Source organism: Arachis duranensis, chromosome 9 (assembly GCF_000817695.3).
Source record: "Arachis duranensis cultivar V14167 chromosome 9, aradu.V14167.gnm2.J7QH, whole genome shotgun sequence".
NCBI lineage: Eukaryota > Viridiplantae > Streptophyta > Magnoliopsida > Fabales > Fabaceae > Arachis > Arachis duranensis.
This window is the reverse complement of record NC_029780.3, coordinates 86,814,481-86,877,969: the sequence shown is the minus strand read 5'-3', so window position 1 is coordinate 86,877,969 and position 63,489 is coordinate 86,814,481. Positions and strand designations below refer to the sequence as shown.

At 36.7% G+C, this 63,489-nt stretch overlaps 5 protein-coding genes and 1 non-coding gene across 6 annotated transcripts; 3 read left to right on the top strand and 3 right to left on the bottom strand.

Annotated features, from left to right (window-relative positions):
* Positions 1-17,063: 17,063 nt before the first annotated feature.
* Positions 17,064-17,171, bottom strand: LOC127742099 (small nucleolar RNA R71). Its single transcript, XR_008003286.1, has one exon. It is a non-coding gene; the product is annotated as a small nucleolar RNA R71 (small nucleolar RNA).
* An 11,433-nt stretch (positions 17,172-28,604) lies between these two features.
* LOC107466119 (uncharacterized) lies at positions 28,605-30,587 on the top strand. The gene is made up of 3 exons (XM_016085096.3): positions 28,605-28,639; positions 28,817-29,054; positions 29,985-30,587. The coding sequence occupies exons 2-3, from the start codon at positions 28,863-28,865 to the stop codon at positions 30,342-30,344; spliced, it is 552 nt and encodes a 183-aa protein (XP_015940582.1). The 5' UTR covers positions 28,605-28,639; positions 28,817-28,862; the 3' UTR covers positions 30,345-30,587.
* On the top strand, positions 28,609-36,001 carry LOC107466115 (uncharacterized). Its single transcript, XM_016085089.3, has 3 exons — positions 28,609-28,639; positions 33,139-33,349; positions 35,623-36,001. Exons 2-3 carry the CDS (start codon positions 33,158-33,160, stop codon positions 35,980-35,982), a joined length of 552 nt encoding a protein of 183 aa, XP_015940575.1. The 5' UTR covers positions 28,609-28,639; positions 33,139-33,157; the 3' UTR covers positions 35,983-36,001.
* Positions 32,057-32,554, bottom strand: LOC107466106 (B3 domain-containing protein At2g33720-like). Its single transcript, XM_016085080.3, has one exon. The coding sequence runs from the start codon at positions 32,552-32,554 to the stop codon at positions 32,057-32,059; it is 498 nt and encodes a 165-aa protein (XP_015940566.1).
* Positions 36,002-36,200: 199 nt separating the features above from the next.
* LOC107466117 (guanine nucleotide-binding protein subunit gamma 2) lies at positions 36,201-40,219 on the bottom strand. The gene is made up of 5 exons (XM_021130420.2): positions 39,720-40,219; positions 39,493-39,636; positions 36,803-36,855; positions 36,667-36,711; positions 36,201-36,573 (listed from the first exon to the last, which is right to left on the bottom strand). Exons 2-5 carry the CDS (start codon positions 39,625-39,627, stop codon positions 36,489-36,491), a joined length of 318 nt encoding a protein of 105 aa, XP_020986079.1. The 5' UTR covers positions 39,628-39,636; positions 39,720-40,219; the 3' UTR covers positions 36,201-36,488.
* Positions 40,220-55,560: 15,341 nt separating this feature from the next.
* On the top strand, positions 55,561-57,112 carry LOC107466107 (uncharacterized). Its single transcript, XM_016085081.1, has 2 exons — positions 55,561-56,187; positions 56,246-57,112. The coding sequence occupies exons 1-2, from the start codon at positions 55,561-55,563 to the stop codon at positions 57,110-57,112; spliced, it is 1,494 nt and encodes a 497-aa protein (XP_015940567.1).
* The last annotated feature ends 6,377 nt before the right edge of the window (positions 57,113-63,489 follow it).

The following is a 63,489-nucleotide window of genomic DNA, read 5'->3' as shown; positions in this document are numbered from 1 at the left end:
GACTTTACTATGAGTTTGTGTGTTTTTCTGTGATTTCAGGTATTTTCTGGCTGAAATTGAGGGTCCTGAGCAAAAATCTGATTCAGAGGCTGAAAATGACTGCAGATGCTGTTGGATTCTGACCTCCCTGCACTCGAAGTGAATTTTCTGCAGCTACAGAAACTCAATTGGCGCGCTCTCAATTGCTTTGGAAAGTAGACATCCTGGGCTTTCCAGAAATATATAATAGTCCATACTTTGCAAGAGATTTGATGGGCCAAACCGGCATTCCAAATCAACTCAAGACTGCCCGACGTTTAACGCCGGAACTGGCACAGAAATGGGAGTTAAACGCCCAAACTGGCACAAAAGCTGGCGTTTAACTCCAAGAGATGTCTCTACACATGAAAGCTTCAATGCTCAGCCCAAGCACACACCAAGTGGGCCCGGAAGTGGATTTTTACGTCATTTACTCATTTTTGTAAACCCTAAGCTACTAGTTCTCTATAAATAGGACCTTTTGCTATTGTATTTTCATCGGGGTAGCTATCTTTGAGTAGTCTTATGCTATCTTAGATCATGGGGCTGGCCTCATGGCCATGCCTAGACCTTGTTTTTATGTATTTTCAACGGTGGAGTTTCTACATACCATAGATTAAGGTGTGGAGCTCTGTTGTACCTCGAGTATTAATGCAATTACTATTGTTCTTCTATTCAATTAAGCTTATTCTTATTCTAAGATATCACTTGTTCCTCAACTTGATGAATGTGATGATCTGTGACACTCATCATCATTCTCACCTATGAACGTGTGCCTGACAACCACCTCCGTTCTACCTTAGATTGAGTGGATATCTCTTGGATTCCTTAATCAGAATCTTCGTGGTATAAGCTAGAATCCATTGGCGGCCATTCTTCAGAGTCCGGAAGGTCTAAACCTTGTCTGTGGTATTTTGAGTAGGATTCAAGGATTGAATGACTGTGACGAGCTTCAAACTCGCAATTGTGGGGCGTTAGTGACAGATGCAAAAGAATCACTGGATTCTATTCCGACAAGATCGAGAACCGACAGATGAATAGTCGTGCTGTGACAGAGCGCGTTGAACATTTTCACTGAGAGGACGGGACTGTAGTCATTGACAATGGTGATTCCTAACATACAACTTGCCATGGAAAGGAGTAAGAAGGATTGGATGAAGACAGTAGGAAAGCAGAGAAACGGAAGGGACAAAGCATCTCCATACGCTTATCTGAAATTCTTACCAATGAATTACATAAGTATCTCTATCTTTACTTTATGTTTTATTTATCTTTTAGTTATCAATCCTCCATAACCATTTGAATCCGCCTGACTGAGATTTACAAGATGACCATAGCTTGCTTCATACCAACAATCTCTGTGGGATCGACCCTTACTCGCGTAAGGTTTATTACTTGGACGACCCAGTGCACTTGCTGGTTAGTTGTGCGAAGTTGTGATAAAGAGTTGAGATTGCAATTGAGTGTACCATGTTGATGGCGCCATTGATGATCACAATTTCGTGCACCAATAAGAATGAGGCAAAAAGGCTAATACCAGAGGCACAATACTACACCATAGTGGGCAACATCTTATATAGGAGAGGGATCTCAATACTCCTCCTAAAATGTGTGTCAACCTCCAATACAAGGAAAGTCTTGGAAGAAGTACACAGTGGTATGTGTGGCAACCACTTAGGGGCACGAGCTCTTTCTAAAAAGGTACTCCGAGCCGATTTCTTCTGGCTGACCTTAGGAAAAGAAGCAACAGAGTTCGTCAAAACATGCTCACCATGTCAGAATCATGCTAACTTCCATATCGCTCCACCAGAAGAGCTCATCAGTATAACATTGCCCTGGCCATTCGCAAAGTAGGGGCTCGACCTCCTCGGACCCTTTCCCCAGGGGTCGGGACAAGTCATGTTTCTCATTGTAGGGGTAGACTATTTCACAAAGTGGATTGAGGCAGAGCCCTTGGCTATTGCCACCTCCCAAAGAAGTCGGAAGTTTCTATATAGAAATATTATCACAAGGTTTGGGGTTCCTTACTCCATCTCCACTGATACAGGTTTCAAGAATTTGGTAGCTGACTTGAAAATAAAGTACCAATTTACATCCATAGAACACCCGCAAGCCAACGGACAGGCAGAAGCTTCCAATAAAGTCATAATGGCTGGGTTAAAAAGAAGACTACAGAACACGAAGGGAGCTTGGGCTGAAGAGCTCCCAGAAGTCCTATGAGCATATTGGACAACTCCACACTCCACAACAGGAGAATCACCCTTCCGACTCACTTACGGAGTGGAGGCAATGATCCCGGTAGAGATAGAAGAAGGATTCCCAAGAAGGATCCTCTACAATGAAGAGGCCAACTCCCAAATGTAAAGGGAAGAGCTCGACCTACTTCCAGAGGTCCGAGAAAGAGCTCGGATTAGAGAGGAAGCGTTAAAGCGTCGAATGGCTTCAAGGTATCATTAGAAGGTAGTCCAGCGAAGCTTTGCCAACAACGATCTCATCCTAATCCGAAATGACATCGGAGCAGGTCGATCAGGAGAAGGGAAGCTAGCAGCAAACTGGAAAGGACCTTACCAAGTTGTAGAGATACTGGGAAAAGGCTACTACAAGGTGTCCGACCTCGAGGGTCGAGAGCTACCAAGGTCATGGCATACCTGGAACCTAAGAAGGTACTATAGTTAGAAAGTAATAAAGATCTTAGGTCAAGGTGCACTCTTTTTCCCGAAAGGGTTTTTTAATGAGGCGCCAGGTCAAGATCTATAAAATTGCCCGACCTAGAAGGGTAAGCACTCATATGTATATATTCTTGTCTATATTTCTATTTTCTATTTGAATAAAGTTTTTCATATTCCCTAAAAAGTATCCCTACCAAGACGCATTAATCTAAATGCAAAATTCATCGCCCGATTACAAAGAGGTCGGCAAGGTGAAAACCAAATTCGTCGCCCGATTATAAAGAGGTCGGCAAGGTGAAAACCAAATGCATTGTCCGATTACCAAAAGGTCGGCAAGGTGAAAGCGATAAAATGGATTAATGCAAGAAGTTATAAAAAGTAACCCATAAAAAGCAGCATGATGAGGTCTGATTAAAAATGGGCTACTAAAAATAACTTAAGAAGGACTGACAATAGAAGTCAAACCTTCTTAAAGGGTCACTAAAAAGGGAAAAAGACATCTCACAACTACCAGAGAAAGGCCAGAAGTGCTTTGCTACGAAGTCTTGAAAAAGGACACTACTCAAAAAGCAAACGTACAGAGCCAAAGGAAAAGCTAAAAAAGTCGTCCAAACTAAACTATAAAGGAAAGGTTCCCCTGGGAACACTACCTAAAAAATTGTTGGAACATGACTAAAAAGCTTAGACAAAGAGGTCGTGCAATCAAAAAGCCCACGGACAACCTCAAAGAAAGGAGAATGCCAAAGAAGATAGAAAAATAGCCTAAGGACCCAAAAAAAGTGCGCTAAAAGGGACACAACTTTGCCCAAAAAGCCATGACTACACGACAAGGCTATCAAAATTGTTCGGAATAACTAAAAAGGTTCTACGAGAACACTAAAAAGTTGTCGGACAAGTTAGCCCAAGAATCACCCCGTCCAAACAAAAAATAGAAACAATCAAAAAGAGGTCGGACAGAAGAGTACCAACTCTCTATAAAGATTTGCAAAAGCTGCAAAGGCATGATCAACATATCAGAGAAACACAGCTATCGTAATAAAAACATAAAGGACTCAAAAGGCCTCCTGAAGCTTAGCCTCAAGAGTTCAAAGTGTTTTCTTTTTTTCCAAAATAAATTTGCTAAGAAAAGCAATGAGTGTCAGAGAGAAAGTTACATAAAACAAGTTCAAAGTCCACAAACCGGACTATACAAATACACAAAAATCATAAAGGATTCAAGTCCCCTTCAACAGAAGCATTCTTTGCTGGAGTAGGTGGAATGGACGAGATTGGGACAGCATCAACAGTTCCATCCACCCGGTTCAAGATCTGCACATCAGGCTCGGGCTCTTGATGGACGACTTCAGAAGGGATGGCAGAAGCTGAAGCTGCTGAGGCCTTTCCCGGAGACACACGAGGAAGATCATCATCTTCATTGTCTGGGGCACTATCTTGCCGTTTTCCACAATATTGTCCAGGCTAAAGAGAGTCAGGTCGAGCTCAAAGGCAAGAACCTAGAGTTGAGCCTTTAAGTTCTCGTAAGCATCGGTCACACTACCCACCAGATGACCCTGAAGCTCAGCATAATCAGCATGGGCAGACTCAAGCCTCTCCCTGGTCTCCAATAACTCGGCATAAATACGGGTGTAGCTCTCTTTCGACTTCTTGGTCATCTCCTCGGTCAGGTTCGCAGCAGCCTCCGCAGTAGTAGCACGGGATTTCTCCCTCTCCACATCCAATTCCAACTTGGTCACCTTAGCGTCAAGCTCATCCTTCAAACCCTTGATTTTATTGAATTCGGACTTGGCATTCTTCATAAAGGCTTTCGTCGCATGGACCGGAGAATCTTGGACCATGCAGAACAAAGCCGCACCCATATGGGCCATCCAAATACTATTGCTGGTAATGAAATCCAAGTGATGAAGGATGGACACATCATCCATTGAAAGTTGGCCATAAGGAGCAATCTGATTATCAACAAACTCCACGGCATCAAAATCAGAGGCATCCAAGTTATAGGGACCAACAGTCTTCTGCTTTTTTTGAGGAGGACCAGCAGTAGGAGAAGAGGTAGCGCCAGAGGTTGGCTGGAGAGGGTCAGAGGGAACCACGCGAATCTGAGGAGTTGGAATGACCTTCCTCAGACCAGAAGTGTCTGAGGTCGGCATCTTCGGAGGAACTTGAGAAGATCCCTCTCCGGAACCTTTCGCTAAGATGTTCTGAGCAGTAGTTGCCTTCTTAGCCCGACGATAGGCCTTCATGGAATCCATAGTCTTCACCATCTCTAAAAAAGGAAAATAGCAAAATTAAGTTATGAATAAGAAAGGGATAGATCGGCAAAACAAACAAACAAGCAAAGCTAAGCTAAAAGAAAACCGGCCACTACCCAGTTCAGCGCAAAGAAGGGAAGGATCTCCTAGGAACCTCTTCGTGTCGAGATGAGTCTCCTCTAACACATTCACAAAAGCCTACTCGACCTCATCCAGGCTTTCCCAAGAGTACCTAGGAACTACTACATTCTTTTGCCAGCATAAGGGGAAGGTATGCTCATTATTCTCATCCAAGAAAAAAGTGTGAACACCCTCAATAGCTCGGACCTTGAAATAATAGTTTTTAAAGTCCTTAAAGGACTCGTCATACATAGAGAAAACTTTTTTTCCTTGGGTAGCTCGGAAAGAAATCCATGAAGCTTTTTTCTTAGCTACCCCAGGTTTCGTCAACACAAAAAGATAGAGAAAGAGAGTCTGGGTAGGTCGGATATCCAATTCCTGGCACAACAATTGGAAGATTTTTATGAAACCCCATGAGTTCAGATGGAGCTGGGAAGGGGCTACATTACAGGACCACAACAGATCGGTGTTAAAAGGGGTGAAAGGAATGGTGATATTCAGCTGACAAAAAAAGTAGTCATATGCATAGAAAAAGGGTCGTTCCCCTTGAGTCAAGGGGGAAAACTAACCCTCTCCTTAGGGTCATAATTCTTTTCTTCATCCCTATTACTATAAATTCTATGAAACCTCCTAAGCCACACACAGTACTCAGGATCAGCCACGGTAACGCACATCAACACTATGGAATCTAGCCAGTTAGACATCCCTTCGGGAACCTTAGTAGACATCTCAACAATGTTTTTACAGGAAGACATAGGCCAACTATTCCTACAATAAGAAGAAGAAAAAAGAAAAAATAGGTTACTGCTAAACAACTCGGGCAAGTATGGATACAACTCAGACAAAGAAAGTACACAGTAAGTATCAGATACGACAGTAAAAGGGAAACCCCAGGATTCACACTAAAGTCCAGGGGCACCATTTGGAGGCAGTAACAAGGCAAGAACCCAGAAAGAAGAAAATCGACATTCTATGCCCTAACATCTCTCAACAAGAAAACAGACAATTCTTCTCTGACAAATAGCAAGAAAGTCATCATCACCAACAAAAATCATCAAAGCTACAACCTCAATCTACCAACAATTTCGCAAAGGCCAAAACTTTTCACAAGGGCATGCAATCACGAAAAGAGACAGAAAAAGTGACAAGCAAAAAGTTGTGCAAAGAGCAGAAGGCACACATTCTCCCCAAACAAGATAAAATGTGCAATTATCAAAATATAAGGAAGGAAGACCAACCTGCAGAAAGAGAGGGAAATAACTGCTCGAAAACCGAAACAACGATGAATCCACGCCAACAACCATTTTTGGGGCAAGGAAAATGGGAAGCACGAAGACGCAAAAACGGAGGGGGTAGAGGAGCGAAGCAAAGTAACAAACGAAAACAAAGAGAAGGGAAAAATGGAAACGGAAAAGCCGATTCTTTGAAATTCAAAATACAAAAGAGGGAAAAGCAAGAAACGGCGAAGAGAATTAATGGGCATTAAACCCTCGCATGTTTTCAAGAAAACAAAAACGTGCGCTACGGATAAAAATAAAGAAAAGAAACGCTTTGTATTCAAAGGAGAACAAAAGATCGACCAAAGGCAAAAGCTCGAGCACGAACTCCTCAAAAGGGGTCGAAGCCTGAAGACACGACCTCAAGAGAGAGATCAAACTCGAGCAGGGGCACTGTTCATACCCTGGGTCGAGCTATGTGTCTCGGGCTGACCAAAGACACGAATGACCAACCTCTTCAGGTTAGGTCACCACTGACCTCTTCTCAAAGAGTTTGGTCAAATCTCCATCGGAGCCCAAAGCAGGCCCAAATGAAGAAACACAGCCCAATCTAAAGGCCGCAAAAGCCTAGAAAGATAGGGCGGTTTTCTGAAGATAAGATGACTTCACTCAAAGGATAAGATAAGATAACTATCTTATCTCAAAGAAAGGTCACTCTACACTACTATAAATACACTGGAGCACCCAGGTATAACTCACTCACTGATTCTACACAAAATCCTACCTAAAGCACGTGCTAACTTAAGCATCAGAGTCTCTTGCAGGTACCACCATCCTCCGGTGACAAAGGATCAGCAGCACCGCCAAGTCCAACAAGTTGGACACAACAGCTCCGGCCACAACAGCAGATCTCATCCGAGATCGACCTTCGGTTTTAGGTAACCCCCGGAACAGGTAGTGTAGCCAGGCTTCAGCATAATTTTTCTCTGAGATCTTTTGAATATCCTTTGCAATGATCTCATGGACCTTTATCTCTCTTCCTACCACAATGCAGTGCAACATGACGGCCCTTTTCTTGGTGACCTATGAGGTATTTACAGTGCCCAAAATTAATCTCCTTATAAGTTCATACCACCCTTTTGCTTCAAGAGAGAGATCTGCCCCTTTTCAAATGTTTATGCCTTCTATGATTGTCCCTCTCCTAGTCGGCATTAATCACATAGATATCAGCAGCAATTTCATCATAATCTGGATCACCATTTATTCTCTCTTGATAACCTGGTTCATCAAAGTGTGCAGCCCTCAGTCCTAAGACCTTCATGATGGTCTTTGGACTAAAATCCACCTCCACACCCTTTACATAACTCTTGTAAGTTGGGGCAATGGTTGTATTTAGCCTTGCCGTGTTGGCATAAAACTCCCATATGATGCTTGCATTGATCCTGTGATTGGTGAGGTAAGAGCCTCCCATTTCTTCTTTCGGATTTTGCCTTTTATTTCGAGGCATTCATCATCAGGTAGCTGGAAAGGGATCTCTGGAAGTATCCCTTTTGCTGTCATCCACTCAAGTTGCATTTGGTGGAACCTTGATTTGAACTTCCATTGATCATAATTGTCTTCACTTTCCTCAACAACAGGTTCCTTTCCTCTCCTTCTTTTGAAGCTTGAGGAAGATGCCATGGCTGCCTTAAGTGTTGGCCGAATAGAGGGATGAGGAATGGTGAGGAAGGGTGACTGATGTGGCTTGTAGAGTGAGAGTTTGGCTTAAAGGTGAAGCAAGGATATAAAATCAAAGACAACAAGTATGGTTTGGAGCAAACAAAACACGGTTACTAGCTTATGCTCTCAAGGAATGTAAGAACTAAACTCTTTGATGCAAAAAGAAGTATGGGTGGAAGGATGCAACACGGTTGTAGTGTGGGGGCTTATTTATAGCAAAAATTGTTGAAGAATGGATGGTGAAGATGCTCTTGAGAGTATGGGAATGAATGGTGTGCATGTAAAGATGAATGAAGACAAGGACCACCTCTTTATTGGGCATATGGTTCGGTCTCTTAGGTGCTAAACCTTGCAGATTTGTGCTTCCCAAAAAGCAATTTCCAAACACATGTGACTCATTTTCCTCTTTATGACAACTGTACACTGTATGGTTTTTTCCTTTCCTCAATCTTCTTTATACCTATCCATTTTAACAAAGCAACAATAAGAAACAAAATCTGATTTTAGAAAGGTGGCGGTCAGCAAGTGAAAAGTAAGAAAAAAAAATTTTTTGCTACATGTTCCTTACTTATGAATAACCAACTATGCCCCCCTTTGAATTTAAATACAATTTTGGTGAATACCAAACTTATTTTATATCAAATGGTTCATATGAAACCCAATTAATTTCTGTCATGGTTAGTATATTCCTCATAGAAGACATCTCTATTTTCTACTTTAAAAACATAAATTGAAAGTAATGTAAAACATGGTTCCTCTTTTTATGAATTTTGGCTTTAAAACAAATTTGACCTTCTTTGAACTCATAGCATATGTGGGACACCAAACTTAATGTTTGGCTACATACCTCAAGAAACTGAATGAGTATATATCCTAAGATGGTAATATGAGCATTACGCTTGAAAGGTCATTTGTAAAGTGCCCTTAGGCACACCAAATATAGAAGTCAGACATATGCTTTTGAATGTTATATGCAGATAGAAAATTTATTCATGAAGGCCTGAATTCATACTAGAAAAACCATTAGTTATTGATATAAAAGAAGTAAAAGCAAGAAAGCTAAATCATGGGCTGCCTCCCATGGAGCGCTCTTTTATTGTCACTAGCTTGACATTAGTTCTTTATTAAGGTGGCTGATGATTATAGTGCCTCAGCTTGTCCCCTCTCACTATGAGCCTTTTTTCTGTGCTTTGATAAACTATCTCTATATGTTCCAATGATAGTATAAAGCTAAAGAGAGGTCAAGAACTTGCAAGTGCTGATAATAACCCCCTTAAGCAGGCTGCTCCAACCACTTCTGTAGGAAATAAACCTACAGCAACTAAGGTTGAAGAGTATAAAGCCAAGATACCTTATCCTCAAAAAATCCGACAAGCAGAACAGGATAAAAAATTTGCTCGCTTTGCAGACTATCTCAGGACTCTTGAAATAAAGATTCCGTTTGCAGAGGCACTTGAGCAAATACCCTCTTATGCTAAGTTCATGAAAGAGATCTTAAGTCATAAGAAGGATTGGAGAGAAACTAAAAAAGTTTTTCTCACTAAAGAATGAAGTGCAGTCATTCTGAAAAGCTTACCAGAGAAGCTTAAGGATCCTAGAAGCTTTACGATACCATGCACATTAGAGGGTTCTTGTACCAAGATAGCTCTATGTGATCTTAGGGCAAGTATCAACCTAATCCCTGCATCCACTATCAGAAAGCTTGGCTTGACTGAAGAGGTCAAACCAACCTGGATCTGTATTAAACTTGCTGATGGCTCCATTAAATATCCATCAGGCGTAATTGAGGACATGATTGTCAAGGTTGGGCCATTTGCCTTTTCCACTGACTTTGTAGTGCTGGAAATGGAGGAGCACAAGAGTGCAACTCTCATTCTAGGAAGACCTTTCCTAGCAACTAGACGAACCCTCATTGACGTCCAAAAAGGGGAATTAACCCTGAGAGTCAATGAGGATGAGTTTAAGTTGAATGTTATCAAAGCTATGCAGCATCCAGACACATCAAAAGACTGCATGAGCGTTGATATTATTGACTCCCTAGTAGAGGAGATCAACATGGCTGAGAGTCTCGAATCAGAGCTAGAGGACATCTTTAAAGATGTTCAGCCTGATCTGGAGGAACCAGAGGAAATAAAAGAACCTCTGATAACTCCTCAGGAAGAAGAGAAACCTCCTAAAATTGAGCTCAAACCACTACCACCATCCCTGAAATATGTATTTTTGGGAGAAGGTGACACTTTTCCTGTAATCATAAGCTCTGTTTTAGAGCCACAGGAAGAGAAAGCACTAATTCAGGTGCTAAGGACACACAAGGCAGCTCTTGGGTAGTCTATAAGTGATCTTAAGGGTGTTAGCCCAGCTAGATGCATGCACAAGATCCTATTGGAGGATAATGCTAAGCCAGTGGTTCAACCACAGAGGCGGCTGAATCCAGCCATGAAGGAGGCGGTGCAGAAAGAGGTCACTAAATTACTAAAGGCTGGGATTATTTATCCTATTTCTGATAGCCTCAGGGTGAGCCCTGTCCAAGTTGTACCCAAAAGGGAGGCATGACAGTGATTCATAATGAAAAGAATGAACTGGTTCCTATAAGAATAGTTACAGGGTGGTGTATGTGTATTGACTATAGAAGGCTCAATACAACCACCAGAAAGGATCATTTTTCTTTACCATTCATAGACCAGATGCTAGAAAGACTAGCCAGTCATGACTATTACTACTTTTTGGATGGCTATTCAGGCTATAACCAAATTGCAGTAGATCCTCAGGATCAAGAGAAAACAGCATTCACATGTCCATCTGGAGTATTTGCCTACAGAAGGATGCCTTTTGGTCTGTGCAATGCACCAGCAACCTTTCAGAGATGCATGCTCTCTATTTTCTCTGATATGGTGAAAAAATTTCTGGAAGTCTTCATGGATGACTTCTCAGTATTTGGAGACTCATTCAGCTCCTGTCTTGATCATCTAGCACTTGTTCTGAAAAGGTGCCAAGAGACTAACCTGGTTTTAAACTGGGAAAAATGTTACTTTATGGTGACTGAAGGAATTGTCCTTAGGCATAAAATTTCGAACAAAGGAATAGAGGTGGATCAAGCTAAGGTAGAGGTAATTGAAAATTTACCACCAACCACCAATGTTAAGGCAATCAGAAGTTTTCTGGGGCATGCAGAATTCTACAGGAGGTTCATAAAAATTTTTTCAAAAATTGCAAAACCTCTGAGTAATCTGCTAGCTGCTGACGCACCATTTGTCTTTGACACAAAGTGTTTGCAGGCCTTTGAGATTCTGAAAGCTAAGTTGGTCATAGCACCTATCATTTCTGCACCAGACTGGATATATCCATTCGAATTAATGTGTGATGTCAGTGACCATGCTATTGGTGCAGTAGTGGGACAGAGGCATGACAAGCTTCTGCACGTTATTTACTATGCTAGTCGTGTTTTAAATGATGAGCAGAAAAATTACACAACCACAGAAAAGGAATTGCTTGCAGTGGTTTATGCCATTGACAAGTTCAGATCTTACTTAGTAGGATCAAAAGTGATTGTGTACATTGACTATGTTGCTCTAAAATATCTCCTCACAAAGCAGGATTCAAAACCCAAACTCATAAGATGGGTGTTGCTTCTGCAAGAGTTTGATATAGAAATAAGAGACAGAAAAGGGACAGAGAATTAAGTAGCTGATCACCTGTCCTGGATAGAACCAGTAGCAGGAGTGTCCCTCCCTCCTACTGAGATCTCTGAAACCTTTTCGGATGAGCAATTGTTTGCTATTCAGGAAGCTCTGTAGTTTGCAGACATTGCAAACTATAAGTCTCAGTAATGTCAAGCAATTGACAGTAAAGAAGCACTTATTGGGAGGCAACCCAATCTTAATTATCTATGTTAATTACTTTTTCATTTCATTTTCCATTGTTATTTTATGTTTTCTTTAGGTTGATGATCATGTGGAGTTATAAAAATAGCTGCAGAATTAAAGCAGAATCAAAACCAGCATCAAAAATAGCACACCCTCGAGGACAGACTTACTGGCATTTAAATGACAGTAAGAGTAGCAGAATGGGCGTTAAACACCCAGTCTGGCACCATTCCAGGCGTTTAACGCCAGAAAGAAGCAACAAGCTGGCGTTTAACGCCAGAACAGAGAACCAAGTTGGTGTTAAACGCTAGAAAGGGAAGAAGAGTTGGTGTTAAATGCCAGAAATAGGCTGCAACCTGGCATTTAATGCCAAAATTGCACTCTAAGGGCATTTTGCACACCTAAATGGAGCAGGGATGAAAAGTCTTTGACCCCTCAGGATCTGTGGACCTCACAGGATCCCCACCAACCTCAACTCATTCTCTCTCTCCCTCACACCTTTTCATAACACTCTTCCCCAAATACCCTTCACCAATCACCTTATTCTCTCTTCCCTAGGATCCCCACCTACCTCACCATTCAAATTCAAACCATTCCCCTCCTAAACCCACCCATTCACAAACCTCCATTTCCTCCACTTCTCCTTCTACTCCCTTCTTTCTTCTTTTGCTCGAGGACGAGCAAACCTTTTAAGTTTGGTATGGAAAAAAGCATTGCTTTCTGTTTTTCCATAACCATTTATGGCACCTAAGGCCGAAGAAACCTCTGGAAAGAGGAAAAAGAAAGCAGTTGCTTCCACCCCCCGAGTCATGAGAGATGGAGAGGTTCATCTCAAGGGTCCATAGTTCAGTGGTAAAGCATTTAACTGTAGATCAAAGAGCCATGAGGGAGGAGCAACAAAGGCAAGGAATAGACATAGAGAAGCTCAAGAGCACCATTGATTCTTCAAGAAGAAGAAGATGCCACCCTCACTAAGGTGGACCCATTCCTTAATCTCCTTGTCTATTTGTTTTTCTGTTTTCGGTTTTGAGCTTTATGTTTGACAATGTTTTGTGTCTTTACTACATGATCATTAGTGTCTAGTATCTATACCTTAAAGTTATAAATGTCCCATAAATCATTCACCTTTCTTAAATGAAAAATGTTCCTAATTACAAAAGAACAAAAAGTACATAAATTTCAATTTTTATCTTGAAATTAGTTTAATTATATTGATGTGGTGGCAATACTTTTTGTTTTCTGAATGAATGCTTGAATAGTGCATATTTTTTATAGTGGAGTTTATGAATGTTAAATTTGTTGGCTCTTGAAAGAGTGATGAAAAAGAGAAATATTATTGATAATCTGAAAAATCATAAAATTGATTCTTGAAGCAAGAAAAAGCAGTGAATAACAAAGCTTGTGAAAAAAAGGGAGTGGCGAAAATTAAAAGAAAAATAAAGAAAAAGAAAAAGTGATGAGCGGATAATTTATACGCTTTTTGGCATTGTTTTTAGGTAGTTTTTAGTAGGATCTAGCTACTTTTAGGGATATTTTTATTAGTTTTTATGCAAAATTCACATTTCTGGACTTTACTATGAGTTTGTGTGTTTTTCTATGATTTCAGGTATTTTCTAGCTGAAATTGAGGGACTTGAGGAAAAATTTGATTCAGGCTGAAAAAGGACTACTGATGCTGTTGGATTCTGACCTCCCTGCACTCGAAATGGATTTTCTGGAGTTACAGAACTTCAAATGGCGCGCTCTTAATTGCGTTGAAAAGTAGACATCTAGGGCTTTGCAGCAATATATAATAGTCAATACTTTATTCCAGTTTAGATAACGCAAACTGGCATTCAACGCCAGTTCCATGCTGCATTCTGGAGTAAAACGCTAGAAACACGTCACAAACCAGAGTTAAACGCCAAAAACATGTTACAACTTGGCGCTTAACCCCAAGAGAAGCCTCTGCATGTGTAAAGCTCAAGCTCATCCTAAGCACACCAAAGTGGGCCCCGGAAGTGGATTTCTGCACTTAGACTTATTTCTGTAAACCCTAGTAGCTAGTTTAGTATAAATAGAACTTTTTACTATTGTACTAGGTCTGTCTTTTTTGAACGGGTCTCTTAGACCATTGGTCTTTGGATGGATCTTTAATCAGTGTATGCAATTTTAGACCTTCATGGGGCCTGGCCATTTGGCCATGCCTGGACCATCACTTATGTATTTTCAACGGTAGCATTTCTACACACCATAGATTAAGATGTGGAGCTCTGTTGTTCCTTGAGTATTAATGCAATTACTATTATTCTTCTCTTCAATTCAAGCTTATTCTTGTTCTAAGATATCACTCGTACTTCAACCTGATGGATGTGATGATCTGTGACACTCATCATCATCCGTCCTTATGAACGCGTGCCTGACAACCACTTCCGTTCTACAAGCGAGAGCTAGAGTGTGTATCTCTTGGATTCCTTAACCAGAATCTTCGTGGTATAAGCTAAAATTATTGGCGGCCATTCCTAAGATCCAGAAAGTCTAAACCTTGTCTGTGGTATTCCGAGTAGGATCTGAGATGGGATGACTGTGATGAGCTTCAAACTCGCGAGTGTTGGGCGTAGTGACAGACGCAAAAGGATCAATGGATCCTATTCCAACATGATCGAGAACCGACAGATCATTAGCCGTGCGGTGACAGCGCTTTTGGACCATTTTCACTGAGAGGATGAAAGGTAGCCATTGACACCGGTGAAACCCGAACATACAGCTTGCCATGGAAAGGAGTAAGAATGATTGGATAAAAGCAGTAGGAAAGCAGAGATTCAGAAGGAACACATTATCTTCATGCGCTTATCTGAAATTCCCACCAATGAATTACATAAGTATCTCTATCTCTATTTTATGCTTTATTTATCTTTATATTCGAAAACCATTATAACTATTAGAATCCGCCTGACTAAGATTTACAAGATGACCATAGCTTGCTTCATACCAACAATCTCTGTGGGATCGACCCTTACTCACGTAAGGTTTATTACTTGGATGACCCAGTGCACTTGCTGGTTAGTTGTGCGAAGTTGTGACAAAGTGTGATTCACGTTTGAGAGCTCCAAGTCTTTGGCGCCATTGTTGATGATCACAATTTCGTGCACCAAGTTTATGGCGCCGTTGCTGGGGATTGTTTGAGTTTGGACAACTGACGGTTCATCTTGTTGCTTAGATTAGGTAATTTTCTTCTTATTTTATTTTCAAAAAAGTTTTCAAAAATCTTTCAAAATTTTCTTCTTTTTTCGTTTTTCTAAAAAGAAATTTTCGAAAAACCCAAAAAAATTTAATAAAATCATAAAAACCAAAAATATATTGTGTTTCTTGTTTGAGTCTAGTGCCAATTTTTAAGTTTGGTGTCAATTGCATGTTTTTAAAATTTGTGCATTTTTCGAAAAACTCATGCATGGTGTTCTTCATGATCTTCAAGTTGTTCTTGATAAGTCTTCTTGCTTGATCTTCATATTTTCTTGTTTTGTGTCTTTTGTTGTTTTTCATATGCATTTTTGCATTCATAGTGTCTAAGCATTAAAAATTTCTAAGTCTGATGTCTTGCATGTTTTTTCTTTTCTTGAAAATTTTCAAAATAAGTTTTGATGTTCTTCTTGATCTTCAAAGTGTTCTTGGTGTTCATCTTGACATTCATAGTGTTCTTGCATGCATCATGTGTTTTAATTCATAATTTTCATGTTGAGTCATTTTTGTGTTTTTCTCTCTCATCATTAAAATTTTCAAAAATAAAAAATATATATTTCCCTTATTTCTCTCATAAATTTTGAAATCTTTGGGTTGACTTAGTCAAAAATTTTTAAAATAAGATATTTCTTGTTAGTCAAGTCAAGATTTCAATTTTTAAAAATCTTATCTTTTCAAAACTTTTTCAAGAATCAAATCTTTTTCATTTTTTTATTATTTTCGAAAATTTTAAAAATTGATTTTCAAAATCTTTTTCTTACTTTCATTTCAAAATTTCGAAAACTTTACTAACAATTAATGTGATTGATTCAAAAATTTGAAGTTTGTTACTTTCTTGTTAAGAAAGGTTCAATCTTTAAATTCTAGAATCATATCTTTTAGTTTCTTGTTAGTCAAGTAATCAAATTTTAATTTTAAAAATCAAATCTTTTCCAAAATATCTTTTTCAATCATATCTTTTCAAAATATCTTTTTTAAATCATATCTTTTTTCAAAATCAATTTCAAAATCTTTTCTAACTTCTTATTTTTTCAAAATTGATTTTCAAATCTTTTTCAACTAACTAATTGACTTTTTGTTTGTTTCTTATCTTTTTCAAAACTACCTAACTACTTTTCTCTCTCTAATTTTTGAAAATTCCTTCCTCTTTTTCAAAATTCTTTTAGTTAACTAATTGTTTCAAATTTTAATTTTAATTGTATTTCTTCTCTCAATTGAAAATCACTAACTATTTTCAAAAATAATTTTCGAAATTCTCTCCCTCTCATATTCCTCTATTTATTTATTCATTTACTAACACTTCTCTTCATCTTAAAATTCGAACCCTCTCTTCTCTTCTGCGTTCGAATTTTTCTCCTCTTTCTTCTATTCTTTTCTTCTTCTACTCACATAAAGGAATCTCTATACTGTGATATAGAGGATTCCACTTTCTTTTCTGTTTTCTTCTTTTTCATATGAGCAGGAGCAAGGACAAGGACATTCTTGTTGAAGCAGATCCTGAACCTGAAGGGACTCTGGAGAAGAAGCTAAGAGAAGCTAAAGCACAACAATCCAGAGAAAACCTTACAGAGAATCTCGAAAAAGAAGACATGACCGAACCCAATAACAATGGTGGAGGCTCAAGGAGGATGCTTGGTGATTATACTATACCTACTTCCAATTTTTATGGAAGAAGCATCTCAATCCCTGCCATTGGAGCAACAATTTTGAGCTGAAGTCTCAATTAGTTTCTCTAATACAACAGAACTACAAGTTTCATGGACTTCCATCAGAAGATCTCTATCAGTTTTTAACTGAGTTCTTGTAGATCTGTGATACAGTTAAGACTAATGGAGTAGATCCTAAAGTCTACAGGCTCATACTTTTCCCTTTTGCTGTAAGAGACAGAGCTAAAACATGGTTGGACTCACAACCTAAAGATAGCCTGGACTCTTGGGATAAGCTGGTCATGGCCTTCTTGGCCAAGTTCTTTCCTCCTCAAAAGCTGAGCAAGCTTAGAGTGGATGTTCAGACCTTCAAACAAAAAGATGGTGAATCCCTCTATGAAGCTTGGAAAAGATACAAGCAGTTGACCAAAAAGTGTCCTTCTGACATGCTTTCAGAGTGGACCATTTTGGATATATTCTATGATGGTTTATCTGAGTTCTCCAAGATGTCACTGAACCATTATGCAGGTGGATCCATTCACCTAAAGAAAATGCCTGCAGAAACTCAAGAACTCATTGACATAATTGCAAATAACCAATTCATGTACACCTCTGAGAGGAATCCTGTGAGTAATGGGATGCCTCAGAAGAAGGGAGTTCTTGAAATTGATACTCTAAATGCCATATTGGCTCAGAACAAAATGTTGACTCAGCAAGTCAACATGATTTCTCAGAGTCTGAATGGATGGCAAAATGCATCAACAGCACTAAAGAGGCATCTTCTGAAGAAGAAGCTTATGATCCTGAGAACCCTGCAATGGCAGAGGTGAATTACATGGGTGAACCCTATGGAAACACCTATAATTCCTCATGAAGAAATCATCCAAATTTCTCATGGAAGGATCAACAAAAGCCTCAACAAGGCTTTAATAATGGTGGAAAAAACAGGTTTAGCAATAGCAAGCCTTTTCCATCATCTTCTCAGCAACAAACAGAGAATTCTGAGCAGAGCCCCTCTAGCTTAGCAAACATAGTCTCTAATCTATTTAAGGACACTTTAAGTTTCATGAGTGAAACAAGGTCCTCCATTAGAAATTTGGAGGCACAAGTGGGTCAGATGAGTAAGAAAATCACTGAAACACCTCCTAGTACTCTCCCAAACAATACAGAAGAGAATCCAAAAAGAGAGTGCAAGGCCATTGATATTATCAATATGGCCAAATCCAAAGAGGAAGGGGAGGACGTGAATCCCAATGAGGAAGACCTCATGGGACGTCCTCCAGACAGAAGGGAGTTCCCTATTAGGGACCTAAAGGAATATGAGGCTCATATAGAGACCATAGAGATTCCATTAAACTTCCTTCTGCCATTCATGAGCTCTGAGAACTATTCTTCCTCTGAAGAGCAAGTTGCTCAATATCTAGGGGCCATCATGAAGCTGAATGCCAAGTTGTTTGGTAATGAGACTTGGAAAGGTGAACCTCCCTTGCTCATTAGTGAACTAGATACATGGGTTCAGCAAACTCTACCTCAAAAGAAACAAGATCCTGGTAAATTCTTAATATCCTGTACCATAGGTACCATGACCTCTGAGAAGGCTCTATGTGACCTGGGATCAGGTATAAATCTTATGCCACTCTCTGTAATGGAAAAACTGGGGATCCTTGAGGTACAAGCTGCAAGAATCTCATTAAAGATGGCAGACAAGTCAATAAAATAAGTTTATGGATTGGTAGAAGACGTGTTGGTAAAGGTTAAAGGCCTTTACATCCCTGCTAATTTCATAATCTTAGACACTGGGAAGGATGAGAATGAATCCATCATTCTTGGAAGACCCTTCCTAGCCATAGCAAAAGCTGTGATTGATGTTGACAGAGGTGAACTAGTCCTTCAATTGAATGGGGACTACCTTGTGTTTAAAGCTCAAGGTTATCCTTCTGTAAACATGGAAAAGAGGCACGATAAGCTTCTCTCAATACAGAGTCAAACAAAGCCCCTACAATCAAACTCTAAGTTTGGTGTTGGGAGGTTCCATCAATGCTCTAAACATCTGTGAAGCTCTATGAGAGCTCACTGTCAAGCTATTGACATTAAAGAAGCGCTTATTGGGAGGCAACCCAATTTTTATTTATCTATATTTCTATTGTTCTTCTATGTTTTATTAGGTTTATGATCATGTGGAGTCACAAAACAATTGCAAAAATTAAAAATAGAATCAAAAATAGCAGAAGAAAAAGCACACCCTGGAGGAAGAGCTGTCTGGCATTTAAACGCCAGAAACAAGCATCTGTCTAGCGTTTAACGCCAGAAACAAGCACCAAGGTGGCGTTTAACGCCAGAAACAAGCATCAGGCTGGCGTTAAATGCCAGAAACAAGCTACATTTGGGTGTTTAACGCCAGAAACAAGCATCAGTTTGGCGTTAAACGTCAGGATTGCATACAGAGGGCATTTTACACACCTAAAGGGTGCAGGGATGAGAAATCCTTGACACCTCAGGATCTGTGGACCCCACAGGATCCCCACTTACCTTCTCCCTCTCTCTCACACCTTTTTCATAACACTCTTCCCCAAACATCATTCACCAATCACCTCAATCACTCTTCCCCATCACCTCTTCACCATTCACATCTATCCACTCTTCCCCATAAACCCCACCTACCTTCAAATTTAAAATCTCTTTCCCACCCAAACCCACCCTAAATGACCGAACCCTAACCTTTCTCCTTCCACTATATAAACCCCTCCATCCTTCTTTATTTTCACACATCACTACCCTCTCTTTTCCCTCTTGGCCGAAACCCACACCTCTCTCTCTCTTCCATATCTTCTTCTTCTTCTTCTATTATTTCTTCTTTTGCTCGAGGACAAGCAACATTCTAAGTTTGGTGTGGTAAAATCATAGCTTTTTTGTTTTTCCATAACCATTTATGGTACCTAAGGCCGGAGAAACCTCTAGAAAGAAGAAAGGGAAGACAAAAGCTTCCAACTCCGAGTCATGGGAGATGGAGATATTCATCTCAAAGGTCCATCAAGACCACTTTTATGAAGTTATGGCCAAGAAGAAGGTGATCCCCGAGGTCCCTTTCATGCTCAAGAAAAATGAGTATCCGGAGATCCGACATGAGATCCAAAGAAGAGGTTGGGAAGTTCTTACCAACCCCATTTAACAAGTCGGAATCTTAATGGTTCAAGAGTTCTATGCAAATGCATGGATCACTAGGAACCATGATCAAAGCATGAACCCAAACCCAAAGAATTGGCTTACAATGGTTCGGAGGAAATACTTAGATTTCAGTCCGAAGAACGTAAGGTTGGCGTTCAACTTGCCTATGATGCAAGAAGACGCACGCCCCTACACTAGAAGGGTCAACTTTGATCAAAGGTTGGACCAAGTCCTCATGGACATATGTGTGGAAGGAGCTCAATGGAAAAAAGACTCAAAAGGCAAGCCGGTTCAATTGAGAAGACTGGACCTTAAGCCTGTGGCTAGAGGATGGTTAGAGTTCATCTAACGCTCCATCATCCCTACTAGCAACCGATCTAAAGTGACTGTGGATCGGGCAGTCATGATCCATAGCATCATGATTGGAGAAGAAGTAGAAGTTCATGAAGTCATCCCTCTAGAACTCTACAAAGTAGCCAAAAAGCCCTCCACCTTGGCAAGGCTAGCTTTTCCTCATCTCATTTGCCATCTATGCAACTTAGCTAGAGTTGTTATAGAAGGAGACATCCTCATTGAAGAGGACAAGCCCATCACTAAGAAGGGGATGGAACAAACAAGAGAGTCCATTCATGGATCTCAAGAGACACATGAGGAAGCTCATCATCAAGAAATCCCTGAGATGCCTCAAGGGATGCATTTTCCTCTAAACAACTATTGGGAACAACTCAACACTTCTCTAGAAGGATTGAGTTATGACATGAAATAATTAAGGGTGGAACACCAAGAGCACTCCATCATTCTCAATGAGATTAGAGAAGATCAAAGAGCTATGAGGGAGGAGCAACAAAGGCAAGAAAGAGACATAGAGGAGCTCAAGAACACCATTGGTCCTTCAAGAAGAAGGTGCCACCATCACTAAGGTGGACTCATTCCTTAACTTCCTTGTTCTTGTCTCTCTGTTTTTCGGTTTTTGAGCTTCATGTTTGCCTATGTTTGTGTCTTTACTACATGATCATTAGTGTCTAGTGTCTATGTCTTAAGGCTATGAATAATTCCATGAATCCTTCACCTTTCTTAAATGAAAAATGTTTTTAATACAAAAAAACAAGAAATACATGAGTTTCGAATTCATCCTTGAAATTAGTTTAATTATATTGATGTGGTGACAATACCTTTTGTTTTCTGAATGAATGCTTAAACAGTGCATATTTTTGATCTTGTTGTTTTTGAATGTTAAAATTGTTGGCTCTTGAAAGAATGATGAAAAAGAGAAATGTTATTGATGATCTGAAAAATCATAAAATTGATTCTTGAAGCAAGAAAAAGCAGTGAATAACAAAAGCTTGCAAAAAAAATGGCAAAAAAAATATAAAAAAAAGAAAAGGCAAGTAGAAAAAGCCAATAGCCCTTAAAACCAAAAGGCAAGGGGAAAAAGGATCCAAAGCTTTGAGCATCAATGGATAGGAGGGCCCAAGGAAATAAAATCCAGGCCTAAGCGGCTAAATCAAGCTGTCCCTAACCATGTGCTTGTAGCATAAAGGTCCAAGTAAAAAGCTTGAGACTGAGTGGTTAAAGTCGTGATCCAAAACAAAAAGAGTGTGCTTAAGAGCTTTGGACACCTTTAACTGTGGACTTTAGCAAAGTTGAGTCACAATCTGAAAAGGTTCACCCAGTCATGTCTTTGTGGCATTTATGTATCCGGTGGTAATACTGGAAAATAAAGTGCTTAGGGCCACGGCAAAGACTCATAAAAGTAGCTGTGTTCAAGAATCAACTTACTTAACTAGGAGAATCAATAACACTATCTGAACTCTAAGTTCCTATAGATGCCAATCATTCTAAACTTCAAAGGATGAAGTGAGATGTCAAAACTGTTCAGAAGCAAAAAGTTACAAGTCCCGCTCATCTAATTAGAACTAATATTCATTGATATTTTGAGATTTATAGTATATTCTCTTCTTTTTATCCTATTGGATTTTTAGTTTCTTGGGGACAAGCAACAATTAAAGTTTGGTGTTGTGATGAGCGGATAATTTATACGCTTTTTGGCATTGTTTTTAGGTAGTTTTTAGTAGGATCTAGCTACTTTTAGGGATGTTTTTATTAGTTTTTATGCAAAATTCACATTTATGGAATTTACTATGATTTTGTGTATTTTTCTGTGATTTCAGGTATTTTCTGGCTGAAATTGAGGGACCTGAGCGAAAATCTTATTCAAGCTGAAAAAGGACTGCTGATGCTGTTGGATTCTGACCTCCCTACACTCGAAATAGATTTTCTAGAGCTAAAGAACTCCAAATGTTGTGCTCTCAATTGCGTTGGAAAGAAGACATCCAGGGCTTTCCAGAAATATATAATAGTTCATACTTTGTTTGAGTTTAAATGACGCAAACTGGCGTTCAACGCCAGTTTCATGCTGCATTCTGGAGTAAAATGTCAAAAACACGTCACAAACCAGAGTTAAACGCCAAAAATACGTTACAACTTGGCACTTAACCCCAAGAGAAGCCTCTGCACGTGTAAAGCTCAAGCTCAGCCCAAGCACACACCAAAGTGGGCCCCAGAAGTGGATTTCTGCACTTAGACTTATTTCTGTAAACCCTAGTAGCTAGTTTAGTATAAATAGAACTTTTTACTATTGTACTAGGTCTGTCTTTTTTGACCGGGTCTCTTAGACCATTGGTCTTTGGATGGATCTTTAATCAGTGTATGCAATTTTAGACCTTCATGGGGGCTGGCCATTCGGCCATGCCTGGACCATTACTTATGTATTTTCAACGGTAGAGTTTCTACACACCATAGATTAAGGTGTGGAGCTCTGCTGTTCCTCGAGTATTAATGCAATTACTATTATTCTTCTATTTAATTCAAGCTTATTCTTATTCTAAGATATCACTCGTACTTCAACCTGATAGATGTGATGATCCATGACACTCATCATCATCCGTCCTTATGAACGCGTGTTTGACAACCACTTCCGTTCTACAAGCGAGAGCTAGAGTGTGCATCTCTTGGATTCCTTAATCAGAATCTTCGTGGTATAAGCTAGAATTATTGGCAGCCATTCCTAAGATATGAAAAGTCTAAACCTTGTTTGTGGTATTCCGAGTAGGATCTGAGATGGGATGACTGTGACGAGCTTCAAACTCGCGAGTGTTGGGCGTAGTGACAGACGCAAAAGGATCAATGGATCCTATTCCAACATGATCGAGAACCGACAGATGATTAGCCGTGCGGTGACAGCACATTTGGACCATTTTCACTGAGAGGATGGGAGGTAGCCATTGACGCCGGTGAAACCCGAACATACAGCTTGCCATGGAAAGGAGTAAGAATGATTGGATGAAAGCAGTAGAAAAGCAGAGATTCAGAAGGAACACAGTATCTTCATGCGCTTATCTGAAATTCCCACCAATGAATTACATAAGTATCTCTATCAAAGCAAGCAGAAAAAGCCAATAGCACTTAAAACCAAAAGGCAAGGGTAAAAAGGATCCAAGGCTTTAAGCATTGATGGATAGGAGGGCCCAAGGAAATAAAATCCAGGCCTAAGCGGCTAAATCAAGCTGTCCCTAATCATGTGCTTGTGGAATGAAGGTACAAGTGAAAAGCTTGAGACTGAGTGGTTAAAGTTATGATCCAAAGCAAAAAGAGTGTGCGTAAGAACTCTGGACACCTCTAACTGGGACTTCAGCAAAGCTAAGTCACAATCTGAAAAGGTTCACCTAGTTATGTGTCTGTGGCATTTATGTATCCGGTGATAATACTGGAAAACAAAGTGCTTAGGGCCACGGCCAAGACTCATAAAGTAGCTGTGTTCAAGAATCAACATAATAAACTAAGAGAATCAATAAGACTATTTTAATTCTGAGTTCATATAGATGCCAATCATTCTGAACTTCAAAGAAAAAAGTGAGATGCCAAAACTGTTCAGAAGCAAAAAGCTACAAGCCCCGCTCATCTAATTAGAACTAAGCTTCATTGATATTGTGGAATTTATAGTATACTCTCTTCTTTTTTTATCCTATTTTGTTTTCAGTTGCTTGGAGAAAGCAACAATTTAAGTTTGGTGTTGTGATGAGCGGATAATTTATACGCTTTTTGGCATTGTTTTTAGGTAGTTTTTAGTATATTTTATTCACTTTTTATTATGTTTTTATTAGTTTTTATGCAAAAATCACATTCTGGACTTTACTATAAGTTTGTGTGTTTTTCTGTGATTTTAGATATTTTCTGGCTAAAATTAAGGGACCTGAGCAAAAATCTGATTCAGAGGCTGAAAAAGGACTGCAGATGCTGTTGGATTCTGACCTCTCTGCACTTGAAATGGATTTTCTGGAGCTACAGAAGCCCAATTGGCACGATCTCAATTGCATTGGAAAGTAGACATCCAGGGATTTCCAGCAATATATAATAGTTCATACTTTGCCTAAGATGAGATCACGCAAAAAGGCGTTTAACGCCAGCTTTTTACACTATTCTGGCGTTAAACGCCAGAACTGGCATAAAAGCTGGAGTTAAACGCCAGAAACAGGCAGCAACCTGGCGTTCAACTCCAAAAAAATGTTTTTACACATGGAAGCTTCAATGCTCAGTCCAAGCATACACCAAGTGGGCCCCAGAAGTAGATTTCTGCACTATCTATCTTAGTTTACCCATTTTCTGTAAACCTAGGTTATTAGTTTAGTATAAAAACTATTTTTAGATATTGTTTTCAGGACCTCATGACATTTTTCACATCTGAATTTGTATCTTCTACGCCATGAGTCTCTAAACTCCATGGTTGGGGGTGAGGAGCTCTGCTGTGTCTCGATGAGTTAATGCAATTACTTTTGTTTTCTATTCAATCATGCTTGTTCCTGTTCTAAGATATTCACTTGTACTTAACCGTGACGAATGTGATGATCCGTGACACTCATCACCATTCTCAACTTATGAACGTGTGCCTGACAACCACTTCCGTTCTACCTTAGATTGAGTGTATATCTCTTGGGTTTCGGGTTCACGAGTTTGATTGCCTCTCCTGACAACAGAGAATTCAAATCCGTGAGATCAGAGTCTTCGTGGTATAAGCTAGAATCAATTGGCAGCATTCTTGAGATCCGGAAAGTCTAAACCTTGTCTATGGTATTCTGAGTAGGATCCGGGAAGGGATGACTGTGACGAGCTTCAAACTCATGACTGTTGAGGGCAATGACAGTGTGTAAAAGGATCAATGGATCTTATTCCAACACAAATGAGAACCGACAGATGATTAGCCATGTACATGGATCTTTTTCACTGAGAGGACGGATGGTAGCCATTGAAAACGGTGATCCACCAACATACAGCTTGCCATGGAAAGAATCTTGCATGCGTGAAGAAGAAGACAGTAGGAAGGCAGAGATTCAGAAGACAGAGCATCTCCAAAACTCCAACCTATTCTCCATTACTGCATAACAAGTATTTATTTCATGCTCTTTTACCTTTTGCAATCAAAACTGAGAATTATTATTAATATCCTGACTAAGAGTTACAAGATAACCACAACTTGCTTCAAGCCAGCAATCTCCGTGGGATCAACCCTTACTCACGTAAGGTATTACTTGGACGACCCAGTGCACTTGCTGGTTAGTGACATCGGAGTTGTGAAAAGTGCGTATCACAATTCCATGCACCACACCTCTTAATGAAGTTCATATTGTACCCATCACTTCTTGGAGCTTTAAATGACTCACAATCTCATACTGCTTCTCTAACCTCCTCTGGAGACGGTTGTACCTCCAACGCCAAAGTATCCTCATTACTAATCCTTTCCACCAGGCCGTTCCTGAACCCCACCACAGGAGACTCTTCCTGAAGATATAATCTCTTATAAAAGTCTTTAATTGCAATCTTAATTCTAGCTTGGTTCCTTACCAGTCTTCCATTAATGAGTAGCGCATCAATCCTATTGTTCCTCCTTCTCGCAAAAGCTAAGTTGTGAAAGTACCTCGTGTTCTTATCAATGTCCATCGCATGTTTAGAGCGGGACATCTGCTTCCAATGTAGTTTTTTCCTTACTTACCATTTCTCACAGCAGGCCACAAACACCTGTCTTCTATCCTCCACTGTTCCATCATAAACCCCATCCCCCGCCATATCATCAATCTTCTTCATCTCTTCCTCAAACTTCATGATTTTTTTATTCATTTCGCTAAAGTTGTCTTTATGTCATTTTCTCAGAGGAACTATCGAGACTTTCAATTTGTTTGTAAATTGCACCTCTCTTAGTCCTCTCCATTTCTCTTTGACCATTCTCAAAAACTCTTACTGGTTGTGATGTTGGTTTTTGTTATTTGTGCTTAGTTGTTGGATTTTTATAAATTTTTGTTACTTTTTATTTTATTTTTTTGTGACCAATTATATATTTGGTTTTGTTCTACAATTTTTGAATTTCATGCATTTTGCTATTTTACTATGCATGATTGCGTGGGTTTTTTTTGTTAGAATAATTAATGATTTAATATTAGTTGTTAAAATATTTGGATCCCCCTGTTGAGTTTTAATTGGCTAAAGCACTTTGAAATGTAACAATGCATGTGACATGAACTGGAACAGTGTTTTCCAATTGAATTTCTTATTTTGGTGCATGTTTTTAAGTTGTAGTGATGGTGAAAAGAAACATAGGAGGAAGAGGCCAAACATTTTGGTGAGCGGTACCCTGAGGACAGAAAAATCTATGACATGTACAGCTCTAGCTGAAGCCACAGAGCTTTGCCACATCGATGTTGGAGATTTAGTCAAAGACAAGAACTTGCATGATGGCTAGGATGAAGAGCTTGCTTGTTATATCCTTAATGAAGACTTGGTACTTATTACCCCATTTTTTTCTTTTAGTACTTAAACAAAATTGTTTGGGGATTATTAATAATCAAATTGTAAAGTTGTGATCTATATATGTGGATTTTGATGAAGTGCTTATAGTTATAAATTCATTTTGTGTATGAAGATGTGTACACATAATAACTTAATCCATATAAATTGTAATTGTTAAGTTATTGTGTTGTTTTTGATATTTTGATAATTTGTTAATTTGATATTTGTTATTTTTTATCTTGATCTTATTATTGTTGTTTTGATTTTAATTTATATTGTTAATTTCAATTCATTGTTTTTATTATTGAGTTGCTGTTAATTAAATTATATTATTGATTAGATGACAGTATCACTGAATATAATTTATTGTTCTTGACATCGAATTGCTGTTTTGTTTTTAGTTTATGTCTCGTGAATTTTGATCATTGGAGACAAACTTTGATATTAGTATTTTATGTTTGATTTTTTTTTATTTAATTTTTGAGTTTGTATTTAGATGAGATTATAGTATTATAGTTGATGTAATGTTTTAATTTAGGTAATATTTTAAAATTTATATTAAACTATAATTATAGTTTAGTGTATTTGTTTATATTTTATTTGTTATTTTATTATAAAATAATTATTCTCAATTGTCACAATTAAACCAGTTAAACTAATAAACCAGTAATTACTAATTAGAGTGATTCGAGAACCGATTTAGTATTAATTTGGATTGGCTTTTTTGAGCGAAAAAAAAAGTACTTTTCTTAAAAAATAAATTACTTTTATCCAATTTAAAACCTATTTGGATACATTTTTTAGAAAAAGTACTTTCATTATAAAAGCAAATTATTTGTTTTTTCTAAAAGTTAATAATATCTTGCTTTTAAAAAAAGCAAAAATAAAAAATATTTTTAATTCTTAAAAATTCTGTTTAAAAATCTATCTAAATATAAAATTATTTTTGTCTGCTAAAAAAATATCTTTCGTAAAAAAATAAAGAGGTAAATACCAAATCGACACCCGAAAGATTCTGACACTAATAAAATGGTACTTGATTTTTGTTATTAACAAAATAGCCCCTAAAAGATTTTAAAATTTGACAAAATCACCAAACCATGAAAAGATGACGTCACGCTAATGTGGCCGTAAAAAAAAGCTACGATGATGGCGGAGAGCTCCGGCAACGTTTTCGGCAACCTTCTTTTTCGTGTTCGCTGCTTCTCCTTCTTCAATACGCTGCTTCGTCCCCTTCCGCCATGGCAGCTGAAGAAGAAGACTGCCATGGCACGCCGCTGCATCCTGCCACTTTCTTCGTGTTTGTAGCTTCTACTTCTTCAACACACTGCCGTGTTTCTTTTCGCATCGCCATGGCACACCGCTGCGTCTTTTTTCCCATAGCAGTATCTCGTCGCGTTCTTGTGTTTGCCGCGTCTTTTTCTTCAACACGCGGTTGTGTCCCTTCTGCGTCCCCTCCGCTATGGCAATACCTCGCCGATGCATCCCCTTTCACCATAGCAAAGAAGAAGAAAATCGAAAACGTCGCCGAAACTCTTTGCCAACATCGGAGCTCTTTTCCGACGGTCACATCAGCATTTTTTGTTTATTATGATTTTGTCAAATTTTAAAATTTTTAAAAAACTATTTTATCAATAACAAAAATCAAATATTATTTTATCAATATTAAAATCTTTTAAATACTAATTTAATATTTATCTCAAAAATAAAAAAATAAATACTTTCTTTGAAAACCAATCCAAACTGGCCATAGTTTTCAACCTTGCTAATTGGTGACATATATGGGCTACCTTAGGCATTAGTTAGCAGCCACGGTGTCACTGATGACCTTCCTGGAAAGTGGCAATACCCACTTTCTTTTTTCGCCATCTTCATGGAATTAATTCCCTTTTTTCAATTTCCTTAAAACCGCTTCCAGGTTCGATTTTGTTTTCCTCCTTCGTGCCCTTTTTATATTTTGGCATTTGATCGATCTGCTAACCCTTGAAATTCATTTGATTTGATTTGGTGCAAGTTGCATGCCTTTTTTGTTGTAGTTTAGATATTCACATACCCTTTTTGTTCGTAATTAATGGGGTTTTGGTATTTGATTTAGGTTAATAGTCTCAAAGTGTTTGAGCAGATAGAGGAATTGGAAGAAGATGGGGGCAATGGCATCGCGGTTCTGGTTCATGTTGTTCCCTGCAAAGGAGTATAAGATTGTTGTTGTTGGTTTGGATAATGCTGGGAAGACCACTACCCTTTACAAGTTGCATCTTGGTGAGGTTGTCACTACCAACCCTACTGTTGGTAGCAATGTTGAAGAGGTTGTCTACAAGAACATTCGATTCGAGGTGCCTTTCACTTACTTAACCTTCTTTCATCAATTCACACCATTCACTTTGTTTTAATGTGCTTATCCTCCTTCAATGCTTTAAAGACTGCATTTGGTATCATCTGAGTCCTTCAAACTTCTGGGTTTCCAACATAAAAGATTGAAAATCTTGTTCTGGAGATAGTTGGATGAAACGTGTGTACTGAAGATGTTGACAAAATTTGTGGATATTAATCAGTTTTCATGTGTTATTTCTCTGTTTTCTAAGACTGTTTTGGATACCCTTAAGTCTCAAAATATCAAAACACCATTTTGGCCTACTAGTTTGAATGTTGGGTGTTTCTGTTTGTGTGGAAATGATCTCCTCTCAATAGTTTACCAGTTACTAATTTTGTCTTAGTTGTTTTACATTAGTATATTGTTAGGAAGGGACGGGGTTAGTTTGTTACTGGAAGATGATACCATTTGTTAGACCTTTCTTTGGATAGAAGAAGAAATTTTATAAGAATAAGAGAACATCCAAAAGACGGCCATCCTTGCATGGATACAAAAGGTATTAGCCAAGAATCAAGATGGAAAAAAGAAAAAGCTTACTTAGCTATAACAGTGCATGCCAATCTCTTTGAATATCCACTAAAGAAACATGTCATGAGCACTGAAGCGAAGCTAAGACAAATGATACTATCCCAAATTAAATCAACAGTTGAAAAGGAAGACATCTCCTTATGACTTAAAACTATGTTTCTACTTCTATTCTTTTGGTTTTCTAAAGGCTGACAGTTTCAACCTTCGTTCGAGTTCTTGATAATTATTTTTCAAATTTGTCCTGTATTCCTGGTGACAATATACATTCTGCATATTTTCATGAAGTTAGCTTGTTGTAAGACAGTTCCAAGCTTTGCTACTGTGCATGGTGACCGTATTACTCACTCTGTTTTCTTCATTTCAGGTTTGGGATCTAGGCGGACAAGAAAGGCTCCGGACATCATGGGCAACATATTATCGAGGAACACATGCTGTGATTGCGGTGATAGATAGTAGCGATAGAGCAAGGATCTCTATTATGAAGGATGAACTTTTCAGGTTGCTGGGGCACGACGAATTGCAGCACTCAGTCATCCTCGTCTTTGCCAATAAACAAGATATCAAGGATGCCATGACACCTGCTGAGATCACCGATGCACTATCTCTTCACAGCATCAAGGATCATGATTGGCATATACAAGCGTGTTGTGCCCTCACTGGAGAAGGGTTGTATGATGGTCTCGGATGGATTGCCGGGCGAGTAACCGGCAAGGCACCATCATGATTGTAGGATTTGCTGGAGTCTTTTGAACGAGATTCATTTTTCATGTACTGAATTGAGTGATTACTGATCAGTTACAAAAGTATATGTATCATTTATACTTTGAAGAGTCGACCACTCAAGCCAAACAAGTGTCTTTGGATTAGTTATGAAAGTTTATTCAATAGTTGACTATATATGTATACAAATATACTTGAAATTTTAAAATCGATTATGATAGAATTTGTTTTATGTTAGGATGTTAAATAGCTAGAAGACTTAAAAAAAACGAACTCTTTTTTATTTTATTTTTTGAAGCTAGGAGGAGAAAATTCCTTGATGGACTTGTATGATGGTCAGTTAAAGTACACTGATCCGTACCAATTCTTTGTCTAATGTCATTAGATGGTTGCAAAATTATACAAATACCCCTTCAAATGCCTATTCTAAAATTACACCAATCACAATTTAAATTCCTATTACGAAATAACAGAAATTACAAAACTATCAAGCTTCTTCAATTCTCCGGATTCAACATTATGTGGGTCAATACCACCATCTTGGAAGTTTTGTTCAACTAGGTCCTTCGTAGCTGCAACAGGATGATGTTGGAATTGAGTATGCAATGAAATTAAATCATGCTCCTTTTGCATCTGCAACAATGTACAGAGTCAGATGGAGGTAGCATCATGACTAGTATACACAGGCGAAACAAAGTGTCAACCGCATAACTTGTCAAGCAAGAAAGCTACGTATACAATTTATCATAAAACTGTAAAATACATTACTATATTCCTGTCATTCACCTGAGATGTTGGCTACTATTTCCTTACTGCTGTTAGGCTTTCTTCTTTACACTTAGACAGAGATCCACCCAAACGAAGAGGCAAGTATTGGAATAATAAAGCAAAGTGGAGATTAGGAATCAACATTTGCAATTTATTTATAATTGCCACTACTAAACCCTAAAACCTAAACACACATGCACAAAACAATGTCAGTTAGACAGCTTGATCATGCCGAACTTGTTTTGAGAGCTACCAACCCTGGACTTGTAACCCTATAAATTATGCAGCATGGCATAATAGAACAAAGGATCACATTAGAGTGAGAAAATCGCCATAGTTGTTTTTGACCTAAACCAGATTTACTCGATTCTGGTTTCAGTATAACTTGTTATCCAAATAATTTTAATCTTTAACTTTAATTATAAAACCTAACAAACGTTGTTTGGTCTGCCAGTCTGCAAGGACCAAGTTTGGATTAAGAACAAACTAAACATCATACAGAATAAATTTCCACTAGTTTTAAATAATGCAAAATTAAGACTCGATCTTTTAATAACTTAATAATATTACCAGCAACGCCAAGAAACCTCTAAGTATCATTCTGAATGTTATGAAAGGTATTAGTTAGTTATAATTTTACCCTTAACAAAGAGAAAGAGAGAAAGAAAAGAAATATAATATATATCTGTTACAAGGCAAGTCTGGAAAAAAAAAAGTTTTGTATAGTTCAATTTTGTGTTATTGATAACAAAAATAATAAGAAACAAGGATTGAAGAAGAGAAAGTAAAAGAAGTTAGACTACTGAAAATATTAAACAAAATTTTGCCTAAAAAGAATGAAAAAGAGACATGTTCTTTCTGCAAAATTTACACCAACAAATGTAATAATAAAAGAATCTCTTGTCTTCTTCCTCCTTTCGTCTCCCTCTTCTTCCAAAGCAAATAGTTTCAGTTTGAGAAATCCTCCTCTGTGGCAGACTTGAGAACAGAAAAATGAAAGCGGTTGGCATAAGGATTCCAGTGGAAGGCAACCTCATGGCCGGACTTGAGAGACCTTCTTTTGACAAAGTCTTTAGTCCAATTGGCCATGAAGACATAGCTTCTAGAAGAACCCCATCTCTTGAACACAAGACTGTGCATTGACTGTGTGTCAACGTCCCATATCTCGACCTCCATTCCTTCTTTCTGGTTCTCGTCGTACCCCAACACTGCTGCCACCAGCGGCTCCGCCATCTCCTTAGGAAGCAACAGCCTACTCATGCCCCCCACGTCGCTGCTGTTCAGCACCTTCTTCAGCTTCCATGGATCGTCATACATCATTAGCTCAGTTGAACATTCCCATGAAAACGACGGTTTCTTGTTTTCTTCCCTTTTCCTCTTCTTGTTCGTCTTCTTGATTCTCTCCAAACAAGAAGAGGTTTCTTCAGGACATGCATCCACCGCCATTGATAAGCAAGTAAAAGAATCATAATTTTCTTGATCACAAGAATCGCATTCCTCTCTACTTCTCAATCTCAAATGCAAGCAGCAACTCTTTCTCTTCTTTATCATCATTCTTGGATTATAATTATCACTTTGCATTTCTTATTTGAAAGACCCCATACTCTCCTATATATACTAATTTTCGGGAAGTTAAGTTTCAAGTACCATTTCATTTATCATTCATATTAAATTCATATTTAAATCTTTTAATCAGTTATATCATTTATCTAAGCAATGATATCAATCATTTAATATCTTATTTTATTTTAAACCGAACACATCTTTTGAATTTAATGAAAGATAAATTTTATGTTTGCCAAGACAAACCATGGTTTTTTCGATTTTTTTTCCCTCGTTCGTGCCCTTTTTATATTTTGGCATTTGATCGATCTGCAAACCCTTAAAATTCATTTGATTTGATTCGGTGCAAGTTGCATGCTTTTTTTGTTATAGTTTAGATTTTCACATACCCTTTTTGTTCGTAATTAATGGGGTTTTAATAGAATCGGTGTTTGATTTAGGTTAATAATATCAGAGTGTTTGAGTAGATAGAGGAATTGGAAGAAGATGGGGGCAATGGTATCGCGGTTCTGGTTCATGTTGTTCCCTGCAAAGGAGTATAAGATTGTTGTTGTTGGTTTGGATAATGCTGGGAAGACCACTACCCTTTACAAGTTGCATCTTGGTGAGGTTGTCACTACCAACCCTACTGTTGGTAGCAATGTTGAAGAGGTTGTCTACAAGAACATTCGATTTGAGGTGCCTTTCACTTACTTAACCTTCTTTCATCAATTCACACCATTCACTTTGCTTTAATGTGCTTATCTTGCATTCTTGCTTCAATGCTTCCCTTCCATGTTTCTGTATTTAGCATTGTTAGTGTGTGTGTATATAATGTTGCTTCTTAGCCATTCACTCGTCTGATGAAATAGAAATAATAGGCGGAGTCAGTTTTATTTAGGGGTGTGTAAATCCAAACCGATCCAAATTAAACCGTTCATCCAATCCAATTTAAATCGAAAATCGATTAAAACCGCACTAATTCGGATTTGATTGGATTATATTTTTTGCAAATCGCTAGATTGGATCGGATTTCGGATCTATTTTAATAACCGATCCAATCCAATCCAAACCGCACAATGTGTTATAATATTATTATTTTATTATTATATTTACAATTATATTTATAACATATTCAATTTGTTATATATTTTTCTATTATTCATGTATTATTATTATTTAATAAATATTTTATGTTCAAAATATTATTTATTCATTTATTTTAACTAACCTATAATTTTATTTCTATTGTTATGTTATCGTTGGCTTTTTAAAATATTGTTAAGACTTGTTATGTCATTGTTGGATCCAAACTGATCCAAACCGCTCGTAATCGGATCGAATCGGATCGGATTTTCAAAAAAGTTCATCCAATCTAAATCACACCACACATAAATTAAGCGTTCGAATCGGATGACTTTTTTTCCTTAAAACTGAACCAAACCGCACTGCGAACACTCCTATTTTTATTGATGCAGAAGGCTTGTAGAAGATGGAGTATACTTAGGGTGTGTTTGGGAAACCGTTTGAAAGGAAGAAGCACGTTTAAATTTCTTGAAAGCTTTAATTTTTGGTTTGGCAAATTTTTTTCTCATGAACATAGAAGTGATTTTGCTGCCAAAACTACGTTTACAAGAAGCAACTTGTAGCTTCTGCGTTTTTTTAACTGGCTTTTAGCCATAGATACTAAATTTATTTACTTTTTACCAACTTTATCCTTTGTATATGTTATTGTATTAATTATAAAATTCTTGTTATTTCTATTTATATGAATTCTATTTTCTATTATTTATTATTTTTACTTTTTTCAATAAATTGTTTGACATTATACACTTTTATAATTGTGATTTTTATGTATTATGTTTGTTATTATCTTTTTATAATATAATTTATTAATTCTATTAGGTAAAGTAAATTAAACAAAAAATTAACTGTAAATAATAATAAAAAAAAATTATAACATACTAAAAAACGAGTACCAAAAATACTAAAAATATATTATATAAAAAGATCATCAAGAACTTTTAGATTTGTTTAAATCACTATAAAGTAAATATTTAATTTTTTATTAGTTTCAGTATTTTCTTTTATAATTGTAATTCTCGTATACTATGTTTTAGTGTAATTTTTTTATAATATAGATTATGATTCCATTAAAAAAGATAAATTAAATAAAAAATTAATCATAGATAATAATAAAATCATAAACGTTGGGTAAAATAATAGGATAATATAAAAAAAAAATTTAAGTTGATGTCTATTTTAGTAATTTTTTATCTAAGAGTGATTTTGAATGGTATAAACCAAACAACATTTATTTTACTATAATCTATTTTGATACAAAAATTACCAAACATAAATTACTTTAACACAAACTTATTTTTGATCAAAATCAAGTTTGCAAAATCAATTTTTTGCAAACTCCCGTTTACAAACTGTAATCCAAACACACACTTAAATAACTAAAGGTTTTAGCAAGGTTTAGAGAAACTATAGGTGAATATATTAAGAGATATTTAGGGTCTGTTTGGTTTTAGAAAACGTTTTCTGTTCTTTTCAATTTTTCCAGTTTGAAGTCGAACATCAACGTGATTTCTAATAGAATGCTTTAGGAATTGGATTTCTAATATCGTTGTTAGATCCATATAACAGAATGATTCCACATAGAGAGACATGGCTTGGCTGTTATTGTAGGGTATCCAAACCTGGTAAGTATTAATTTCTGCCAAATCTTTCTTGGAAAGGTAAGAATTGGATTATAACCTCTGTTTTGTCATGGTTCATAAATGATTTGAAGAGGTGTAACGTCTTTATTTGATTTTGTTATTTCTTTATCTTATTGAAGGCCGCATAAAAAATTAAAAAAAAGAGAATGATTTTGGTACTTCAGTAATAACATTTGTTACAATCTTGCTGTTGAGGGGGTTTAGGATGACCTATTTACGTACTTCTTTCTGTGTCATTCATTTCAGGTCTGGGATCTCGGCGGACAAGAAAGACTCCGAACATCATGGGCAACATATTACCGAGGAACGCATGCGGTAATTGCTGTGATAGACAGTAGCGATAGAGCGAGGATCTCTATCATGAAAGACGAACTTTTCAGATTGCTGGGGCATGACGAATTGCAGCATTCTCTCATTCTTGTCTTCGCTAATAAACAAGATATCAAGGATGCCATGACCCCTGCAGAGATCACCGATGCGCTCTCTCTTCACAGTATCAAGGATCATGATTGGCATATACAAGCTTGCTGTGCCCTCACCGGAGAAGGGTTGTATGATGGTCTTGGATGGATCGCCCGGCGAGTAACTGGCAAAGTGCCAACATGATTGTAGAAGGGTTACTCTAGTCTTTTGGATGAGATTCAATTTTTCTTGTGTTGAATTTAAGTGATGAGTGATAAAGAATCTTTGTATCATTTTATACTTGAGAATCACACAAGCTAATTGTAAATTGGTTTCAGTTTCTTTTTTTCATAAGTGAAGTATAACGTTTAACAAAAGGCATCATCAAACTGAAACTCTATTTACCATTCATTCAATGGTGGTGAAAAGGAAAGAAAAAATATCAAATAATCATTAACAAGGTATTGGTAATTATGATCTGAAGCACATATAGCTATGTTTATACTATAAATTGTCATCTGCACAAGGAAGCATTCCATTAAAATTTGCCAATAACAATACTGTTTCAAAACTCTCAAATTCTCTGCTCAATCCTGGATCAAAGAAGGTGGGTGAAAAAGAAAATAGGAAAAAAGAAAAGAAAGGGTAAAACTGTAGAATGTGTTTGGTGAGGTCTTGGTCAATGAAATATAGCAGGTATCCATTGATCATCAGAGAATCCAGCACCTGCAGCCTTTAGATTCTTGAGGGCCTTCAAACCATCGATCCCATGAAGGATTTAGGGGGCCAATAGTTCTGCCAAATTAGAATGAACATAACTTCTGTTAGAACACAATTCTCAAACAGTTGATGCAACCGAAACAGATGAAGCTATAGGGAGATTTTTACGTTGGTAGTAACGGATCGGGTCTTGTTTCCACATTACTGAGTGTTCTGCAAAAAACAAAGTACCATTTGGAAGTTAGGAGTTATATACTATAATTGAATGTGCAATAGTCTTTTTTTTTTTGGTTTTCAAGCTTACTCTTTGCATGGTGCAGATGCTTTATCCATCCTTTCAAGTTGTTCCAGCTCTTCCTGCATCCGATTCATAGTGAATGTTAAAAACAGTTGCTGCATAACTTAGAAACATAGAATGAAATGGTAGGAATGTGAAAAGGATGAAAATAACTAAAACAAACCAACAGATTTGTAGCAAAAGCAACACAATGCAGAAGCACTTTTAATTCCGCGGAATATTCAAAATATGAGCATATATTTGTAATAATGAAACAAAAAAAAAAAAACAAAGAAAAAAAAAACAAAAAGTTGATTCCGGAGAGTTTTAGCTCAAAGTGGAACTAAGATCGCAATAAGGATTGTTTGTTTACATGATGAAATCTCCACCAGGCTCACAGGCTGCTTCACCTACACCCTTGTGCTAACCATCTTCGTTCCATCCCAGGTCATCGATGACATGTACGCAACACAACTAAAAAGAGAAGGTAAAAGGCAATGTCGGAAATTGCAATAGTCTTTCATCTAGTCCTACACTTAGCATCTCTCTTTCTTAAAGCATGTATTAGGACCTAGGCAGACCGCAGCCCCACACAATATTCTGAAACCTATAAATGCGTGCAGAAAACCATGTGTTCAGAATTATAGAAGAATCTTAATAATGATGTTCTGCTAGACATTAGGGTATATACCATGCTACATCCACTTCGAAACGAATCTACACAGCTGGCCACCATAAAGAATGTTTTGAAACTAATATGGATGTCAACCTAATAATCTGAGAACTTAATGCTTGCTTCAATCCTCAAATGTTGAAATGGAGCTAATCTCAACTAGGAATGGACTTGATATTCAAAAGATGTAACCGTTGTTCGACACAATGACTGCTATTAATTGAAAAGGCTTACTGTGGCCCCTATCAACCGTATCAATTGACAAATCTGTGAAAGAGCCTAGGGAGCCCATGAGATATCCTGGCAGTACTGTTTTGATCCTCATGTCCTTTGATGTTACAAAGATAATTGCAGAAAGGATTTGTTAGCTCTCTGAACATTCAGTGGTGATTGCATAATTGTGTATCCTTAACTTTCCAGAACATGAGCACAAAAAGGAATTCTTTCCGATATATAGTTTGACAAACCCAAAATGTGATGTTTCCAGATTGTTGTACAACTAAACTAGAATGTTATAAGTACAATAAAGGAAAAGGGTCTCTAATTTCAGTTCGATCTATATCAATTTCATACAGGATTCTCCTCAATCCACAATTCAACAGAGTGAACCTTATTACAGCTGATCTAATTTTCCAACTTTTGGTCGCTCATGCTCACAGAATTTTGAACAAGTTACCTTAATCTCTATCTACTTTCTCTTAAAGAGGCATCATAAGACTGGAAGAACTTCTACTTCCGGAATCAGGCGCAATTTAAGATTGACAGCTTGAATCAATTATTTTCCGCAGATAACGTATGAATGTTTCAGTTGTTGATGTTAATAACTGAATGAAAAATTCAAATGCTAAACCAATAAATTACTGATAGAAAATAACTTTTGTATTTGGATGAACTTATTTTGGGCTCAAAATGTTTAGGACCAAAAGCTTCCAAATATAGTTTGAGAGAGAGAGAGAGAGAGAGAGAGAGAGAGAGAGATGTAAACTGTGAGACCTATGTTCGAATGAATACCGATTTCAAATAAACCCTTCTCAGAAAATAACATAATGGAAGTCATTGGAAGATGGTACATTCATCATCTACATTAACACGAACTAACTCAAAATCATGTCATCTCAATGAGACTTTACTCCCCTTAATTTGTAAGTCATCTAAGAGATTTTATGCACCTTGACACTAATAAATGGACTTACATGTAATTTCTGACAGAATGAACGGGAAAAAAAGGTAAAAGTAAAAAGTGTAAGCAACACCAATCAGCTCAAATGCAATTAGAAAGAAGTTAAATTAATAGAATATCCATTTAGCTTGTCATTCAAATCATCAATCTACTATTGCAGTTATAAAATTGACAATACACCGAGAATGATTAGATTGCATATGAATTGTTTAGAAAATAAAATAAAATAAAATAAAAGAAGCAGAATAGAAAAAAAAAGGGATTCTAATGTTAAGACTCAATAACTATGCTGGGAATCTGGACGGAGACTCCGCTTCAATGTCCATACTCATACCTTTCTCAAGACAAAATTGCCATCTAAAAGAATATTAAATTCACTAAGCACAATTAAATCCACAAATGATATAGTCACAACTTTGTAAAAAAGTCAGGTTTCAAAAATATTATGATTGCCAGCAAAATCAATAGTAAGAAAAGTTTTACTGCATAACATGCGTTTTACTAAATTCCATAGATCAAATTCAAAAAATCTAGCTGATAGAACATTACCCCATCAATAAACTGAATCAAAAGCTACTAAATTGTTAACCTATTTCCCAACAGAGGCACTGTGTACAAATTTGTCTCTAACAGTATTGACATCACAATGAAAGAAAAGTTCAAAACTTTCACATACCATTTTACCATAACACACAGAAGAACAAAAGCAAACCATAGGGAGAGAAAAAAAAAGTACAAGGTTAACAAGTAAACGACACACATAGAGACAGAACAAACAAAAAGAAAACCAATTCGCAACACCACCACCAAATAACAAAGCTCCAAAACATTATGATTGACGATGAGAAAAAAACAAGAAGATACCTCTAAGAACCTTGCTTCTTGTTCCAACCTCTTCACTTCTGCATGTACCCTATGCTTCCCTCTTGTCTCAGCAGAAGACAAGGACTGAACCCGGTTTGTGATGGGGCTTGCTGATTCAGGTCCACTGGATTGCATTTTCCGAGGCTTAAAAATATAAAAATGGTGGCAATTGAATAAAAACAGAAGAAAAAGAAATGAGAAATGAAAGATCCCTAGCTTCCACCCACCCACACAGAAAAGTTCACAAAGCCTATGATTCAAAAGAAGGGATATTTGAATGCAAAGGCTCCATCTTTGACGAGAACAAGGATGACACAGAAATCTTTGATCGACCCCATGAATAATCAAGAGTTGGCCATTAAGAAGCCTCTGCAATAAAGACCCAAGTGGATCTAACTAAGGTTTGTACTTTGAAGACACGGATTGAGACAGGTCAGAGATGTGTTTTGTTGGTGACGAAGAGTAGGAATAGAAGGAGAGAAGAAGAATAAGAATAAGAATATGAATAAGAGCAAACGAAGAAAAGGTTTCAGCTTTGTGGTGTTGGTGTGTGTTGGATGATTCAAAGGCTCAAGCTTTTGGAAGTGTTTTCACATTGGGAATGGAATTTGGTTTTTATTTTTTATGGGGTGATAAAAAAATTAAAAAAGAAAAAAAAAAGAAAAACAGAATAGACAATAGAGGACTTGGGTTTCAAGAGTGTGTTGAAGTTGTCGTTGTTGTGCTGTGTTGGAGTTGGAGGAGGAAAAACTGAAAAAGCTGTTTCCTTTTTTGTTTTCTCCAATTTTTTTTGGGTGGTGTCTTTTTTGTCTTTTTCTCTATGTATTAACTTTTTGAAAAAAGAAAGAAAAATTCATTTATTATTTTCCTCTCTCCTTTACATTCCAACTTTGAGGCTTCTTTTGAGTTTTGAGGACTGAAAGTAGTCTCATGTGGTTCATGTGGTGACTGGTGATGGTGGTTTTTTTTCCTCTGATTAGTGTGCGGTGAGTGAAAGAGTTATAAAATAAAAAAAAGGTACTAAAACGTTCATAAACAGACAAAACAAATGTTACTTTTTTTTTTCTTTTTTATTTGCTCTTTCAATTTGATAATCAATAAAATCACATGGCCAATTTTTTTTTAATTAAGTATTTAATTAAATTATAGCGCGCTTCTTCTTTAAATATAGAACAAATGACAAATAGATCCCTAACCTTTTTTTTGTAGACGTTTTTGTTTTAAGAATTAAAAAATACATTTATGTCCCTGACCTTTTCAAAACCTGAACAAATTTATCCCTCCGTTAAAGTGACACCGTTGGACCTGATGGAAAAATCTGACGTGATTCCCATTGTGCTGACCTAGCCGTTACGGGAGCACATATGGCATGGACCTTTTTAAAATAGAACATATTCATCCTCCCACACCAAAACGACACCGTTTTGCATAACCGTCCAAATGACGAAATTATCCTTCTTTCTCTTTCACCTCCTCTCTTCTTTCCCTTCACCGGAACACAATCCGACAACAACAACCAAAACAACGCTTCTTTCTGTGGTTGTGATGGTAAAAAAGAAAAAGAACACTCCATTTTGTTATAGAGTTCTGCTAAGGAATCTATGAGGTTGATTGGCTTAAGAAAAGGTTCTATGGTTGGTTCAATGATTTCAGTTGAAGGAAGCTGAAAAGATGCAACAAGGTTTGAAATAGCTGAAGGTGTGTTGTTGTTGTTGGTGGTGGTGATGGATTTTAGTTTTGACCAAGAATTGGTTTTGCAATTCCAAATCGCGAGGCGAGGACAAGTCGTTTGTCAACTTCAGAACCACGACGACAGCGGTGCCGTGTACGGAGCCTCCCAAATGTGGGAAGAGGTTGGCTCTGCAAACCAGACACGTGGTGTGAGACTCGAGTCACTCGTCGACCCACTTAGAGTGGAACATGTGGTGTGAGATTCAAGCCACTCCGCCCTATCATTTTTCTCTCAAAAAATGCATCACCAAAATTCTAACAAACTTCTCTTTCCCCTTTTCTGCTACAACTACAATCTTTTTTTAATCTGTACTAACTTGTAACAATTCAATTTAAATATCTCTCTATCTATCTATCTATCTATCTATCTCTCTCTCTTTCTCTCTCTCTCTCATTTTAGAATGAAGCAAGTGCAGGAGAATGAACATCATCATTATTGTCTCCCTCAAAATTTTTCACACTCCATGTTACTGTCTCTTCAAAGTGAGAACTTTATCCAAAAGGGATTCAAGAAAACCAAAAAAGGAGTCATAAAATAAAAATGCGTGGATTAAAGCTAAGTGAACTATTTAAGAGCACTCAAGTTCATGCTCTTAGTTCTTTATCAGAAAAAGCTAATGGTGGTGGTGGTAGCATTAGCACTAGCAGTAGCAACAACAACAAAGCTTCATTAATGGCTTCCACCAAATTCAACAACAATAATAACAGTAAACACAGAACAACAAAATGAGAATCTGGAGAGTAATAAGAATGAAAGGAGAAGTGTTGATGAACTAGAAGTGCTGTGTTTGAATAAGAACCAGATGTTGAATTTGGAAGATTAGGGCTCCATTGAAACGACGTATTTTGGATGGAAGGACGAATATGTCCTATTTTAAAAAGGTCCATGTCACGTGTGTTCCCGTAACGGCTAGGTCAGCGCAACGGGAGCCACGTTAGACTTTTTCGTCAAATCCAACAGAGTCACTTTAATAGAGGGATAAATTTGTCCAGGTTTTACGGGGGTCAGGAACATATGTATTTTTCAATCTTTAGGAAAAAAATGTCTGCAGAAAAAAAAGTTAGGGACTTATTTGTCCTTTTCTCTTAAATATATGTATATATGCATTGTTGCTAATTTTTTTCCTCCTTTCCCTCTTTGGTGATCGTCGTCGTCATCTTTTTCTCTTGCTCTTTTTCAACACCGTCTTCTTTTGTTTTTGTTTGATTTCTTTTTTTTTTTCCTTTTCATCCTCCATTATTATTATCATCATCATTATCGTCGTCTTCTTCTTCATTATCATCTTCTTCTATATATATGTTCACATCACAAAAATTTTGATATACAATACATAAATTTTTAAATAATCACATACCTAAAATATTAACACCAAACCAATAAAATACGTACAGCATAAAAATTTTAATACACAATATATAAAATTTGGTACACATCACAAAATTTTTTTAAAAACTACATATTCAAAATTTTGATATCCAACCAACAAAATATATATAGTACAGAAATTCTAGTGCACATTATATAACTTTTTGCGCACAGTACATAAATTTTTATATACAGCACAAAATATTTTAAAAGACCATATATATCTCTAAAACATTGACTCACCTAATTAATAAATTACATTTGTAACAAAAATTTATGTACTATAAACAAAAATTTTCATGCTATATGCATAAATTTTTATGTTATATCGATAAATTTGTGTTTTGTGCAAAATTTTTTATATTATGTATAAATTTTTATACTATGTCAATAAATTTTTGTACTTTTCAATAAAAATTTATGTACTAAAAAACACGAAAAAAAGAAACAATAATATATACGTATAATTTTTTATTTGTACCAATTTAATTAAACTTAATTATAAAAAAAATTTATTTATAACATCACTGTTTTACAATAACTAATAAGAGACTCTTCCAAATTATGTTTTCAAATTTTGATTTCATATATTTCCTCTTTGTCTGATGCTTTTCCTTTATAAAGCATGATGTATTAATAAGCAATTTTACCACCGGTAGAATTAGGTTAAATTTTAGAAAAAAAATAAAAAAAAACTAATTCGTAAAAGAATGAACTAAAATAAAAATTTTAAACTAAATTAAAATTTATATATAATCCATAAAAATAAATTGAAGTCTCGGAGGGATCATTGCCTTTTTTACTATAAATGAGGTTCTGTGCTTATTTTTCTTTCTATTTTTTTAAAATAGACAATTTTTATTATTTGGTATATTAAAAATATTAATACATAGAGTATTTTTTATTTTTTGTCGTTAGTTAACAAGTTGTTAGATATATAAAATGGAATTTAAAACTTTAACATTTATTTTAATGGATAAGTGATCTAATTAGTTAACTAATTCAAATTAATTAAAATGAAATAAATCTTCATAGTGGTAGTTGAGATTCACCAGATTATTTAATTTGGTCTTTGATATTCTAATTTCACCATAATAGTCTCCTATATTTAGCTTTAAATACCATAATGATTTTTGAGATCATTTTCGATGCTGACTCAGTTGACAGAGTGTTGATGTGGCTATCGTTTGACACATTAGAGATTTTTAACGATTAAATGATATGGCAAAATTACAATTGGACTCAATTTGGTCCCTTCGATTTTATAAAATGCTAATTCATCCTAATGTTTAGGTCGTGTTCTTCTGCTTCTTTCTTTTCTTTTTCTTCTACTTAATGGAAACTCGGTGATCATATGCAATTACTTGACATTAAGAATAATATCTAGATTGAGCACACAACCAATTTCAACTCCTATGATGACAAAAATAGTTACTAAAAGAAATAAAACTCACCAAACCATCACTTGTAATCTGCGACAGTCTAGTAACTTTGTGCTTCGCTACGAGGGCTGGAATCTTTCCGAGTCTCTCCTCCATTAAACAAAAGTAAAGCATTCTCATCTCTAACCGCAATATCAATTCCTTCTTAAATATACTTCATGAAAATTGCAGATTGACTATGATTCTTCTTATACGACTCCAAGAACTAAGAATCCCCCTTCTCAATATTCTCACAGCTACTACTAGTGTAAACTGAGTGTCTAACAACTGTGACAAGGTTTTTCAGGGGTTTAGAAAAGGGTAATCCTTCGAAGCAAAGTCGAATTTACCATAATAGCACTCATTTTGCGCCTTGTGATGAGTTCCGTAGAAAGAAAGGAAGATGAGGACTGTTACACTAAAGTAGAAAGCAATAAAAATAATCATAAAAGGGTGGAGCTTGAAAAAATTATTGAAACAGAAATAAAATGGTTTGATCATTTTTTTGAGAGGACAAAAAAAAGAGAAAAAAATACATACAAAAAATTTTACTTATTTCGAATCCTAACATTTCGCTATTGATAAAGAAAAAAGGAAGAACGAATGAGAATGAAAGTGTAGAAGACAAGCGAGTTTCTGTGACCCAATGTTTACACTCTAACGACATCATTTTACCTAATAATAGGTACCAAATAAAAGTAGCATCATTTTAAAAACCTTCAGTATGGTAATAAAAGATAGTCAAGATAATGATTTTTTTTCTTATGTGATCTTGGTAGAGTCTTGGATAAATTCATAACAATAACTTATAGTAAAATCGTAAATGTTGATAGACACAGTACAGTTTATAATCTTTTTGTTAAAGCTGATTTTTAATTGATTAGGAAAAAAGAGCTGGTTCAAAGCTAAAGAGTCAAATTGTAGTGGAGCAATTCATACATAAATGGTCTTATATAATTGAGCAATTGGAAACTTTGCTTCATTCTCTCTGCTGTATTATTGTATTGCATTTGTGCTAGGTTTTATTTGTTTTTTTTTTAACATAAATTATGTGTTAATTATTGATGTAACATAAATTTGTAGTATTTGTGTTGTTTAAATTTGTATTATGTTTTATTATTTTTTAAGAGAACTTTGTGTATAAATATTTAATTGAATTTAATGAAATATTTTATTTTATAGTAATTAATTTTAGTATATTTATATTATGTATAATAATAATAATTAATGGTTAAAATAATTTAAAATTTTAGAAAAATGATAGGTGGTTATTTCTAAGAGTGAGTATAATTAAAAAAATTTTAAAATTTTAGCGGCAATAGTAATAACAACTAAAAGTGAATAATATTACAATTTTAGAATTACTTTTAGTGGCCATATAAATTGCCGGTAAAACGGGTTTTAGCGGCAATAGTAGTGGCCACTAAAAGTGAATGATATTGCAATCTTAAAATTTTTTTTTGGTGGCCATATAAATTGCCAAAAATATGGCTGTTAAAAATTATATACTTATTGTGGCCATTAAAAAAGTTTTTACCAGCAAATATTATAATTGTCACTAAAATTTTTTAGCTACAAAATATAAGACGGCTAATATCTGATTGCCGGTAAATATATTAGCGACTACTTTTATTGCCACTAAAAATAAAATAAATGACCGTTAAAAATAATGTTTCTTGTAGGGACAGTTTATTTTTTTTTTGAAGTTAAGAAATATATACTTTAAAGTTGATGATGAATTTGAGAAGGCATGAATCATTGTCAATGTCTAATATAAGCCACGTTGAATTTAGCAATTTAGGTATAATAAGGATGCATATTGCCTAATAGGATAAATCTTGTGCGTGTCCCATGAAGAGTATATACGCATGATAAACTCCAGTTTTTAACTTTTAAATCTTACACTCCATATAAATTTACTTGGTTAAAATTTTTAGCAATGAATATATGTTTAAATGTCTAAATTTAAGGCTCTAGCAACTCAATTAAAATACTTTTACGTATAAATCACAAAAAATATACCTAAATTATTTTGACACTGATTAAAATACTTTCAAATTTTGTTATCAATAAAAACATTTTTAAATTATTTAAAAATATAACAAAAATATCTAAAAAAATATTAATTTTTTTATATGTGACAAACTATTTTTATATTTGACAAAATACTTATATATTTGATCTAAAACTTTATAAGAATATTTATATAAGTATTTAGAAAATTCACGCAAAAAATCAGATAAAAGTTTGATTTTTCTAGATTCTTTGTATTTCTAAAAGTATTATTGGTTTTTTGTTGACCAACAAATCACAAAAAAGATATATTTAGCGAAATTTAATCAAATTTTAAAGACAAAAATATCTCATTTTTTTAATTATACTACAAAAGATCGTATCAAAATTTATTTTCTAAATTTATTTTAAAAATATATATTTAATGTTGGACATTTTTTATTGTATTTTAAAATAATTTGAAGGCATTTTTATTAATAACAAAATTTAAAAATATTTTTATTAGTACCAAAATAATTTAGGTAAATTTTGGTAGTTTACTAGTTTATCCTACTTTTAATTATTCTTACTTTCATACCTTTCGTATAGGAGTTCAAATTTTATTATGCATGCTTTTATTTTTTTCCATGAATACTATAATGTCTAAAAAGGTGGTACTTATTTATTAAAAAAAGATTAAAAATTAATATTTAATTTAAAAATATAAAAATAAATAATTTTTAAAAAATTAAAATTTATTACAAAAAATTAATTAGACAAAATTTAGACAATAATTTATAAGTACTATGAAATTGACCTTTTCTAAATGTTAGTGGTTATATATGGTAAAGGCCATTGTTTACCTAGTATTTATGCCTACCCGTTTACCAAATCCAACCAATACCTAGTACCACATTACGACATATATTTTTACCACTTTTTTATGCTTTTTAATTCTTTAAATGTTTAGAGTTATTTGTAAATCATTCACTAAAGGGAAACCTAACTCTTCTTTTCGGCCTTTCCCTAGCTACTCTTTTGTTTCTTCTCCTTTAGCATTCTTCTTCCTATCATTGACACACAAGAAGTTTCAAAACGTAAACAGTCTAAAGTTTCCCCTTGTTCCACTCAACTTTCTCCTTGTTATATATGGTACTTTTAATTAAATTATATTTTTTATAATTTTAATTAATTAATTTTTATTTATTTGAAAAACATGCATTAATTCTTTATGCAATGTAAATTTTAATTTTATTTTTTTATAATTTTTATATTTATTTAATTATAATTAGGTCAATTGATTGAATCAATAATCTACTAATTAAACTATTAATTCAATAATTTAGTATTTTAGCCGAATTAATTATCGGTTCGATTTTAATATCTATAAAATTGATTGAAACACTTTTACACCATGTCAATTTGTCTAATGATATGCCATGTGTTTAACGGTCCACACAAGCTTTTTTTGAGTTAATGTTGTTGATTGGGTACATAGAGACTATTCAACTTGATCTACAATAAAAAATAAGTAACGTTCGTTTTGATTAGTTTAAAAAATTGAAGGACAAAAAAGATTAATATTTTGTTTCTCAATCTGTAATTATTCTTTGAAGGATACTTCTGGTTTTCGATTTTCACTAGCTACTATGTTATCATTTCTTTCTTGTAATCCCTTTATCCTTTTTTAGGCTATTTGTTTTATCAATTTTAGGCTATTCCCTATTTGAGAGAAATTATTTTCAGCTTAATTTTTCCATCTTGAATTGTTTTTAATAGCACACATTTATACATATATGAAGAAAAAGAATTTTATTTAAACTAATTGCATAATCCTCATGGATGGGCAAAAATCAAATCATTAAACTTATAAATTAAATATATATTGAATCATGTATGGTGCTCATTATATGAATCAAGCTTTATTTATGTTGATGACCTGGAATACTTTTTTCTCTTATTGGTCAAGCTTCTTCCTTAATTGACAGAACTTGTCTTTGCACCAAGAAATTATGTAAAATATAATCACAAATAGCTAGGGACATTTTCAATTCTTGTGTTGTGTCATTTAATAATTATCAAGCTCTATTTTTACTACTCTTTGTGCTTAATCCTCTTGAAAATCTCTTACTTAATGAATCCTGGTAGGTTTCTTTCTCCAACAATCTGCAGAGTTGTAAATTTGTACTAAGACACTACAAAATTATTTCACTGCTGATGAGTAAATTCAATGAACAATATGTTCTAATTTTCTAAACCTTGAATGAGTTATCAAAACAACAAACATACATCACAAATAAAGAATAAAGGGAAAAAAAAAAGGCACTGCAAGTTTGCAACAGATTCTAGTCACTGTTACTAATGTTTTAACCCATATCATGTTTTGTACTATCATCTTTTCCCTCATCAGTTAAATATTCAATAACTAAGTGTGCTTTTAGAATATCATGTGTATCATGTGCACATTATTTAATAATTAAGAATATGTCATTTGAAATAAAAGTTTGAATTTAATAATTGTCATTTTAATTAGTCAATTTTCTTATTAATTATGGTTACATTTACACAGAATTTTACTAAAATCTAAGAATATCTTTTTTTGGTTATACAGTGGGGAAATCCTTGTTTGTCCTCATCCTAGTTTAGTTTTGGCGTCATGGACTTTGGTCAAAGATGGTCCACTGTTGTCAATTTTTTTCCCAGCACTTCATTATTGTTGCTTTTGACTACATACCAAAAGCCCTTGCTCTTTTCAGGTTCCATGTTCATTCATGTTTGCTTTTTGGTCACATGCTTCAGAGACATATATTCCCAATCCCATGATATAAAGAAAAAGAGAAAAAAATTGTTAAATTTGTCATTGCCCTCACAATGAAATGAGCATATTTCGGTAAAAGAGCCAACGGTGCTAAAGTAAAAAAACCATGTAGAGTGGAAAACATCAATGAAGATACTCTTGTAGTCTTGTACAACATAAGCCTAATGGACATGCGTGCATAGACTTCAAAAGTGAGAGAAAATGATTGGAACCAAGATCAGGAGCTTGATGATCAACCTCATTCAATTCAACATCTAATTGGAATTATATTAGCTAGGTCAATTATAATGTGAAAATATAAATTTATACAGAGAATAAGGAGATTCACTTTAAAATATAAAATCATTAACTAATAGTGTTAGTGACGCTATTAATACCACATGTGTAGCTGTTTTCAACGGCAAAAATACAATCTATACAAAATAATCTTTAGAGTAGCGTGTCCCTATTAGTTATTATTCAAATTAAAACTAAAAAAATTAAATAGTGTACTTAAATAATTGGTTTAGCATAATTTAGAGGAATCAACTTTTCCTAAAGATCATGAAGCATGTCTTAAAATTATTGTCCTATATATATGCTGTGGGAAGGATTTATTTTTTATAAGCCCACTAAGATGAAAACGTTTGTGCAAGTAATGATTTTGTTAGTCTCTCTCATTTATCAATAATGGCCATGGAGAAGAAGTTGGGCTTTGGTTTGATTTTTCCCACACTTTTTTGTTTTCATGGTAGCATTCATTAAGGCCAGAGTTCATGATTAGGGGACATTGCAATTTGTATTGGGAGGAGTGAGGAGTGCTAGAGGCAGCAAATTTTGTAATTTATAGTCATTAATTAGTTATTATTAATATTTTTAATTGTGTGAAATTATATCTAATAATATAGAATTACTTACTTTTCTTTTACTGATTATGTACTGACTAGATTTTAATAAAACTGCTGATCCCATAGACTTTCTCTTTGCATTGCTATTTTCAGGTTGGGTTGCTAATTCTTAGAGATTGACATACTCATGTTCCAAAGACAAAAGATGAGTGTGATATATATAAAATTAATATCTTAAACTTGTTAAATGAATCTTTTTTATTAGACATGTTAATTTTAATAAATTTTAATTACTAAATAAATTTTAAAAATTTTATTATATAGGCAAATTAAATTAGTCTTTACATTAAATTGTTTGTCTACATAAAAATATTAATTTAAAAAAACTTAAAAATTGGTTGGCGATATAAACAAAAAAATACGAGTAACAAATGTTATATGTTCTTACATAGAATAAAGTACCAAAATTGATAATGAAAGATTATGACGCTTACAAATTTGACTATAAAAGAATTAAAACTAACTTATAACAATGAAAGATGAGATTTCGTAGACAAAACTAACCAAACTCTAAAAATCTATCAAAAATACTTAAATTGTCCATCTACTCTAACCTAATTACTCTCAAACTCTAATCCCACTGCATCTCCAACAACAATGGCGTCACTTCACACCACCACTTAAGCCTGTGCCCTTCAATTCAAATCCCAAAATTGCTCCTCAACTACCCAAAATCCATCCTCAACCTCTTCCTCTCCACCACCACCTTCTCCTCCCTCTCCCTCAAACTCACCCACCCCTATTGCTCCGTCTTATCATCGCGTGGCTTTCATTGCTGTCACACATACTTGTTCATGTAGAATCAAACAGCCCATTATGCCGCCATTGTAACATTCCGAGTTCTCATGGTTGTCGCCCATGAAGCAGTCTGCCACGACGTTACCTTTCATCACTGTTCACGCAAAGACATTTTCCGCACTATCTATGCAGCGAACTTGACCATCTCATCGCCAGCCACCCCGAATCAGGCCCAATAACACAGTAACCACGTTTATGGAATGTCTTAGCTTCCTTTTTTATTTTTTCTGTTTTGATAGAAGATGATTTGAATGCATTGTGAATTTTGGATGTTATTTTTTATTGAATTTTGGGTATTTTATATATGCAACAACACTTAGTACAAATCACAAAGAAGATGCAGAAGAAGATTGGGAGAAGAGGATTGGGAGATTGGGGATGGTGAAAAGAAAATAGAAGAGGGATTGAGGGTGGTAAAGAGGATTAGAGAATAAAAATGAGGTGGGATTAGAATTTGAGAGTAATTAAGTTAGAGTAAAAAGATAATTTAAAAGGAATAATTTAAAACTTTTTTATAAATTTTTAGAATTTAAATAGTTTTATCTATAAAATCTCAATTTTTATGATTATAAATTAGTTTTAATTTTTTATAATTAAATTTATCAGTGTTATAATTTTTTATGGTTAATTTTAATATTTTATTCTTCTTACATAAGACTAAAAATATTAGAAACCCAAAAATACATCATAGAGTGACTGGCTAATTAAGACTATTTCGTCCAATCTAAGCCAATAAATTAGACAAGTCCCTCTATTCTGCGGGTCGCTACACCCAAGGTCTGAAGTTAGGTTCTAAAACCTGATATTTGACTTGAGACACCTGATTTTTTGGGGAGAGACGGGATAAATAAAGAACTTTCTTTCATTATTTTAGCATGTAAAAAAGAAGTCATTTTAATAAAAAAATTTTAAAATTTAAGTAATATTCAATTTAATTTTTATTACACTTTATCAATATTTTTGGTAATTTAAGTATTAGAGTCTTTTTAGATATTTTTAACTACTGATTAAGAAATGGACAAAGAAATTATTACTGATGTTCGAATTATATTATCTAAACCCAATATTTTCACTTTCGCTTTAAGTAACTTCGAAATATTATATATATAGGAGAGTCTATGGTGCTGACCGCGGAAATCAACATGTGAAGTTGACAGTATGTGGCGAGCTGTGGTTTAGACGCGTGCAAGTAACTTTTAACCACAGCGACGGGGTTGATGAAACAACTGTGATGCAGCCAGATATGTCCCATTTTTTATTGAGAAAAGGAGGTTAATTAAGTGTGATTAAGTAATTAAGTTTAGAATATTGATGGGCTGAACTTTTGACATGTTGATGGGATGGGCCAGAAGTGATATACCATGCCAAAAAATTTATTACAATCATATTGCAATTATTCGTATGAACCACGAATACACCAGAAATATAAATAATAATCTATTACTAAATATTTTACTAACTCTATAATCATATTACAGTTGAGTAGTAAAACCTTAGCTTCTCAATTTATTTTAACATATATTTAGCTACTATCCAAATTAAATTTCATTATATTAATCCTTCCTAGCACCTCATTAAATATCTATTATAATATATACTTATTATTTTTTCAAAAAATAACTCACTCTAGTCATTATATATTTTTTAAGTAATAACTGTTTATTTATTTATTTATTTATTTATTTATCTAATAATTTATTTATTTATTTTTTAGTAATGATTTATTACTTGAGTAATAATTTTTTTGTTTAGTTAAAAAAATTATTATTCAAATAAATAAATAAAAAATATTTATTATAATAGATTTATTTGAGTAATAATTTATTATTTTTACTGAGTTATGACTCAAATAAATCTATTACAATAAAAAAAGTCTTTTTCATTTTTTAATTTATTTGAGTAATAATCTTTCAAAAACAATAAATTATTACTCAAGTAAATTTAAAATAATAAAAAATTATTTATTTATTTATTTATTTGAGTAATATTTTTTTAAAAAATAATAAATTATTACTCAATGATAAATAAAAAAATAAATTTATAAATGAATGGTAACTAATTCAAAAAACATATAATGAGTAATAATCGTTGTTTTTTTTTTAAAAAATACCAACTACATCTTATTATAGATATTTATTTTATATTACTTCATGAATAGCAATTAATTCAAACGTCTATGACATATTAAAATCTTTTTGGTAAGATTATTTTTAATTGGGTAAAATATTAAATTAGTCTTTACGTTTGGACGTAACTCTGTTTTGGTCCTTAAGGTTTAAAGTGTCCTATTTAAATCCAAAAATTTTTTCTTTAACTTCAATGTAGTCCTACTGTGAGATTAAAGTTAAATAACTAACGAAACATTGTACATAACAACAGTACAAGAACAATGTCGATAATCTGGAGAACAAGTACAAGCTCAACAAAGTGCTTGTTTAGAAGCCATTATCTTGATAAAAAATATCTTTTTTTATTGTTTAGGGTGTTTGGCAAATTTCTAGTAGTAAAAGTAAAAGTACTAGAAAAATAAAAAATATCTTTTTTTAAAAGATTTTTTCTTTAAAAAAAAAGATATTTTTATGTAATAAATAAACAAAAAAAGTACTTTTATATCGTTATACCCAAATATAATTAATAGATAAAAAGATATTTGTGCATGAGATATCTAAACATAAACCTACTTTTAGGTTTTTATAACATCTTTTTAGTTCTATAGAAAATATTTTATTTAAATCGTAAGAAAAATAATAAATAAATATTTATATATTTACATGCACAAGACAAAATTCGAACCCCCAATACTTGCTTAAGAGGACTAGTGAGCTAATCACTAGACCAACCTAACTTGATTAATATTTACTTTTTTTAATAATACATAGTATTCAGATTTTCCGTCTTATTTGACCATTGTTTTTGACATGGTATTCCAATTTGCGAAAATTACCAAAAAAAAAGCAGGCTATATCACTCCTGGTCCATCAGCGTGTCAAAAATTCAGCCTAACAACATCCTAAATTTAATCACCTAATCACACTTAATTAACCTCTTTCCTCCAACAAAATATAGGATGTATCTAGCTCCGTAACCGTTATTTCCTCAAACCCGTTATCATAGTTAAAGATTATTTGCACGCGTCCAAATCACAGCTCGCCACATAGTGTCAACTTCACATGTTGATTTCCGCAGTCAACACCATAGACTTTCCTTATATATAAAGACTCTAGATTTCTTATTGCAATTTCTTGCCGTCATTCCAATTCTCTTATATTAGAGGCGTGAGATGTTTGGTTAGATATTTGTATGTATAAGAGTGTGGGTGTATTGATGTAATTTAGTGGTTGAAAGTAGTCTATACTAATATTTTTATTCGTAATAACATTATAAAATATAAATATTTTAAAATTATATTGATTTTGTGATGACATTATAGATTATGATTTAAGTTTGTTGCACAATTAATTAACATTTATGCTTGCTATTTAAAAATAATATTTTTCTCTCTCTATATATAAAAATATAATTATATATCAGCATAAAAAAATTATATTGATAGTTATAAATTAACTCAAAATTAAATTTTTTTAAATAATTAAATCTTGATTCGAACTTTTAATCACAATACTAGTATTCTTTCTAAATTATATGTAATAAATATTTGAAAGAAGAGAAATAAAAAATAGATTAGAAAGATATGTAGTAAAAATTTAAAACTAAAAAAAATATACATATAATAATAATATTTTTTATTTGAACTATATTATTTTGTTAATTTTATTTTTTGTAGAACAGAAAGGTAGAAAAAAAGAGAATGAGAGAGAAAAAGAGAGAAAGATAAATAAAAAGAATAAGAGAGAGAGTTTGTTAATTTTGAAAAGAAAAAATTATTTTATTGTAATAAAAAATATCTAGTGACACATTTTAGTTTGTCAAATTACTAATATAAAATATAAATTATAAATTATAAATTATATAAAGGGAAAAAGGTAGATAAGAGAATGTAGAAAGGTAGTTTATTAATTTTGAAGGAAAATATTTTCTTTTAATTTTAATAAGAAAGTATAATGTGACATATTTTTATTATTAAATTAGTTAGTAATATATAAATATATAACATAATTATATTTTAATTTTAATTTTAATGTTTTAATTTTAATTTTATTTAAATATAATTATAGAATGTTATGTTACATATTTTGATGGTCAAATTTATAATTAGTCATTGATAATGATATATAAAAAGATATAGTGAATGAAGGAATAAAAGAGATAAAGAAAAGGATAGGGACAAAGAGATAACTCTTCAATTTTGAAGAAAAAAATTAATTTTAATTGCAACAAAAAATGACATGTAACACGTTTTAATTGTAAAATTAGTAATATATAATAAATAAATACTAGATTATAAAAATATTTATACAGTATTCCTTTGATTATCGTTCGATAACGCAGATCCAGGCCGATTCCCACCATATCAATCGAATAACATCCCTGACCCATCCGGCACATGAAGTCCCGAACATTGGCGCCGTCTGTCGGGAACGACCGAAATGAACTTTTTGTTGGACCCTGTGAAGGTAGACGATGGAGGCGAACCACATGGGGAGGAAATGGTTCCCCGAACCGCTAGGGTAGCCTCTGTGGCTTTCTCTCGCGAACGCACAAGATTCCCCCTGCGGCGACCCGAACTCCCTTCGCGCTCTCATGAGAGGCGTCCCTTTGGGGGGAAAAGGTAGCAACATCACCAGAATAATACAGGAGATGTGCCACAGGGTGCAAAACCTGGAGCGGGAGGTAGCCAGCAAAGAGCGCCACCAACCGGCTCCGAGGCATGATCATTCCCGATCTCCTCTAGTGAGAGGGAGAAACCCCCGAAGAAGTCACTCCAGACGTACCCCGAACCCCTGATCAGAGTCAAAAAGCCAAGGAGAAAGCAGGAAAATGCCAAGAAGACGGCGTGATCCCGTAATTTACACCCGACCTCCGACAAGAAATACTGCGGAGGAAAACCAAGAAGACAGCAGAGAAAGACTATGGAGAAGGCGACAACCCGTAATCATGGGAGCAACCCCCTTCCACCATTCGATCCTCGAGGTCTGGCTACCGAAGCACTTCGATAAGCCAACAGACATGAGGTATGATGGGACCCAAAACCCCCAAGAACATCTAACGGCCTTCGAGGTCAGGATAAATTTGAAAGGGGTGGGTGATGAAGTGAGGTGTTGTGCCTTCCCTGTAACCCTAGCGGGGCCGGCAATCCGCTGGTTCAACGCTCTCCCACAATGCTCCATGACGACGTTCACGGACATCACCCGCGCCTTTCTAGCCCAGTTTACTACACGTATTGCTAAAGCAAAGCACCCGATCAACTTTTTGGGGGTGACACAAAGAAGCAGCGAACCGACCAGGAAATACTTGGATAGGTTCAATGATGAGTGCTTGGAGATCGACGACCTAACTGACTCGGTGGCCAGTTTATGCTTGATGAATGGGTTGCTAAATGAAGATTTCAGGAACCAAAATGTAGCTCGGGAGTATATCAATGACAAGGAGTTTAGCCAGATTGTTGCAGCCAACAAGTGGCAGCCCGCCTACAACCATGCTCGTCAGCTCGGTAACGGGAAAAGGCCCAGGGAGCACTCCAAGGATGGAGCTCCAGCTAAAACCTTCAAGCCGTTCTCCCGGGTAGGAAAGTTTACCAACTACACCCCCTGGCAGCCCCAATTGTGAAGTTTACCAGTAGATTGCCGACAAAGGCATCCTGTCGAAGCCCCGACAACTCAAGAATAGAACTAGAGGGAACAAAAACCTCTATTGTGACTACCACAAGGGCTACGGCCACAAGACCCAAGATTGTTTTGACCTAAAAGATGCTCTGGAGCAGGCGATCCGGAAAGGCAAGTTGGCAGAGTTCTCTCACCTTATAAAGAAACCTAGGAGGCGGGATCGTGATCGATCTGGCGGCCTCACCATCATGAACGTCGTGGTCGGGAGAGACGTGGCTCCTAGGACGAAGTTGGAAAGCAGAAAAGACGCCAAAGTTTTAGCCGTGTCATCATCCAGTTCCGTGCCTCCCTCCAGGAGGATACCGTCAATATCATTCGGGCCCGAGGACCAATGGTTTAACGATGTGCTGGAGAACCCTCCCATGGTGATCACGACTAGAGTTGGATCTGGCTTAGTAAAACGAATCCTAGTCGACACTGGAGTTTATTCGAACATCATGTTCCGCAATGTGTTTGATGCTTTGGGCCTCCGAGACACCGATTTGAAGACCCACCAACACGGCGTGGTCGGCTTAGGTGATAACTTCATCAAACCTGAAGGGATAGTCTCCCTGCCAGTATCCATAGGAGGAGGACGAGGGAAGAGGTCGGTAATGGCGGAGTTCGTGGTCTTAAGAGACTCCACGGCCTACAACCTCATCTTGGGAAGAAAAACTATCAATGAGTTCGGAGTAGTGATTTCTACAAAGCTATTGATGATGAAGTTTGTTGATGATGATGGGTCGGCTGGATCCATCAGGGGAGATTTGGAAACGGCGGTCGCTTGTGACAACGCCAGTCTCTCCCTAAGGAAGAAGTCCAAAAAGCATTCGGGGTCTTCCTAGCCAATCTAGACGCGCGAGTCGACGACAATCCCATGCCAGAACCCGAAGGAGACCTCAAGAAGTTCAGGGTCAGCGACTCGGAAGGAAAGTTCACCTTCGTAAACAGGAACCTCCCTCATGACTTAAAAGAACCATTGGTGGAGATGATCCGGGAAAACGGCGACCTGTTTGCCTGGACACCAGCTGACATGCCAGGAATTGACCCCCAGATCATGTCACACCACCAAGCTGTGAAGGCGGAAGCTAAGCTAGTGGCACAAAGGAGGAAGAAAATGTCCTAGGAAAGAGCTGACGAGGTGACCAGACAAACGGCCAGCCTGCTAGAAGCAGGTTTCATCCAGGCACTGGACTACTCGACTTGGCTATCGAATGTAGTCTTGGTCAAAAAGCCCAATGGGAAATGAAGAATGTGCGTGGACTATTCTGACCTTAACAAGGCATGCCTCAAAGATTCTTTCTCCCTCACTAACATTGATGCTCTTGTTGACGCGGCGGCGGGATACCGGTATCTGAGTTTCATGGACGCATACTCTGACTACAACCAGATACCGATGCACTGGCCAGATGAGGAGAAGACAGCGTTCATAATGCCAGGGGGAACGTACTGCTATAAGGTGATGCCGTTCGGGCTAAAGAATGCAGGAGCTACGTACCAAAGGCTAATGAACAAGATATTCAATGATCTTATCGGCAAGATGATGGAAGTGTACATAGATGACATTCTGGTAAAGACCACCATGGCTGAGGACCTCATCGTGACCTAGAGAGCGTGTTTGCATCTCTTCGGCGGCACGGCATGAAGCATAACCCGCTCAAGTGCACCTTCGCCATGGAAGCCAGGAAATTCTTGGGCTTTATGATAACCCAAAGAGGAGTGGAGGTCAACCTGGAGAAATGTGAAGCAATCTTACAAATGAAGAGCCCGGGATGCGTAAAAGATGTCCAAAGATTGGCGGGAAGGCTCACCGCACTATCCCGCTTCCTCGGAGCCTCGACCGCCAAAGCTCTGCCGTTCTTCAACTTGATGAAAAAGGGGATAGTGTTCGAATGGACCCCAGCATGTGAAGAAGCCTTCAAGTACTTCAAGGATATAAGCTCGGCACCGCATGTCCTCGGGAAACCTAAGAATGGAGAGGCGCTGTATCTGTACTTAGCAATAACTGATGAGGCTTTGGCAACAGTCTTGCTGTGAGAAGAAGGAAAGATCCAGCAACCAATCTATTTCATAAGTAAGGCGTTACAAGGGGCGGAGCTAAGGTACAGTAAGCTGGAGAAGCTAGCATACGCACTCCTAACCTCCTCCCGTAGGTTGTGACAGTACTTCCAAGGACACCAGATAATCGTCAGGACGGACAAGGCAATCCACCAACACCAAGTACTCCAGAAACCCGATCTGGTGGGCAGGATGATGACCTGGGCAATCGAACTGTCTCAATATGACTTGCAGTACAAATCCAGACATGCGATCAAGGCCCAAGCCATGGCTAACTTTCTGGTAGAAGTAATGGGAAGCCCTCCCGAGGTGCCGAGCACACAGTGGAAGCTCCATGTGGACGGAGCCTCAAACCAAACGTTCGGGGGAACGGGGATCATCCTGGAAAGTCCAACCGAAGTCACATATTAGCAATTGGTCAAGTTTGAATTCCCGGTGTCTAATAATCAAGCGGAATATGAGGCCCTTCTTGGCGGCCTAGTCCTGGCAAGAGAAGTCGTGGCCACCAGAGTAGAAGTGTGTAGCGACTCTCAAGTCGTGACTTCACAGATTAATGGAACGTACAAAGCCAGAGATTCACTATTGAAAAAATATTTGGAGAAGGTAAAAAAGTTGAGCGAGGAGTCCGATGAAGTCATGGTTCAGCACATTCCGAGAAAGAGGAACACCTGGGCGGACTTCCTATCAAAACTGGCGAGCACAAAGCCAGGAATAGGAAACCGATCTCTGATTCAAGGTCTAGTGAAGGAACCAATGGTGACCCTGCATATAACACGGGCAACCTACCCACCCTCCTGGGTGGACCCAATTATTGATTTCTTGGGAAAGGACAAGCTCTCGGGTGACGACAAGATGACAAAGGCGCTAAGAAGAGAAGCGGCCAAGTATATGATAATACAAGGCCAACTGTTTAAGAAAGGGCTCAGCCAACCCCTATTGAAGTGCCTGCGCCCCGACCAAACGGACTACGTGTCAAGCGAGGTCCATGAAGGATGTTGTAGCTACCACATCGAAGGGAAGACTTTAGCCCGGAAACTCGTCAGGGTTGGTTATTACTGGTCCTCAATAATGGCGGATTCCAAAGAGTTCGTAAAGAGGTGCAGAAGATGCCAAGAGAATGCCAACTTTCACAAAGCGCCAGTAGCCGAACTAAGCCTACTGATGGCCTCTCGACTATTCTCACAATGGGGAGTCGATCTCTTAAGGCCTTTATCGGTCAGACTGGGACAAGTCAAGTACCTAATTGTCGCCATCGACTATTATACCAAGTGGGTAGAGGTCGAGCCGCTGGCCAGCATATCCTCAGCTAATTGTTGGAAGTTCATGTGGAGACAAGTAATAGCCAGATTTGGGGTCCCGAAGGTCATTATCTTGGACAATGGGACACAGTTTGCCGATAAGAAATTCGAAGAGTTCCTCGCCGGCTTTGGCATAAGGCAAAAACTTTCATCTGTTGAGCACCCCCAAACCAATGCCAAGTCGAAGCTGTGAACAAGGTCATCCTACAAGGCCTCAAGAAGCGACTTGACCAAAAGAAGGGAGTATGGGCAAACGAGTTAGCCTCTCTGGTCATACTGCACAACTCAGCATTCATCTACCGGGGAGACGCCCTTCCGGCTCACCTACGGGGTGGATGCGGTAATACCCGTGGAGATCGGGGAACCGAGCCCATGACTACTTTTTGAAGGAGTCGAAGAAGTCGTGGAAACAAAGGATGGCCCTGCATTACAACGCCTAAGTACTCACAAGAGAGTTTGAGCAGGGCGACCTGGTCTTACGGTGCAACTATGTTGGACTCCCGACACCTGGGGAAGAAAAGTTGGCGGCGAATTAGGAAGGCCCATACAGGGTGAAGGAGGTGCTCGGCAACGGCGCCTATAAATTGGAATGACTAGACGGCAGGGAAGTTCCCAAAACCTGGAACGCGAGCAACCTAAGAAGGTTCTATTCCTAGAAACCGAGCAACACCCAGCGAGCAAGCGGTCTGCCGGTTTAATCGGTTTAGTAAGACCCGTATCGCTTTAGGTTCATATTATTTGCCATTGGTTGTTTATTTTCCATTAGTTGTTTATTTGCTATTCGTCACCTCCTTTATCGCTTTATGTTCATATTATTTGCCATTGGTTGTTTATTTCCCATTAGTCGTCTATTTGTAATTCTTCACCTCCTTTTTTTGTATTTAATATTATTCAAATTAATCAAAATACTTTTCCAAGTAGAAGTAATCAACGCCAGAACGACACAGTATCCCGGGACTGATCACCCCAGGAACCACTGAAGTAATAAATGGCATGATAAACGGCTACTAAAATGGTAAAAGCTACGACCTGGCGTCACTACTTACCAACGAAACGGTAAACAAGTATAAGCGACTAGCTTATTACCAACAACACGGTAAGGAAACATTGAGCAAGTTAATTACCGATAAAACGGTGAACGAGTAATTTGTTACATGCCGACAAAACGGAAAACAAGTTCACTAAAACTACTCAAATACTTAAAGATATATTACAAAATCCAAACAAAAAACAACAAGTGAGATTACATCACTTCTTCGGGATATCGACAATCTTGCCATCCTTGATGGTATTGAAAACGCTGACGGCGGAGGTGTCGAAGTCGGGAGCCAACAGCTTCACTTGAGCCTTGATGGCCTCCTCAGTCGCCAAAATGGCACCCTTAACCTGCTTCATGGTCTCTTGTACTTCTTCAACTCACCAGTTTCAGTCTGGGCCGCCTTTGCCGACGAGAGGGCATCGTCACACTCCTTCTCTAACTCTACAACCCGACCTTGAGCAGCACTAAGCTGACTCTCCAAGATAAGCTCCCGTTCCATAAATCGCTCCACAGCCATGTCAGAAGTCTTGACCTTCTCCTCAGCAGCAGCCAACTGAGTCTGCAATGACTTCACCTCAGCTTTATACTTCCATTAGCGCTGACATAAGATTGAAGCTTATTTTCGAGACTCTGAGCTCCCACCAAGATGGGCTCCGCCTTCCTTACGATAGCACCTGCTCGGAGCAAGGTACGGTAAACCTACTTTGCTTGAGAAGCGAGATCCCCACCAAGGAAGAAGTCCTATGTGCCAGGAAGGAGCTGGGAGTCGATAAAGGTGCTGGCATCAAAATTCTTCTCCATCACCGTGAGGACCCCCTCAGGGCTGGAGGACGGTTTCCTTTTCCTCGGGTTCTCGACGACAATAACCTCAGGGCCTCTTCCCTCAGTTTCAACTTCTGGTTGGGGACTCGGACCAGAGCTGGTCCTGGCCACCTCTCCTTGTGTGGGCTAGGACTGGGCATCGGTCTAGACGGCGGAAGGATACGGCACTTTGTTGGTATGGGTGGCAGAGTCATCGTCACTAGTCTCAAAGAGAAAAGTATTGAACAAAGCATCAAGTCCAACTAGTTCGCCAGCCATTGATACTGCGATAAAATATGAAAGCCTGTTAGTCGAAAAGCAAATTAAGGAAAATGAACAAATAAATATGAGAACTCGACTCGACGACCACCCACCTATATAACTCCTAGCCATATCCCGATCACCCATGAGGAGATGGGGGTTAACGTGGTTCTTGCTAAAGATAGCCAACAGAATGTCGGTAACCCTCTTATTCTCAGGGGACAACCCCTTATATGTCACTTTTGTGAAGGTGTTCACCCCCGTCTCGAAGCTCCAATAGGTCGGGATGTGGTGTTCTCCCTCCAGGGTCAGCCAGAAGGGGTGCCGACCAGCGGCAGGACGAACCTTAAAGTATCTATCCTTGAAGCCATGATACGAATCCTTGAATAGACCAAAGATTCTTCGGCCCTGGGCTAACCGGAACGACATGAATCCCTTCTTGGCTTTTTCCTCCTTTGAAGGGTTCGTTAGGGTAAAGAGAAATGAGAAGACCTCCACTGAGGCCGGTAGCTCTAAAAATTTGCAGACCATCTCAAAACAGCGGATAGAGGCCCAGTTGTTTGGATGTAGTTGGGACGGCGCCATGTCACACCGGTTTAGCAGCGCCATCTGAAAGGCGGAGAAGGGTAGGCGGACTCCCAAGCTAGTAAACATTGCTTTATATACCCAGATCCAATCGGCAACTCGGGGAGTGTGTAGGTTTAGGTGGAATATCTGCTCATGAGCAGTAGGGATGAAAACCTCATAGTTGGCCTCCTCGTTGCCCCCTCCACAGAGATACTCAGCTTGTCGGAACTCCGTGAGTTCCTCTACCGTCATTTGGTTGGGGGTTTCCTTCAAGTCTAAGGTCACCCAGGCATATCGGTCGTAGGGCGCTCTCACGACGGGAACCCTCATGACAGGATGCTGGGCCATACCTATAGTGGGGACAACATTCAAAGATAGTCTAAGAGGTCGGAAAACCGGCACTAATACCAGAAAACTACTATCTGCCTACCCAAGGTCTATAGTTAAGCAAAGCCTAAATCTATGGTAAAAAACGAAGTCTAAACATCAAAAGCCTAAAATGGTTACCCCCTAATGCCTATGTACTGAAACTATTCAAGCATTCAACAAAATGTATAGTGCGCATACAAAATTGAAATAGAAGAACGAGTGGCTTAACAGCAAGGTTAAACTAGCCAAAATAAGAAAAAGAAAAAGAACTTACCAGAATGATGATGATCGACGAAAACTGGGACGATGATGATCAAAAGAAACTGGGACGTGCTGTGAAGATTTGGACGAATCAAGGGCCATTGGGAACAAAGACCTTTAGAAAAATGTGGAAAGGGAGATTGTGTGGTAGCAATTTGGGGGAGTGAGAAACTGAAACACTGAGGCAAAGAAAGGAAAAATAAAAGCAAAGCGAAACTACCATGAAGAAGAGTGAAAGACAGGGGTAAAATAAACTTTTCCCCAAGCTTTCAAATCACCCATAAATGCACTTAATGGAAGGCGCGAGGAACGAGGCAACAAACTGCGCTTCCCCAAAACAACGAAACTAACTCGCGCATAGGAGGCATGCACCAACCATGAGCGGCCAACCTCGCGATGAAACAAAAGGATTGAAACACGCCAACAACGGCGCTCCCGGCCTTAGCTGGCACGTTGGGGGCACTGTTATGGCCCGGCCCAGTTGGCGCGGTATCCCGAATCGGGCGATCGACCTGACCTGGACGACGGACCTGAACCGGGAAACCGACGCAGACACTTGTCCCTTTAC

Bases quoted from the DNA above. Each gene is read 5' to 3' on its own strand.
- LOC107466119 (XM_016085096.3), top strand. From the start codon at position 28,863: ATGGGGGCAATGGCATCGCGGTTCTGGTTCATGTTGTTCCCTGCAAAG. The intron at 29,055-29,984 runs GTGCCTTTCACT...TCTTCATTTCAG, and splicing joins ACAAGAACATTCGATTCGAG to GTTTGGGATCTAGGCGGACA.
- LOC107466106 (XM_016085080.3), bottom strand. From the start codon at position 32,554: ATGGCGGTGGATGCATGTCCTGAAGAAACCTCTTCTTGTTTGGAGAGA.
- LOC107466115 (XM_016085089.3), top strand. From the start codon at position 33,158: ATGGGGGCAATGGTATCGCGGTTCTGGTTCATGTTGTTCCCTGCAAAG. The intron at 33,350-35,622 runs GTGCCTTTCACT...CATTCATTTCAG, and splicing joins ACAAGAACATTCGATTTGAG to GTCTGGGATCTCGGCGGACA.
- LOC107466117 (XM_021130420.2), bottom strand. From the start codon at position 39,627: ATGCAATCCAGTGGACCTGAATCAGCAAGCCCCATCACAAACCGGGTT. The intron at 36,856-39,492 runs GTATCTTCTTGT...AATCGGATGCAG, and splicing joins AAGAAGCAAGGTTCTTAGAG to GAAGAGCTGGAACAACTTGA. The intron at 36,712-36,802 runs GTAAGCTTGAAA...TGTTTTTTGCAG, and splicing joins GCATCTGCACCATGCAAAGA to AACACTCAGTAATGTGGAAA.
- LOC107466107 (XM_016085081.1), top strand. From the start codon at position 55,561: ATGGGAGCAACCCCCTTCCACCATTCGATCCTCGAGGTCTGGCTACCG. The intron at 56,188-56,245 runs GTAGGAAAGTTT...GTTTACCAGTAG, and splicing joins CCTTCAAGCCGTTCTCCCGG to ATTGCCGACAAAGGCATCCT.